This window comes from Emys orbicularis, chromosome 11 (genome assembly GCF_028017835.1).
Source record: "Emys orbicularis isolate rEmyOrb1 chromosome 11, rEmyOrb1.hap1, whole genome shotgun sequence".
NCBI classification, from domain to species: Eukaryota; Metazoa; Chordata; order Testudines; family Emydidae; genus Emys; species Emys orbicularis.
Window position 1 is genome coordinate 41,589,163 of NC_088693.1, and position 59,643 is coordinate 41,648,805.

A 59,643-nucleotide genomic window follows, 5' to 3' on the forward strand; every position below is an offset into this window, starting at 1 on the left:
TAATCCTAGAAATTAAATAGGTCTAAAATTGTGATCAGGATTCTACTATGACAGACCCTCCAGAAAGCCTTACAATAGTTTTGTAGATGCTTTTCTCTATGTAGGGGCTACAGCCGATGTACAATGCATACCGGTCCTGAAAGTAGGTCACTTCTCCCTCCAATGGCTCTATACTGGTTTGTTTTATCACACACTAGTAATGTTAACAGAGTGAAGTATTGGGTGCATCATCTTACCCTTGTTCCCTCTTTGGCGCGCGCACACACACACACACAACCACCCCATTCAAGGCCTTCTGAGTTGTCTTTCATCGAAAAAACTTGGCAGTGTAGATAAGGCCTTAGAGTCCTCACCCTTTTATATGAAATCAAGAATCCAGTATGTAGTTGTTATACAAAGAGCTATAGAATTCTAGCAACTCTGTATCACCCCTGTCCCCATCAAAGTGATAGTCATCTTTATGTAGTCAATTTCAAGAACTAAGTTATTTCAGATACTCCACCTGCCATTGAGACACCTTGATGATTTGTAGTTTTACAAATCCAGGGTTACTCTTTTGTAAACTGTATCCTTTCCATCACTATGTGAAAGAGCCCACAAACAAAAGTTGAAATTGCAACTGAGTGGAGTGCTGCCAAGTATACAAAGCAAACTGAAAAGATAAGTTTTACATGCAGATTTTTAGGCTGAGTGATCAGAGGCGTTACAAATAATGCCAGTAGGTAAAACATTTTCTATAGAAGTTTGATTAAGGTGACCGTGACTTTTCTGTGTCTGTGCTAGCAAACACTTAGAACCCCCCACAAGATTTCCTAAAGGTTCAGTAATACAAAGAATGTTCATAAACTGTCAAGGGGATATTTTTGAATAAAGTGATTTGCTGTGTTCCACCTCAGCTCCTACTGAATGTCTGTTTTCGACAGCGAGCCATTTGGCAGTTGTACCACTTTGGGCGGTGATCTTGTCACACCTTCCAGAAGGGCACTCAAATGGACAGCTTCATGTTAAAACTCAGGTACTGAAAGAAGCTGTTGGGTCAGAACTTAGCTCAAGCCTTAGTCACCAAGACTGTGGTGGGTAGGATTGTGAAGTAAGAACTGTACTTTTCCACATGATAGTGCTGGATTCATCACTGCATTACAACAAGTCATAAATTGGACTACCTTACTACTTGATCATAATGAGTAGGGATGTCCCGTTATGTGCGCAGCCTAGATTCCAACATGGCAGTGACGTTTCGGCTATTCCCCTGTAGTCTCTAGAATGCTTTCCCTTTCCTGGCCTAAAGTGATATGTAGTGTAGATGGTGTGCTAGATTCTGGAGGTGGGTGAACTGATGGATAGTACGATATTTTGCTGTCATGCACCCTGGGATTTAGTTCTTTCAGACAAGACTCTGGCCAAAATATAAGGGAAGGAGAGAAGGAACTATTAAACTGAAAGCTAAAGTGTCCTCTAGAGGGCAACCTCTGCACACATTTGGTTTAGAGACCCCCCTCTCACTTGATTTTCAAACGTTAGGGGAGGAAGATTGTTTACAAACAATTAACTGAAAAACATTATCTAATATTTTTCTATTGTGAAACCTAGTACAAATGCCCTATTTCTCCACTGCTTCCTTTGGAAAGGGCTAGAAACATACAAGAAAAAGTTAGGTATCGGGGGGGTAGCCCTGTTAGTCTGTATCCACAAAAACAACAAGGAGTCCGGTGGCACCTTAAAGACTAACAGATTTATTTGGGCATAAGCTTTTGTGGGTAAAAAACCTCACTTCTTCAGATGCAAAGAAAAAGTTAGAGCTCAGTGCTTCATTCTACAGAGTATTTGAATTATCGTTCTGCAATTTGGACAAACTTCTGCCAAATTATATATGGATACTGCCAAAGCTGATATTCACCCATAATTAACTAACCTTAAATACAAGAGTCCAACAGACGCCATGTTATTAAGCTGATAATGGGCATATTCAGTACTTTAACAGGCCAATTTCTTGAATGGAGAACTCACCAAATTTAGAAAGCCAATTAACGGGAGTTGAGTCACTTAAAATATTTCACAGCTAGATTGGCTGCCTCATTAACTCAGGTAGGAGAACAGAACAATAGTCTCCACTTAATTGATTTCTTTCAACAGTCAACAGCAAGCCCTCCAGCCAATTAAAGAGCAGCATTGGGGGAATTAAAAGAAGGCAAAAAATAGGATTCCCAAGTCTCTAGTGTTAGGAAGAGAAGTCCCTCACAAAGGGTATGTCCAGACTACCCGCCGTATCGGCGGGTAGCGATCGATTTATCGGGGATCGATATATCGCGTCTCGTTAAGACGCAATATATCGATCCCCGAACGCGCTCCCCGTCGACTCCGGAACTCCACCGGAGCGAGTGGTGGTAGCGGAGTCGACGGGGGAGCCGCGGCCGTCGATCCCACGCCGTGAGGACGGGAGGTAAGTCGGAATAAGATATGTCGACTTCAGCTACGTTATTCCCGTAGCTGAAGTTGCGTATCTTACATCGACACCCCCCCCCCGGTGTAGACCAGGCCAAAGAGATAAAAGTATTTCCTATAGTGTTTGGCCTCTTGAGGTAACCCATGGAATTACAATACATAAAAACTCAGAACCACAAGATAAAATAACTATAGATTTATTGAGAATAGCAACATTCAGAAGCCAGAGATATTAACTGCTTCTACTCTTAAAACACACACATCTATAATTCATCCTAAATAGCTTGACACAGCTGTTTTCAGCTGTTGCAGTGTAACAAAATTATGCCATCCATTTCACTCATGGATTATGCTAATCCACCGCCTGTTACAAATGTCAGTTTCTTTGTTGTGGAAAAAGAAAATCTCAGTTTGTATAGCATACAGTAGGACACTGTCTGCATCAATGCACACAGCAGACTAACATGCAATAAGACTATATATTTGACAGCAAAAAGGAATTGCTTTCTCAGTGTCATTCTTGCATGCATGTGGTGCAACATCCACATTGTAGCTACTGTAAAGTCACTTCTCCTTGTATTGTGGTTTATCCTGTTAAAACGACTTTAATTCTTACTACTGGCAGATAATGGCCACATAAAAAGGTAAAGTAAAATCTGTGTCTTTAAAAAAAAAAGGGGGCGGGGGCTGAGGGAAATTGCTCTATACGTATAGCTACTCCAGATGAGGAAACAAAGCAGATTTTGTTCCTGTTTTTTCAATTACACTAGTGATTAGAAATTTTATGGCAACAATTTAGCGCTCTTGTTGCAGTTTTAAAAGGGCAGTAAAAAGGGCTATTCCATACTCCAGGGTTCTGCTTTAGCCATTTCAAATTATTATAGATAACATGGACTCAAACTCTCCTTTCAGTACATTCAAGTTAGATATGAATACAACATACAGTACTCGAGTAACTATTTGAACATTTTAGGGAGGTTACTGGGGTTTACTAGAATTTGATTATCTTGTATCCATGAAATAAAGCTTTGATAAAGACAATGTAATTTTCAGATACTTAGATATTCTAAAACCAAATTCAGAAGTTAAACAAGGATTCTTTGGATCATGCATTTTAAACTCATTACACCTAGTTTAGAGGTTTTATGCTTTGTTCAAAGTTTTGGGTTTGATTTGGAGAGGTACTAAATATCTACCGCCCCACCAAGAGTTGCAATTGCTTCAGGGTTTGAAGATGAAGGTGTAGTTTGCTAATTACTCTGTCTTTGCAGAGTTACTAATGCCTAAGAGAAAATCTTTGGAAAACAAACTACTTAGAATTCATTATATTCTGTGATGTTTCTAGGGTTTTGTTTGGTTGGTTTGTTTTTTTAAAAACATCTCTTTAAGACTTGGTAAACTTGTATAAAACCAGGATCTTTGTTAATTGTTCATCTGCTCATTTCTCAGTTCTAATTCCTTGACATCATGATCATCTTCACAGCAATTAACATAATCACAAACATAGGATTGTCTCTTCAAGGGAGGAATAAGCAGCATAAACTGAGAGGTAAAAATTTGAACATAGAGTTCCTGGTTTTATGCAAGGGTCCTAAGTAACAGGGGTGGCAGGGGGGAATCCTGGTCCCATTAAGTCAAAGGAAAAACTCCCATTAACTTAAATGGGAGCTCAGAAATTCACCAGGAGAAGGAAATATTCTTAACATAGAATGTTTTAAAGTTTTTTATGTGCCATCAGCAGCTAAGTGCCGTTTTATTGGGGGTGGGGAATCGTTTTATATTGCTTACGTTCAAACTGGAAAAATAACTGAACTGTGAGTGTCTTACTTTGTTTTACAGTTACATTACTTAAAATAATTCAATAAAAGATTTTTTCATTAGTGAGCATTCAAAGCAGGCCATTTACTACAAATTTTCTTTAGGTGGAACAAGAACCACCACATTTCATCTGCATTACAAGTGAGAAACACCCAATTCAATAAGTTGCATAAGAAAGAAAATGCTTTAGATTTCAGTGGTAAGGGCAGGTGAGAAGGACAAACTCGCCTTTTGTTGCCTCCCCTCTGAATACATGCCCAGTTTAGTGGCTTTCGGTCACTGTGGATCTCTTATGAATAAAACGGTAGTACAAGTACTCATCCTGAAATTCAAATTCGTTGGTAATATGCTGGATGACTCCTCCTTTTGCCAGTCTGTCTCCGTACATCACAGCTTCACCACGGTCAGAAGCAAGGCCAACTTGGATAAGCCAGTTCACCAGCTCACAGCCAAAGAAGATGCCAGTCGAGGTCTTTGCACCACACCTGTATGTCAAAGGAATGATTCACCCATATGTTCTGTAAATCTGCTATCACCACTGCATGATGGGGGAAGGCAAGGAAAAAATACGGGGAAACAAGGAAAGACAGCATGATAGTTAAAAGTATGTTAGAAGAGAACCTCTTAATTCTGTATGTTAAGGGCATGCACGTTTCATTACCTTTTCCCAAACGCCTCAGTGAAAAGCAAAATGCATGCAAAGTTCTGTTATGCCTGTAAAATAAACTTTATAGAACCTACACAGCAATCCTACAACAACACACGTACACATACGAATTATTGGATACTTACTTCAAATTTATTAATTAGCATGACCACTTCTGTAACAAAATACCTGATTTAATTAAATGCAAAATGCCAGAAGCATTAGGTACTTGGGCTGCACTTTAATGCTCACCTTTTCTACTAGTTTAAATAGCCACTGAATAATTGTGTGCATTGTAGATAAGTCATTTAATTTGCTTATCTTACTGAATCTTTATTTACTAGAGGGAACAATTAAGAACAATATGACACTGATGCAAGACGGAAGTGTTTTGTTTTTCTTTTTTGACTTAAGTGATGAGGCAATACTACTACTATTTTCTAGTCAGAAGTAGGAAACTATCACTCAGAAATTTACTTGTAATGAATATTTCTGGTTATTAAAAATCTGCTCTATAGAACCTAACTGCAGAGTTTCTGAAGTTTGAGCAAACAAAGATGATTAACAGCTACACAAGACAGCAACAACCAAGGAGCTTCTTTATATTTTAATTAAAACAAGTGCAAATGTTAGCTTATATTAGTAGAGCAACTAAACAAAGAACCAAAATCATAATAGTAGGATATCAGATACAGTATTATTAAATTAAGGAGAAATTAGATGAATATTGAAATAAGGGATAGAGGGATTGCACCCATTTTCTCACAAATGGAAATAAGGTGGGAAAGAAATGCTGCACAGTATATAATATTCAAATACAAAATGAAATACAAATATTTGATATCAGAAATTGGTATTTTTTAAATACAGAGACCCAAAATATATGTGCAAGCTTATGTTTCACTCTTTAAGTCTGATTAATTCTCATATGAAACAAACTATAAAAGCAAAGAAATAGTAGGGAGGATAAAATGCCATGCACCACAGGCCCCGACTTTCCATTGTGCTGGGGGGTGCTCAACCCCTGGCTCTGCCCCAGGCCCCGCCCCCATTCTCCCCTTCCCTCAAGGCCACCCCCCCTTTCCACCCCTGCCCTGCGTTTTCCTGCACCGTTCCTCCCCCTCCCCTGAGTGTGCTACGTCCTCGCTCCTCTCCTCTCCCCCCAGAGCCTCCTGCAAGCCGCAAAACAGCTGATCGCGATGGACGGGTGGCATGGGCGCTGATTGGCGGGGCCTGCTGGCAGGCAGGAGGCACTGGGGGGAGGGGGAAATGCTGCTGGGTGCTTAGTACCCACCATTTTTTCCCCATGGGTGCTCCAGCCCCAGAGCACCCACAGAGTCGGTGCTTATGCCATGCACCATGTAGGTACAAAGCGCACCCCTGTCTACTTTGTAAAAATACTTCCTGATGTGCCATGTTTGCTTGTATGGTAGGAAGCCTGCTACGTGAACTGTGTGATGTCTGTACCCCTATGTTCACCCCTTTTACAAGATTATGATAAATTTTGTACAAAATATGCCTTGTGAGGTATCATTTGACAACTCAATTTGCTCACCATTATTGTCCTGGTAAAATGTGTATGGCAACATTGTGTGTAAAGATTCTACTGTATGATATTATTAAAACATGTTCCAAATCTGGGGAGCCATCAGAAACCAGTTTTCCAGAGACAAAACCTAGCCAATGCCTCAGCCAGGGTGTCTACAAAATCAAATGGACCATCATCTGGTTAAGTGGCCATTCTTTGGCAGGAAAAAGGATGAGAGTGAAAAGTCTACATCTTGACAAAAACAGCTTGGAGTTCCCATACAAACAGACTTTCTTTCTCAGCTGGAAATGATTCTCGAAGAAGAGAAAAAACTACAAGAAGGGAGAGCAGAAACCCCAAATGATCTCTCCCTTTCTCTCTATCCATGGCATCGACAACACTTGAAGAACAAAGGAAGCAGCACTGGACTGGGGGAGGGATCCCGACTGAAAGGAATTCAGCCAGTAAGACTGCTGAACCATGTGGTGAGACAGACCTTTGCTTTGAATTTACTTTAGCTTGTTAAGTTAAGCATTAGTTGTGTTGTACTTTTATTTTCTTCTAACCAATTCTGACTTTTACAAGCAATGAGGCATAGTCACTGAAAATCTATCTTTCTGTAGTTGTTAAATTTGTTTTATTGTTTTACCTAAACCAGTGTGTTTGGATTGAGGTATTTGGGAAACTCCATTTGGGATAACAGGATTTGTGCATATCATTTTCTATTAATAAAATAACAAACTTTCTATGAGCTTGTATTGTCCAGAAGAGCGCTGGGCAGGACAAGACGTATATTTCTGGGGAAACTCTGGGATTGGGAATTTGCTGGTGTTGCTCTGCAGTGTAATTCATAAGTGGCTGGCTATAGCACTCATACACTATAGCTGAGAGTAAGTTACATGCTGGAGGCTGTGTGAGAGCAGACCAGGAGTGGTTGCTCTTACATCAAAGCCGTGTAAAAAGGACTCCAGGTTGGAGAACTGAGGGGACAGAGCTGTTCATTAGTCCCAGGGCCGGTGCAAGGAAGGCCGGTGCAAGGAAGGCCGGTGCCCTAGGCGAAACTTCCACCTTGCGCCCCCCCCCCCCCAGCCCTGTGGCAGCTCCCTTCTGCCCTGAGGCGCCCCCACCCCGCGGCAGCTCCCCACCCCGGGGAGCCGTGCGGCAGCTCCCCATCCCAGCTCACCACTGCTCCGCCTCCTCCCCGAGCATGCCGCCCCCGCTCTAATTCTCCTCCCCTCTCAGGCTTGCGGCGCCAAACAGTTGTTTGGCGCCGCAAGCCTGGGAGGCGGGAGAAGTGGAACTGCAACGGCGTGCTCGGGGAGGAGGCGTAGCAGAGGTGAGCTGGGGTGGGGAGGCCTGCGGCAGCTCCTCCCCCCCGCCCTGAGGCACCCCCGTGGCAGCTCCCCACTCCCCCAGCCCAGGGAGCCGTGCGGCAGCTCCCCACCCCAGCTCACCTCTGCTCCGCCTCCTCCCCGAGCACGCCGCCCCCGCTCTAATTCTCCTCCCCTCCCAGGCTTGCGGCGCCAAACAGCTGATTGGCGCTGCAAGCCTGGGAGGCGGGAGAAGTGGAGCGGCGACCGTGCGCTTAGGGAGGGGGCGTAGGAACACTGTAAAAAAAAATCTTGGCGCCCTAGGCAACCGCCTAGTTTGCCTAAATGGTAGCACCAGCCCTGATTAGTCCAGATTATACCCTGGGTAAATGTCACAGATTGCCTTACTTCATCCTTCTTTAAAGAATTACTCACACATCATGGGGAAATCTGAAGCATTCTGATTAGAAAAGTCATTCCTGCCTTTTCTTTATATCATGGGTATTTGCAAAACAAATATGTTTAAGTTATTCTGCTTCTGCTGCTCCTTCTCCCCCACCTTCCACCTCAAACACAGTTTGGGGCATCAATTTGTTTCTGAAAGCTTGTGTGACATCACAAGATGATTATAACTTCATATGAAGAATAAGCAACAAGAATGTACTTGTAAGGGATAAGGACCTACAAATCCAGAATCACATGAGCAGTCTTTACAGGCGTAGCCATAGCAAATGCATGTAAGTATAGGATGCAGGATTAGGCCCCCAAAGCTTTTTCTCATGCAAATACTTTTAGTCACAACAAAATGAGGTTTGATGTTTCCACTGAAGACAAGTTAACTAAACAAGCTGCTAAATATTCATCTTTCACATTGATGTATACTGCAATTTGAAGACATTTGCCACGGCTGTAAACACTAATGGAAGTGCTATCTTATTATTCCCAGCCTGTGATCTCTGAACAGTTTACTGCAGTTTAAATGAACCTCTGTAAAGGAACAGAGCCCCACCTTCTGTCTTTCACAATGCTTCTGACACAGACATCTCTGTGATAATGAACAAACTGTTGACATGTCATCCTGATTTCCTCAGGTACAGAAGACTCTGCATGTTCTGCTGCTTCTCTACTACCCCAGAGGAATTCAAACCTGAAAAATAATTAACCAAGAATTCAACAAAGAAACTGGCAATTTAAAATGAAAGCTGGAAAAATATTATAGAACTCAGGGGAAAATTCTCCACCATTTCTGTCACCAATTCTGTTATAATATAGTGCATACACTAGCTATTCATGATAGAACTTCCTAGCCCATATACTGTTGGCCTTTGAACACTCAAATGCTTGATTCTAGCTAAGGCAGAGTGGAGGCAAGGAACTAGGTATACCTCCAGGATTCAGAACTGCCTGGACCCTGTGCAATTTAGGGTTGCCCATGGGTGGCAGTCCTCTCCCAAGCTCCAGCCACAACCTAAGTTCTTCCCACAGCTTGGGGCAGTGTGGGACTTGGGAGTCATATTCAGCTTCCCTGTGTTTGGGGAAGCAGCAGTGGCTTTGACAGTTTCACTTATACCAGCAGCGAGAGCTTATTTGTAAGCTAAGGTTTAAATGTAGTTTTCAGCTGAGCTTTTATGTCCCACCAGATTTTCAGTTTGGCACCCACTGACTCTGATTAGCCAGCAGCAGTGACATTAAGGCATGGCCAGAAGAGTGCAGCTCACTGCATGTGTCCACGCCAATCTAATACCAAAGAGGCATTCAGGAGTGGCACCCTGGAAGGAGCATGGGCAGAAGAGGAGGTAGGAGCAGCGATGGAAGTAGAGGTTTAAAAGACCAATAACATTATTAATAGTTATCCTTAGCATTAAATCTGCCTAGGTAAGTGTTGAAAGATTGGATTTACCTTCTTTTGAATGGCAGAATGATTAAATGTTTATCCAAACCAAAAATACCAAAGGATATGAAGCCCTGGAAAAAACACAACACAGAAAAATATCAGTATTATAAACCTAGAAATGACATTATTTCAGACCCAGGAAAGAAAAGACAATTAAAATAATCCACTGAATTCAGTGCCATCAGGATTGAATTTTGTGGCCTGGACACTATTTCAAAGAATAAATAGGATTAAGGATCCTTTAAATACTGGACTCTAAAGAGACAGACAGAGGCAGGTATGCAATAGGCTGTCAAAGAACATCTCCAGCAAGGGGTTTGGTAAATTTATTCATGTAGATCGACATCTCATCTGCTACTACAAACACAACAACATCCTTCCAGAGCTATCTGCATGATAAGACCAGTTAAAATAAAGAGGATAATAAGTTGATAGCAATTTACTTCTGGAACACTTGCCCATCATACAAAACTTGCAAACAGGAGGCATAGCATGAACAACCTGTGAAGCAGAAAATGCCATGGTAGGCAGCCAAAGAAAATTGGATGAGTGACCTGTTTAAATGAATCACTGCCCCTTTCTAGAAAACTTGATACACCTCACATTTTATCAACCCTCCACTGAAAGTCTCAGCATGTACTTTCCGATCACTGCTGATTACCAAGATATCTGTGTGTGTATATACACATACACTGACCCGACTCCTTTCTTATCAGCCTACTCCATATTCTCAATACATTCAGTGATGCCACATTCCAGCACATGTGGCATCAGAATCTCATCCAAGGTGATGAAGTGTGACATAAGGACATACTGATTTGGGACAGCAAATTATCAGAGATGGCTGGAAAGGAGAATTTGTCTGTCAATGAAAACTTCTTCAATTTGTGTGCTAGTAAAATAATGACACACACTCAAGTGTAATGTATTTTGATTACATATTTTAAGAAGCTTGCCAGAAGACATCAGAGGTTTTTTTATAGCTCTGATCCTGCAAATTGCTAGCTTCTTCTGTGAAGTGCCGACCACCCTCAACTCTCATTGTTGTGAAATGCTGATTGGCATCATCAATGAGAGCTGAGGACACTGCAAATCCTAGAAGGCACTAGCACCTCGTAGGATTCGGTTCCATTTTGGCTCCAAGAGCACTTCATGTTATTTCAGGAATGTTTGCACCATAATATCTGTTAAACCCAAGAGGAAAATATTCCCAATTCAATGCTTGGTGTTTTAGCCAAAGGACACCTACTACAAAGAATGAGTGAGGGGAAGATTTTCAAAGGTAGTATGGTCCCCAAGGGCTTGTCTACCTAAGAAAGTTGCATATATAACCTGATATAACCTGAACCGTCTTTTAAACCAATATGGTTACACTCATACAAAAGGCTTAGTTCACTAGATGGTGGCTTATTTCAGTTTAGTTTAAAATGATTAGGAACAGATTTAACCAAACTGAAATAAGCCACCATTATACTGAAGTAAGAGTGTGGCTACACAGCTTTTAGCCCCATTTAACTAGATTGGTGTCAATTCACACCTTAAGTTAAACTGGGGCAACCTTCCACTATAGACAAGGTCTAGCTCCCTTTGACTTTCAACAGGCATTGAGAACCCCGCTGCCATTTGTGCCAGTGTAAATCACCCTCTAATGTCCATAAAACACTGTGCAGTTGAAAAGACTCTCAGGTACACAGAAGCCAACACACTGAAAGTAAAGCACAACAGAAATTGGAGGTTTTAGCATGGCAGAGGGACTTCAGCCAACACAAAAGTGCTGTCTGCTACCAAAACATGCAAAGATGGCAGCTACCAGAGTCAGCAGCGAAGAGAAATAAGTGATTTCAAAGGAAACATTGCTAAGTACCTGACCAAAATTAAATACAGCACAAAAGAACTGCAATTCCACGTAGAGCCTTCCAGGTTCTTGGTTGAACAACCACCACAAACAGCTGGACAGATTCTGTTAAAAATATAAATTGAGTGTTAGCAAATTATCTCTTCTTCACAGAAGATAACAAAAAAACCTCATTTATTCTCTTTATGCAATAAGTCATCTAGAACAAAAACAGTCACTGAAAAGTAACCTGCTACATTCTTTGTGAGGTTCAGTAGCTGTAAATGGGACCCACATATTCTGATCAATTTTAAGGGTGAAATGTACCATCACTGCTGAGGGCCTGCACCTCTAATACCCTAAACAAAGGAGGACCTTGTTCTTTTATGTTAACCTCTATGCATACTTAGGTAATCAATAAAGTAGTAAACCTATCTGAGCCAATATTTCATAAGGCAGAAAGCAAACATTCCTACTGAGCTGAACACCAGCATTTTCTACATTGTTTCTTGCTTTTATGGAAGCTCAATAGCAGCTGAAATGGTGCTGGTATGCACTTCAGCTGAACATAATCTGGAAAAACAAATGGTAGCTCATGTGGGCATAAAAGTGAAATCATTTTTGAGTAGCAAGGAGCTCATAGTTCATTTAATAGTTTCTGCAACTAAAAATCTGATAATTGATTTATAGATAAAACTGGGGCCAAAATTTCAAGTACCTCTATTTTGTGGGCCACCACAAAAATTTATTTGTAACTATTTGAAATGTCTGATATACAATATTTGGAAAAAAAGGAAAACTTGCTTCCAATGACCTAGTTCAGCGGTTCTGAAACTGTGGGTCGGGACCTCATTTTAATGGGGTGCCAAAGCTGGCGTTAGACTTGCTGAGGCCCGGGGCTGAAGCCTGAGTCCCACTGCTGAGGGCCAAAGCCAAAGCACGAGCCCCACTGTCCAGAGAAGTGGGGCTCAGGTTATAGGCCCCCCTGAAGCCCAGGGCGGCAGGGCTTGGACCGGCTCAGGCTTCGGTCCCCCCACTCCTGGGGTTGTGCAGTAATTTTTGTTGTCAGAAGGGGGTCGCGGTGCAATGAACTTTGAGAACCACTGACCTAGTTAAAAAGCAGTTCTGCTCTGACTAATAATGGCACTGTGGGGTTCACTGATTCCTCTTTGTTTCTATATCAAACATACACTTTTTACAAGTAAAAATGTATGTTTTTTGTCAGCCCTACAAACTCTACTTGGGCTCTGAAAGTTGAGCTGGGTTGTTTCCTTCTTCTGCATCACCACCAGCAATAGAGTTTCTGCAGGTCAAATCTTGACTTAGTTACACTCCAGCAAGCAGTCTGGAGTCTTCAACGGTATCTCACAGGAGTCACTGATTGGCTCTAACTGGAAGGTAGTAAATAATTCTGTTGATGATGCAGCAAAGGAATAGAGTCCAGCTTACTGGGTGACTGTGTGGAGTCCACAGTGCTAATATAAATAGCATGAATAGATTTTTCTGTTTTATTTTATACAGGTTCTTATACCATGTTTATCACCATCGTATTTGTCATCACTAAAGCAACCTGAATTCTGAATCCGCACAGATCAGTTCAGCAAGAAGGAGCCATTTTTTAGGTAGCCCCTTTTCAAAGAACTACTGCACTTTTAAAAAGCTGACGATTGTGTAGTGAAGAAAGATATCCCTGAAAAAAGTCTGATGAATTGGCAGACCAATGAGATTTCAAATTTTGGCCCTCCCCATACTGTTGTCAGCCCTGACTTGTTCACGGCCATCTGCAGTGTTAACGGTACAGAGTTAGCACAATTACTTTTGTGATGTACTCTTCTAATGAGGGACAGAACTGAGACACACATTCATTTAATATAGTGCAGACTCAATTGACATTGACCCAGAAAAATGGGGAACTACAAGCTTTTTACTGGTCTGCCTATATAGGTTTCCTGAAAAAGTGTCACAAACCATTGATCTAAACAACGTCAGAAAGAGGAAATATTTACAGCAAACAGGCCCACAATGAGAAGTAAACACAGCAACACGTGTCTAGCCAGTTGTTTGTCTCCACTCTGCAGACGTTGTTCTTCCTGTGCCAATAGGCAGTTTTCAGAACTGCACTGACTCTCACACTGATTAGCTGCAAAACATTAACCAGAATTTATAATTAGGCTTTTTAACTTAAACAGTCTGACATTCTGACCCTACTGTCAAGAAGTGTACTAGACAGCTTGTACAATACTCAGTCGAAAGCCACAATCTTACAACAATCCTTTAGAAGCAATGAGGAGAAGGCAGTATTGGGGAGAGATGGGAGGAGGAAGTGAACAACAGGAATGTCCACACACACAGCTTTCTTCATGTTTGGGACCTACACATTATTCAGAGCTGAAATGACTGATTTAATCATTGCTGACACACACTGTAGTCTTGAAGAACTCAGGAGTTCCTGGCTCCAAGTCCATGCACAAACTACACTATTATTACTTCTGGAATTTGCATGTATAATATCATTTTTAATTTCTGTGCTGAGGCTGCATGCACAAAAAGGGAAATTTTAATGTTAGCTTTAACTATAAATTGTTCAGACAGCTGTCCCAAAGCGGACTGGTTGATTTCTGGTGGAGATAGTTACTCTCTCCCTAACCAGGAAAACTTTACAAAACAAAAACTTTTGCTGCCTAAATCACAGCTCTACACTAGTGCAAAGTTTAGTAGTGGTTAGCTCTGAGAAACTGTTCCTGGCAGTACTAAAAAAATTAACAGTTTTGCAGAACAAGTTTTTAATCTGACAATGAATTTCCAGTACAGTGAAAGTATTTAGAAAAACACTGTTGTTTCTAACTTGCTGTATATTCTAGCCTCGTTGAGCTACAGATTAATCAGTTAATTTCTTCCTGTTTCTGCCAGTATCAAAACTCTACACAGTTCTGTTAGCATACAATTCTAAAGCAATATACCATAACCCCACATCATTAAAGACAGCTATAAATACCCTTACCGAATGGATATTCCTTTTGTTTCAAACTGCAAGTTACAGGTGGTTATTAAAAAGTTCTCCGTACTTGCCACTAGATGGCAACAAAAGAACTGCATGTTCGGTAAAACAGTGGGAAGCATGATCAACTGAAATAATTAAGGTTACACAAGTGTTTCCATTGTAACCCCTATCAGGCTGAAATCATCTCTGCTTGATTTGAGCAAATAAGGTTCAGCCATTTGGGGGTAGGAATGAAAAAGGCCACACACATTTACCACCACCCCCCACTTCCCTGTGACATTTGTTCGAATGGCTCTACAGCCTAAGTGATTGGGGATAAACTGTGTGGAAATAGCCCTCACTGAGGAGACCCAATTAAGTGTTGCAGTGAGAAATGGTTTGGGTTCCAAAGAGTTCGGACCTGTTGAAAGGTACATGTTGTGCATGCAGTACGTATGGAATGGAGTTGCCTGTAAAGTGTGCAGCTAAGGAAGGCTGCAGTGTGCATGATCACTTTGATGGCTGTTGAGAAGTAAATGTGTGCATGGGCTGGACCAAGGGTTCTCGCAGGGTGCAGAAAGTTCATTGTGAACTATTCTTCAATTTCCGTGGCTCTTTGGGCCCCCTCAAACACTTACTTTCCCAAACTCCAAATACTTGGAAGGGAATGTTCCATATGAGGGCAAAATACAATCTACAGGGTTAGATCCAGAGCCCACTGAAATCAATAGGAAGACTTTTATGGACTTTGGATTAGGCCCTTCATGCAAACCCCAACAGTTTAGGACCAGGAATTTATGAACTGATAGAAGTGCCCTATATCTTGAAAGTCCCATCCCCTGTGTGAAGACTAGTGCTGAAAGATCTGAGGACAAATCCCCTAAAAGAGTTGCATTCTGTGCAGCTTTTTAAATTGTCTGTTACAAATTAATAGTTCTGGACAATAAAAAAATACTACAACTGTCTCTGATGGCAGAGCGTAAACTATAAGAAGTTACATGATAGCAAAAGCCTTCTATTTTAATTAGAAGTTCAGGATATCCACGTAGAACAGTTAAAGTGACGACATCTCCCAATTTAATTTTTGCTACTATTGCAATAGATAGAATATTATATGAGAATACATTATTATTGTACCTGTCTCGGTGGGAGGAGTACAGCTATCATTAGTGGTGGCATTTGACACTGGCTCTCCCTCTCCAGAGCAGCATAACTCACCATTTATTGTTTGACATGAACAGCAACCTATTAAAAATATTAAGTATTAAAGATAGTTAGTGTTTCCCTGATTTATAGTAATGTGATGGGAAACAAAATTATTCTATTATCTTCTAAAAGAAGAACATTGACTGAACGTCTGCAAATATCCAAATTACCGACTGCCTAAAGGAGAAGGTATCAGAGAGGTAGCCGTGTTAGTCTGAAACTGTAAAAAGCAACAGAGGGTCCTGTGGCACCTTTAAGACTAACAGAAGTATTGGGAGCATAAGCTTTCGTGGGTAAGAACCTCACTTCTTCAGATGCAAGCCTTCAGATGCAAGGCCTTGCATCTGAAGAAGTGAGGTTCTTACCCACGAAAGCTTATGCTCCCAATACTTCTGTTAGTCTTAAAGGTGCCACAGGACCCTCTGTTGCTTTTTAAAGGAGAAGGGTGTGACAATTCTCTTCCAGCTTCCATTCAGAGAGGATCTTTTTCAGACTCCTAGTATACTAAAGTTTTCAAACACATTACACTATGGGAGCAATGTAGGTGCTCTTGGCTACATAAACAAAGTAAGGGAGTACTGGCATAACTGAGCACACTAAATCAAAATTAGTAGGACAAGGAATAGTTTGACTGTCCTGAAAGAGATGGGTTAGTGGGCAGGGTGCAGATGAAATGGTCAGAGATGCCTGATCAATGAGATCTATCACATGGATATCACATACACACCACTATATTTTTAAATACATACACCCACAGTATTATGTATAGTGATAACTAAGAAACCTCCCTTAAATCATCATATTAAAGTAACTGAGAGAAAGTGCACTATTAAGGTTATATTTTCACGCATCACCATAGCAGCTTAGCATTTCTCAAGAACTGACAAAGACAAGCTTTTCCCCTCCCCCCGCTTCCCTTTCCAACAGGTAGAGGTTAAACTCATGCACAGAATTATGGTTTATCCCCAGCTCCCAGTTTTTTGCACAGCCAGGCACTGTACCTCTTTCTGCAGAGGATTCTGCGAAAGGTGGAGAGCCACTGCTTGACGTCTGACTCTCCTCATTCCCTTCCCTTTCAGAGTTCTCCCTCTGGCCATTATGTGAATATGGGTTCAATACCTCATAGTCAGTCTCCTGTCCATTTCTGTTCATACACAGAAGTGAGATACCTGATATCAGAATGCTGATGAATAGGGTCACTGCTGTGGTAACCATCTGTCAGAGGAAATCAAGAGAAAAGATAGGCCTCCTTAACATAAGAAAATGTAAAAGCTTGTTTTTTGATACATTGAATACTAGTGCTTTTTAGAATCCAACCCTCCAGGAGCACCTAAATCTGAACAAAACAAAATGTATTTCTATATTTATGCCACAAGACATAAAGGCAGCTAAAAGTCCACTCAGCATGCTTGGCTGAGCTGATCTTCCTAGCCTGGATAACCCGCAGATGGTTCTTTTTCTTTGGCTTTTGTTCTGTAGGAACCCTTCTCTCCAGGCAATGAGAGCTCTCACCTACTTCCCGTCCTTCCCCCCCCCCCCCCATTTCTCCTTCTTCTGTGATTCTTATTCCAAGGACAAGTGCACTCTCTTTTCCTCCTTTTGCAGGGCTCCATTTTCCACCCCCTCTCCTTCTGCAAGTCCAATTAGCCTTTCTGTCTGACAGATCTGCCATCAACACACAGTATCAATTTGGAAATTGTTTTAGTACTTGTGACAAGTACCAAATTGACAACCCTGCAGATTCATGTCCTCTCTATGCACCGGCAAAGTAAAACTACAGCAAGGGGAGCTTCCTCACATTGCCCCAGTTGTGTACGTCATGCCAGAGATGAATGGACAATTTATCAATAAGAGTGTAGTTCAGACTCCAGGCGCTTTCAGTCCTTGGTTTCTCTGCCAAGACTCCCAACGAGGATGCTAATTATTGCCACTTGATGTAATGCTCTAGTAGTGTGGACACCTGTCTATAGGACCTTGACTAAGACCACTGATTAGCCATTAGATGGTAACAACTTTAGCTAACTACCAAGCTAAGCTGGATTCAAACTGGTAACCTAGAGCAGTGTTTCCCAAATGGTGGGTAGCAACCCACCAGAGGGTTGCAGGAAAATTGTAGATGGGTTACAGGCCCAATGTGGAGGGGAGGCCTCAGGATCAGGGGTTTAGAAAGCAAGCCTGCCCTGTACCCACTGTGCAGTGGCAGCTCCTGTCCCCTGGGGTGGGGCCCAGCTCCCCCATTCCAAGCATTGTGACCTGCCATTGGGATAGCAGTGCCACTCACTCAAATGTGGCTTGGCCGCCCTTCCATCATGACAGAAGGATGGTTGGACCAAACCTGAGGGACGCTGCAACCCTGTGCAACAGGCAGCAATGCCTGAAGTGGGGAGCCAAGTCCAGTCTCATGGGCCAGGAGCCATTGCCACTGGGTGACTACAAGGTGGGCTTGGCTCATTCTCTAACTTTACCCCCCTTCTGCATCGGGCTAAGATTAGCGTCAGGGCAGAGGGTGCCGCTGCCCCTTGGCAGGTCAAGGCAGCAGGGGAGGAGAAAAGGATGCTGGCCTATGATTTTGCGCCCCCCTCCCCCCCACGAATTTGGACTCCGGGTGGGTTTAAAAAAAAAAAAAAATTATCAAAATGCAATTGGTGGATTACCTTAGTAAAAAGTTTGGAAACCACTGACCTAGAGGACGAGGGATTTACAGCCCATTATCACTCCCAGGCTATTCAGTCCCTGCTTTCTTTTTGTCAATGTTGCCGAAAAGGCTCACTGTTCAAATAGTCTTTCATGATTGTTACAGAAAAACATTTTACTACCACAGCCTTCAAGCTGAGTAGTGACTATTTGATCCCTAGTATTTGCATTGCTAGTACTGTAAACTGTACTTGGAAGAAAGCTCTTTAGTTATATGTAAAGCAAAGAGAGAAAACAAACAAACAAACAGTTTCTCGATAACGTACTGTGAAAGGCAGGTGTCAGAAGGGGTGAAGAGAAACACTCATACCTGATATTTTCCATAAAAAAATGCTGAGTCAATGCTATCAGTATTACGTTCACCAGTTATTAGTAAGATTCCCACTAGAAGTGCTGGGATGCTGCAACAGCAAAATACAAAGTGTGTCAGGAAAATAATTATTTTGCACGTTCTCATTTATTCTACAGGAAACTTCTGCCAACTTACCCCCATCCAGCTACGATGATAAAGCCAACAGGGATCTTTATTACGTCTCTTTTCTTTAACAGGAGTAAAGTCAGAGAGAGGAAACCTAAGAAGACAATAGAAATGTCTGCGTTATTACTTTTCATTAAAAAAAAAAAAGGAACAATTGAAGAGTCTAGATACGCTACAACTGGTATCCAATATCACACAGCTGGTAAGATTTTTTTCTTTCTTGCTCAACATATTAAGTCAAAAGCTGCAATGTTTTTTCTCTAGTTTTACTCTGACAAAATTATACAAAATCTATTACCTTCAAAAGTTACATTATAAATAGGTATTTAAAATTTTAAAGAAACTTGGGCTCACTGTGCAGTAAAGTTCCATTTACAAATGGTTTCTAATGGATTTATAAACATTTAGTAGAGGTCATAAGAATGTTAGACATGAGTAGTTTGTTTTTATAGTTGCTAATAAGGACATTAGTAGCAGGTGTTATAGATAGGTGTTATATCAACGTATTGACCAGTTGGATACTATAACAATTATTGATTAATTATTAATCTGGTATAGCTAAATATAAATATAAACTTTAATATAAACTATACATAATCAGAAACTGTACATTTTTACATATACATACTAGTGTCTTTGAGCTGGACTTCCAAATTCTATTTTCAGTCCTTCACAACTCAGGAAGTTAGCAAACTACATACTTCCATGTTTTATGTGAAAAACTGTGGATAAGATTTTTAAAAATGGTCAACCAAAGCTGAGGTCCCAAGTCCATAATTAGGTGTCTAAATAAGGGGCCTGATTTTCAACCAGCTACTCCCATTGGGAAATGCCTTGCCTTTATGGAGTTAACCGTATGTGGGTATGAGTGAATGAAGTGCAAGTGCAAAGAGGCTGCCCACTTAAAACTGGTCCTGAGACACATGTATGACTGAGTAGTACAGGAGAGGCGGGAGGCCTTTTCAAGCCTGGCTAAAGTTTCCTCACAAGAAACCTTGTCTGTGCCTGTTCATGTTTTCTCATCAAAGGCCAATGAAAAGCTAAAAAAAACATAATCTACATGATGTGGCAAATTCAGATAACTACATGGTTCTACATGGTCATCCTCACTATCATGGGGGGCCCTGCGTGTTGAGTGGGGCCGTCCCCATTGACCCAGTGCGGGGTTGGTACATCCCATCACAGTGTCATCGGGACTCCCTGTGGGATCAGGTAAGTACAACAAGGAGGGCTCGGGACCCCTGGCGGGACCAAGCAGACAACAGACTATGGCCCGTGGGCCTCCTGGCTGGGACAGGCAATAGCAGTTGGGGTTCTGACCCTCTGGGCAGGGTGGAACAAACAGTCAATCTGTAGCCCCTGGGCGGGGCAGAATAAACAAGCAGTAGCCACACCTACTGGCAGGTGGGGTGGGGGTTGGAGGGGAACCCAGGCAAATTCCCTGTTAAGAGTTTAAGCATCAGCTTCTATCACATTCCCTGGGTCCTTTCTATCGCAAGGTGCATCTCGGGCCTCTCCCCGGCTGGCAGCGGCTCAGCGTCCCAGTCAGTCTCTGCAGTTGGCTGGTCGTCCACAGCGTAGTCCAGGTCCACAGTCCCCACCGTTTGGAGAGTCACAGGCGTCTCTGCAGGAGCCTGCAGCACACATCCTTCCTCCTCCCCAGCCAGCCCAGACTGAGCTGGGTTGCCTCCTTTTATCTGTCCCTTCCACCTTGAGCATGTGCAGCAGAGGCGAGGTCTGTGGTCTCTTGGGCTCACCGTGATTGGGCAGGCCCTGTTGGCCCCATGCAGGGTTGGTACACCCCGTCACACTCACATTAGGCTATCCAAGTATCCTGCCTCATTCCTTCCACCTCTTTTGGTCTGTTTTGTCCACTTCCATGCCACCCCATATGCCTAGCAGAACTTTGGGGAAGTTATGCTATTATACAGCAATCTGCCACTGTCTCCATCCTTAAGAACCTACAGAAAACCCACACACTGTTTATGAAATGTTAAAAGGCTAAACCCCACTGTTCACTCTGTGTTTGCTTTTGCCTTTAAGGCATATTCCTGCAATTTGTTCAGTACAAGCAGGCTGCTGCATCTATGCAGAACTGCACTCAAGGCAACGGAGCTCTGCATAAGCACAGCAATGTATCTACAAACTACCAATTGCAGGATCAGGGCCTTAGTCTGTAAGCTCCTCAGTGCAGGCATGTATGTTTCTGTTTGGCAATGACCTACCACTGTACAGAACTGTGAACATTTATAATATTATATAAATGATTAACATACAATGTGAGGAAAGATGACTCTGCAGAGTACAATCAATTACTCTAGAACATTAATTGTACCCTACAATACTTATTTTTACCACATGAAAGCAGAAGTTTTTCACATTCCAACTTACCTGTCCACAAATAAGTACTATAAAGCGAGCTGTATAACAAGATGAACACCAGAATCTGCAGAGTGATGTTTCTCTCTCTAATAATGAAATTCCATATCACCATTCCAATGCAGGCAACAACCTGTGAAAGGAGAGTGAAGCTGCAATCATTTTTGTATTGAAATGAAAATATTAGGGGAAAAATAAATAGTGTGGCACAGATACAATAGTTACCAAAAATCCACTATCTGCAGCCAGACAACCTAATTTTGTTTGAATTTATGGATTCTCAGATATTTAAAAATGAGTTTTGACAGCATTAAAGCAGTGCAATAGTGGCCTCAAGTTAAGGCTACGTCACTGACATAAGCATCTGTTTTTCAGGGATTTTCTATTTTTGACAACAAAAATAACTAGAGTTAGAGACACCTGAAGGAAGAGGGTTCAGAAAACAAATGTTATAAAATGTATTACACACCCTTTTTGTCTCAAGTGTTTTAGGGGCACTGAAAAAAACCTGAGATTGATAGAGGTTTGGATATCTGGGAGAATTACCAGGTAAATAATTCACACTTGGGGACACAACCTGTCCAAGGATAATCTTAGTAGTGAAGAGGCCCAGATAAATTACTATAATAAAAATTTAAGAACAATAACCTTTACAGCTGAAGTTAACTTGCAGTTATAAAAATGAAGTGTCCGATTTAAATCATATTTAAAAAGGATGACCCCATAATAGTCAACGGAGCCTCGCTGGTTTTAATATTTTGTACTATATATTTCTATCAATATTATACTTAAGAAAAAGGTCTGCTGCATATGCACACAACAGGCACCATCATCCTCCCACTGAACTCAATGGGAGTTTTGCAGTTGACTTCCAGGAAAGAAGGTCCTATGTGTTCTTTTCTCCCAATGCTAGGCACATGTAACTCACTCCTACTTGTAACAATGGGAATTACATATGTGTATGGAGAGAACAGTCCCGCAACTACTGTATGAATTTATGCTGCATGTTTATGATCCTATCTATATGACAGGCAAGAGTAACATTTGCAAAGCATGGGAAAAAAGAAGCACACACACAGATTCCAGTGAGTAAAGGGTGGTTCAGTCTTTTCTTGTCTCACAGTACATGGAGAATTCTCATGCAATTTACTCCATTTATGCAAATCTTGCAGCGGAGACCTTATAAATCCAAATCTTTTCTGTCAAGTCTGAACCTTAAAGATCCCATGGCTCTTTTCTCAAATACAAGGTTTTGCTCGGTGTCCTTGGCCAACATTTCCCTCTCACTGTTGGGCCATCTGCTGTGTACCAGATGTCCTCAAGTGGCTGACAGCAACCAAATGAAGATGGCTTCATTTCAATGGTGCTTAATGTATATATAGATTGGGAAGCATTTTGGGGTGAAAAGATAGAATATATCTTTAGAGATATGATTAACATCACTTAGAATTACACATATAAAATTGAGAAAAGAATGTATCCCAAATCTGAGCTTTCCCTCTGAATTTCCTCTATTTCTCAGTTTGAGACACAGTTCTATCAGAAAGACTTTAATGTCATCATCAATCATCATTTTATTCCAACAGAATCACAAACAATTGTTCTGTACAGTAAATACTATACAGTCTATTACACAAAATCTCTGAGGCATAGTAACACTGAAGCTATTTAGAAAGTAACGTGTTAGATCTTTTTTCCCTTTATTTTATATATATATATATATATAAAAATAAATAAAGTAATCTCTGTGTGGAAAGCTTTTTCAGAAAAAATAAAAGCTTGTATCTGAAGTTTTTTATATTCTACATGGTACTGACCTGAGCAATGAGTAAGTTTGTTGTCAGCATATGAGGAAGATGTTTATATTTCTTACTCAAAAGAATAACAGTAAGAGACCAGATCTGAAACACACAAAAGAAATAAGAGTTCAATTTAGGACTTTTAAAAATTAAGATGAGCACTCAGGCTTACCATACCGGAATTAAATATCCAACAAGTCATTTCCTTTTGTTTTTAGGTAACAAAGCTGGAAGAGTCAGCTCTATGCCACCTGCTCCCAGTCCCTTTCCCATAGTAGGCATAGCCACAGTGCAGTTCTGTGTGCTTGGGATGGTGTGACTTCTAGGGGACTGTTGTTGCTGGGGCAAGTTAAAGCTGCTCTATCATGTGCTGAAGGCTGCTTGCCCCTCACAAACAAAGGGGTGGAAAAGATGCTGAAAAGCCACCTATGCCTCCTTAGGGGTGCTCAGGATAGGAGGATCTGGCGCACGCCCTCTCTCTAATGCCCTAACCACTGGCCCATCCTTTTTTACTACCACTTAGTGTTCATGTTAGCTTTATGGTGGACCATTTACCCTACACTGGGGAGCCTCTTTCTTCTCTCCTCCCCTCTCCTACAACAGGATAAGAGTGATGAAATGACAATTTTGTCTTTCAATTACCTGGCTTGTTGTTTGTCACTACCTTACTGCCACTTAATGTGGTTTTGGTATTTTCTTCGCCTTACTGTATTATCAATACTTACCAGGGAGACGAGACTGACAATACTTATATCAAAGCTAACGTTTTGGATTGCAGATGCCAGTGGGCTTGGATCCATAGATGGAATGGTCAATAGCCAAGCAGAAACATACATGATAGGAGCAGACACAAATGTGCTTATCACCATTCCTGAGGTAATCTGCAAAGAGAAATCAAGAGGAGACAGTGGAGAAGATATCAAATCTCTAGTTAAATTATGTTTTTACGAAATATACTATGGGCAAAATTCTACCCTGGTCTTAAATACCATATGGAATTCTACTGAAGTCAATGTATTGCATGGTTAGAAGATCAACTAGAATTTGGGCTATGAATTGAAGGAAATACATCCATTTTTTGCAGACAGTTAAGAATAAGATGAACATCTTGTAACGAGCGTAATCAAAAACAACGTCCATTTGGGAGCCCTCTCTGCAAATTCTCATAAATTAACAGTGCATTCTCACACGAGTAATCCCGATGACTCCAGTACAGGCCTGGGCACACGCAGTACAGTGCTGTGTGTCACAGCTTAGTCTTTCCCTCCAATGCACAGCTTTATGTTTTACATTAACAACATTTGGTTGTGCAGATGTGCATTTTCTGTCACTCAAATTCAAGGAGGGAAAAAAAGCCTGGATGTGTTTATAAGTTACTTATATTTTGGTTTTCCATGGCTTCCTTGCTTTCAGAATTCACACGGCGGAAGCAGTGGAGATTTTACACACACCAGCCCTCTGACTAAAAAAGGGACATTGCTAAGGTTGGTAGACACAAAATTCAGCCTACAATGCTTCGTTATTGTATCTTTCTTGTATATTTTTGCAACAATCTGTGTAGTTCTTTTAAAAAATTAAGACAAATGTTTTAATATTATTTTGCCTAGAAGGAATATTGAAAACAATCAAACAGTTACAGATGCACATGTATATAGGGCCAGATTCTGGAACTATGTGAAATGCCACTCCAAAATGCTGCTAAAAAAGCAGCATCAATGTGTGCCCATATTCAAGGCAGCAGCAGCAGCTCCATATATAGTCTATTCCCCAGAGTCTCTCTCTCTCTCTCTCTCTCTCAGCATCTTGAATAATCTATATGGGAAGCTGTGGATAGGAGCCATTTGCTGGGTCTGGTAATAAACATGATGCACCCTGGCTACTTGGACTTTCCACCCTGAAGCGTATGGGGAATACCTGTAAGAATTTGTCTCACTTCATAAAACATCTCTTCTGTTTAAGAGTTATTTGTAATAAATCCAATAGGTAAGTTGGAGCAGTGTCCTCTGGATAAGAAACAAGAACTACATGTTTTTATCATAAGGTTTAACCAAAGGGGAGAGTCACTCTAGGTGGGATTTTCAAAAGCTCATAGCAGTGACCTAATTCAGCTCCCACTGAAGCAAGTGATAACATTTCCATTGGCTTCAACAGGAGCATGTAGAATTTTCCTTATGCTTTAAGTTATTTCAGTCCACATATTTTTCTTAATCTAGACTCTAGGAATAGGATCTTAGGTTTAAAAAAAAAATAAAATCTGTCTTATGTGAACACTTGAAACAGAAAGCAGAAAAAAATTGCATGGTTTAATTGTTAATTTGAAATGTAATTCATATTTTGATCCCTGGGGAGCATAAGAGACCCAGATGTGTCTATATTATGAAAAGTTAACTTTCTCAAAAGTTTGTACTAAAAATATTAGTTCAGTAAAATTAAAATCAAAATTAGTGCTGAGTTTGCTAAATGTCAGGCACATACAATCTCTACTTCCATATTGAACTGGTTTGCAAAGATAGCCACGCCAGGTGCTGCTGGAAAGACTCCATAGAGAAATGCATAGTTTGATAAACTGGTGTGGTTGACTAAGCTGTCATTCTTGTCCAACAATTCCACCATCTCTCTACAGAAAAGTGGCATCATCAGTCTGAAAAGGAAAGAAAAAATGAGTACACATTACTCACTTAAGTGACATTTCCCTGCATTGCTTTCACCTCAAAAGGGGAAATTTCAGGCGTGTCTGAATAACAGTATTAAATATACAAAGAAAAGAGGAACCTCACTTTCAGCAACTGGATACAATGGTATGTATACACAAAATCATGTTCAAAGAAATATATAATAGAACTCCAACAGTAAGTTTAGATACCTACTGCAACATGAACTAATACAGACAGAAGTAGATTCCAATCTGAGGCCTGGTCTACACTATGAGTTTAATTCGAATTTAGCAGCGTTAAATCAAATTAACCCTGCATCCGTCCACACAACGAAGCCATTTATTTCGAAATAAAGGGCTCTTAAAATCGATTTCTGTACTCCTCCCCGACGAGCGGAGTAGCGCCGAAATCGATATTGTCATTTCGAATTAGGGTTAGTGTGGCCGCAATTCGATGGTATTGACCTCCGGGAGCTATCCCACAGTGCACCATTGTGACCGCTCTGGACAGCAATCTGAATTCGGATGCACTGGCCAGGTAGACAGGAAAAGCCCCGTGAACATTTGAATTTTATTTCCTGTTTGCCCAGCACAGGAGAGCACAGGTGACCACAGAGAGCTCATCAGCACAGGTAACCATGCAGGCCGATAATCGAAAAAGAGCACCAGCATGGACCATACGGGAGGTACTGGATCTGATCACTATATGGGGAGAGGATTCAGTGCTAGCAGAACTTCGTTCAAAAAGACGAAATGCCAAAACTTTTGAAAAAATCTCCAAGGGCATGATGGAGAGAGGCCACAATAGGGACTCAGAGCAGTGCCGCATGAAAGTCAAGGAGCTCAGACAAGCCTATCAGAAAACAAAGGAGGCAAACGGTCGCTCCGGGTCAGAGCTGCAGACATGCCGCTTCTACGCTGAGCTGCATGCAATTCTAGGGGGGGCCGCCATCACTACCCCACCTCTGACCGTGGATTCCGATGCGGGGGTAATCTCATCAGCCACACCTGAGGATTCTGCGGACGGGGAAGAGGAGGAGGAGGACGAGCTTGCGGAGAGCACACAGACTCCGTTCTCCCCAACAGCCAGGATCTTTTTCTCAGCCTGACTGAAGTACCCTCCCAAGCCTCCCAAGCCAGTTCCCAAGACCATGACCCCATGGAAGGGACCTCAGGTGAGTTTACCTTTTAAAATATAAGACATGGTTTAAAAGCAAGCGTTTTTTAATTATTAATTTGCCCTGAGGACTTGGGATGCATTTGCGGCCAGTACAGCTACTGGAAAAGTCTGTTAACGTGTCTGGGGATGGAGCGGAAATCCTCCAGGGACATCTCCACGAAGCAAAAGCCTTTGCAGAAGGTTTCTGGGCAGTGCAGCCTTATTCCGTCCTCCATGGTAGGACACTTGACCACGCCATGCTAGTAGCAAGTAATCTGGTATCATTGCATGACAAAGCCTGGCAGCGTATGGTCCCGGTGTTTGCTGGCATTCAAGCAACATCCGTTCTTTATGTCGCTGTGTAATCCTCAGGAGAGTGATATCGCTCATGGTAACCTGGTTGAAATACGGGAATTTAATTAAGGGGACAGAGGTGGCCCATCCTACTGGGCTGTTTGCCTGTGGCTGAAAAGAAATCCTTCCCTGCAGTTAGCCAAGCGCGGGGGTGGGGGCTGGGGGGGGAATTGGCACTGGGCTTTTCACATTTGGCTAGCAGGGATCTTCCCTGATACCAGCCACGTGGTGGGGGGAGGGGTACAGCGATCATCCCAGAGAATTGGATGGGGGGGGGTGTTAGTTTGTTTTCTGCTGCTGAAGGTTAACAGGAAAACCACAGCACTCAACGGGCTTTGCTTGGTATGTGGGAAAGGAGGGCGCAGAAGCCGAAAGACAATGGCTTACCATGGCCGCATGCAAGCCGAATTCTGTTGCCCGGACCTGCGTCTGTGAACTCTAACACCAAAGCCGCAGGCACTCAATATTAAGATGCAAAATGCGACCTTGTACTGAAATCACATGTGCTATGTAATGTGAATAGTGTTGTTCACCGTGAAAGAGTATAAGCATTGTTCTGTAAAATGTATCTTTTTAAAAACTTCTCTCCTTTTTTCCATCCCTCCAGCAGCTGCAAATTTTTCAAGCCTCCCTCCTCCGTCCCGAAGGCTATCTCAGATAAGGCAGCGGAGAAAGAGGACGCGAGACGAGATGTTCTCGGAAATAATGGAATGCACCTGCAATGAAAGAGCTCATTTGAATGAGTGGAAGGACACGGTATCTAAGTACAGGAAAGATGCCAGTGAACGTGAGGTCATGAGGGACGCTCAAGATGAGAGGTGGCAGGCTGCAACGCTGGGGCTGCTGCGTGATCAAACGGACATGCTCCGGCGTCTGGTGGAGCTTCAGGAACGGCAGCAGGATCACAGAGTGCCGCTGCAGCCGCTGTATAACCTCCCTCCCCCCTCACCATGTTCCATAGCCTCCTCACCCAGACGTGTAAGAACGCGGGGGGGGGAGGCTCCGTGCACCCTCCCAGTCCACCCCAGTGGACAGCCCAACCAAAAGGCTGTCATTATATTGAATTTTTTCAGTGGCCTTTTACTTCCCTCCTATCCTCCTCCCAAACCCCACCCGGGCTACCTTGTCGGTTCTCTCCCTATGTTTATAATCAATTAATAAAGAATACATGATTTTTAAACGATAGTGACTTTATTTCCTTTAAAAGCAAGCTGTGATTTAAGGGGGGAGGGTGGTTTGCTTACAGGGAATGAGTTAATCAAGGAGGCGGGTTTTCAACAAACAGAACTTTCACACCGTAGCTTGGCCAGTCATGAAACTGGTTTTCAAAGCTTCTCTGATGCGCAGCGCTTCCTGGTGTGATCTTCTAATCGCCCTGGTGTCTGGCTGCGCATAATCAGCAGCCAGGCGATTTGCCTCAGCCTCCCACCCCGCCATAAAGGTCTCCCCCTTACTCTCACAGAGATTGTGGAGCACACAGCAAGCAGCAATAACAATGGGGATATTGGTTTGGCTGAGGTCTGACCGAGTCAGTAACGAGCGCCAGCGACCTTTTAAACGTCCAAATGCACATTCTACCACCATTCTGCACTTGCTCAGCCTGTAGTTGAACAGCTCCTGACTCCTGTCCAGGCTGCCTGTGTATGGCTTCATGAGCCATGGCATTAAGGGGTAGGCTGGGTCCCCAAGGATAACTATAGGCATTTCAACATCCCCAACGGTTATTTTCTGGTCCGGGAAGTAAGTCCCGTGCTGCAGCTGTTTAAACAGAGTAGTGTTCCTGAAGACGCGAGCGTCATGAACCCTTCCCGGCCAGCCCACGTTGATGTTGGTGAAACGTCCCTTGTGATCCACAAGTGCTTGCAGCACCATTGAAAAGTACCCCTTGCGGTTTACGTACTGGGTACCCTGGTGCTCCGGTGCCAAGATAGGGATATGGGTTCCATCTATCGCCCCACCAAGGTTAGGGAATCCCATTGCAGCAAAGCCATCCACTATGACCTGCACATTTCCCAGAGTCACTACCTTTCGTAGCAGCAGCTCAGCGATTGCTTTGGCTACTTGCATCACAGCAGCCCCCACAGTAGATTTGCCCACTCCAAATTGATTCCCGACTGACCGGTAGCTGTCTGGCGTTGCAAGCTTCCACAGGGCTATCGCCACTCGCTTCTCAACTGTGAGGGCTGCTCTCATCTTGGTATTCTGGCGCTTCAGGGCAGGGGAAAGCAAGTCACAAAGTTCCATGAAAGAGCCCTTACGCATGCGAAAGTTTCGCAGCCACTGGGAATCGTCCCACACCTGCAACACTATGCGGTCCCACCAGTCTGTGCTTGTTTCCCGGGCCCAGAATCGGCGTTCCACGGCTATAACCTGCCCCATTAACAGCATGATCTCCAAAGCGCCGGGGCCCGCCGTTTGATAGAATTCCATGTCCATGTCCTCATCACTCTCACTGCCGCGCTGCCGTAGCCTACTCCTCGCCGCCTGGTTTTGCAGGTTCTGGTTCAGCATAAACTGCACGATAACGCGCGAGGTGTTTACAATGTTCACGACTGCTGTCTTGAACTGAGCGGGCTCCATGCTTGCCGTGGTATGGCGTCTTCACTGTTCACCCAGGAAAAAGGCACGAAATGGTTGTCTGCCGTTGCTTCCCTGGAGAGAGGGGGAGGATGTACCCAGAACCACCCGCGACAATGTTTTTGGCCCCATCAGGCATTGGGATCTCAACCCAGAATTCCAATGGGCGGAGGAGACTACGGGAACTATGGGATAGCTATGGGATAGCTACCCACAGTGCAACACTCCGGAAATCGCCGCTAGCCCTGGTACATGGACGCACACCGCTGAATTAATGTGCTTAGTGTGGCCGCATACATTCGACTTTATACAATCTGTTTCCAAAATTCGAATTAATCCCGTAGTGTAGACATACCCTCAGAGTCACCATATAAATCCTTTAAAATAATTTACTCTGGTTTTCAGGCCAGTCAATACGAGTTTTCTACGAGCACAATCGAGATCAGAATCTGGTCCAGAATCTTGTTTGAGATAACCAAGTCAGAAAAAAATTTCCACATGTCAGGCAGCCAGATCTGAAAGCATCTGAAAACAATCTAGCTCCTGGCATGATTTTGGAGATGCTGTGTCACAGAGGCAAGTGAGAGCTCTGCTATTTTTAGCATCCTTGTCATCTCCGAAACAGTCCATAGATCAGCAAAATTGCAGTAGGCTCTGAGAAAGCCTACACATACTTTGCTCTGCTAACTGAAGGAAAGATGCCATATAGTGACAAAACTGCTCCTGGGGGAAATCTGTATTAGAACTGGGGAAATCCCACAGGCTGCAGAATAAAGAAGTGGGCAATCACGCATGTTTGAACAGCTTGCTGTAAGAGTCCATTGGTGAGCATGAACTTTACAAACAAAACAAAGCTACAAATATTCAGGTTAAACAATTTTGGGTAGCCTGCCCCTTCTTAAAAAGAACAAAACAAACAGCAAGCATCTAGTGTAAGCGGGAAAGTCTTCTATGTGGTGAGCTGAGATTCTTTGAGCTTAGCGGAGTTCTGCTTGCAAAACTGAAACAGCATTCATGGACTACACACTAAACCTTCCTATTTAGTCACCAAACATCAGACACAATTTAAAACTGACTAGCTCTCAAAGAATTTTTTTATAAGTTGCACTGAGAACTAGAATCTCTTTAGGACAGTGGTCACCAACTGGGTGGACCGCGATCAACTGGTCGATCCTAGAGGATCTCCCAGTCGATCGTGATCTCCAGCAGTGTGGCTGCCACTAAGGCAGACTCCCTGCCTACCCCAGCCCCACACCGCTCCCGGAAGCGGCCACTGCAGCCCGCGGTCTCTCTCCGCGTGCTACTCCTGCCTGCAAGTACCGCCCCGACAACTCCCATTGGCCGGGAAAGCTATGGGGACGGTGCTTGCAGAGAGGGTCAGCACACGGAGCCATGTGCCCCCCTCCTCCCACCCCGCTCCAGGGGCCGCAGGGGCATGTTGGCCCCTTCCGGGAGTGGTGTGGGGCCGGGTAGGCAGGGAGCCTGCCTTAGCCTCGCTGCACCCGCCGCCGATTGGGAGCCACCGGAGGCAAGTGCTGCCCGGTGGGAGGCCGCACCCCAATCCCCATCCCTGAGCCCCCTCCCGGAGCCAGCACCCCATGCCCCCTTCTGCACCCTGAACCCCCTCCCAGAGCCAGCACCCTGTACCCCCTCCTGCACCCCAACACTCTGCCCCAGCCCGGAGCCCCCTCCTGCACACAAACTCCCTCATAGAGCTTGCACCACAACCCCCTGCCCCAGGCTCAGCCCAGAGCCCCCACACACACTGCAAACCCCTTGGCCCCAGCCTAGAGCCCGCACCCTCCCTCTATTCCCCAGCCCGGTGAAAGTGAGTGGGGGGGGGGGCCCTCAGGGAAGGGGCCGGGTAGATCCTGAGTTGCCCTTAGATTCAAAGAGTGATCTTGGGCGTAAAAAGGTTGGAGACCACTGCTTTAGGATATAAGCCTATTTTGTCATAATATGCTGAGCTTCTTTTTGCGCAAAGTCAAAGACCAAAGGTGGTTGCCTCAAGTTAGTCTCCTAACTCCTTGTTAAGATATGTAAATAAAAATTTACTTGATTTTCAGAGGTGCTGAGCATCCACAAATGCCACCTGAAGTCATTGGTAGCTGCAGGTGCTCACTCACCACCTTTGAAAGTCAGGCAAGTCCCTAAATATAGAATTCTGAGCCTATCTTTAGGCATCTAGGTTGGGAAATATTGGCCATGATTTCCAAGCAAGGGGGGGAGGAAAGGGAAGTTTCCCATAACAATGCTGCGTCAAGACACCATCTTTTTTGGATGGGGGGGGGGGGGGGGAAGAGAAGGAATGGGGCAAAAAATCCACACAGATGTATATAGGCCTAGTATTAAACAAAATATAGCATGGACATCAATTAATTTTCTTTCATATTCTTTTCATGTGTCCAATTCACAACTTCACTATCACTGAACTGGGTTATGCATGTTAATTATTTTTACTCTGCCAACATCTAAGCTCCTCTTCAGATGACGTTTATATTTCTTTGACCAGAGGCAGCTCTATGTATTTTGCTGCCCCAAGCACGGCAGTGAGGCAGCTTTCGGCAGCGCGCCTGCGGGAGGTCCGCTGGTCCCACGCCTTCGGCGTACCCGCCGCCGAACTGCCGCCGAAGCTGTGGGACTGGCGGACCTCCCGCAGGGACGCCGCCGAAGGCAGACTGACTGCCGCCCTCACGGCGACCGGCAGGCCGCCCCCGCGGCTTGCCGTCCCAGGCACGCGCTTGGTGCGCTGGTGCCTGGAGCCGCCCCTGTCTTTGACTATATCAGAGCAGTAATACTGTGACGTGAACTGTAGCTTCACAGCAAGCAAAGAGTGCACAGTGCAGCAATAAGAACATTTATCTTTATTTAGTCAGGGCAGAGAGATGGCAGAAGTTACTTCACTGGCAAACGGCCTGAACTTTAAAGCGAAACTCTCATCTACGGACACTCAAAATTGAGATTTAAATAAACAGTTTTATAGTCTAATGTGAACAGAAGTGGGTTTTAAAAATAATTGAATCCAAAATTATTTGGGGAATTTAAATATTGTAGCACAAGAAGTTAAAATGACTCAAAAGTAAATAGGAACCAATAAAGCTCACCCGTTTAGTTTCATTGTTTAAGCTAAGCAAAATACAAAAACTAACCAAGCAGTCTGGAATGAAAAAGTAAGTTTTAATAATATAAGATATTAGTTGTCAGAGATATGGATAAGTATTAGTAATATTGACCGTCTATTTAATGCTTTTCTAAATGTTGAGATATACAAAAAATATTGAAACATGTAAATACAAAAGTAAACACATCAAACTTACAGTTTAGCTGTGATGAGAAGAATCAGTGCAACAAATGCATTCTTGGTCAGTTTTTTTATTTGTCCCACCATGCTGAGTCCAAGGTAAAAAAGTGCTGAGCCAGAAAATGAACTAGCTAGTCCGTCAAGGAAATTTTCAAGATATACTGGAATCTTCTGGCCAAGAATAAAATTTGAGGCAATTCCTATGAAGACCATGAATACTATTGGGTTCTGCAACACTCGAAGGAGACCGAGTCCCACTATTTTCATTTTGTTGTGCAACATACTGCGATTATCTCGCCATTTCTGGATTTCACAGAAGATAAACCCAATTGGGTTTAGCATCATAAGAGATATTGGAGCCACTAAGTAAATGTATTGGAGATATTCTGGGTAAGTGGTTTGATATAAAGCTTCAACTAGAAAACAGGAAATGGAAAATGATTATTGACAATACTTTAACAAAAATATATGATTTAATATTAAAATGAATGATTGTCTCTCAAATATACAACAAGATGTTCATACTAACCATATTAGCCTAATTAACAGTTGAATACTTACAACTAGTGCAAGATGACAGTGAGGATATAAAGAAATGCATGGTTAATTGCCATTAAACCATAGATATGCATTGAAAATAATAAACATGATAAAAGACTAACTAATCCACGTTGCTTTACTGTACTATGAATACCCCAAGGGCCAGCTGACAGAATGATTCATTTTGAAACAGGGTTCTAATATTGCTGTACAACACCAAAACAATACCACCATATGCCCTCTACTGTAGATTGTTCAGCATTTCAGATAAAAGAAATTGTTTTTGCTGCACATTCCAGAATCATGGGAGAGTCATTGCATATTAATAGCACCGTTTGTGTAAGAGTCCAATTTGCAAATTGTTTTTCTTCTTACAAGTCTTTTAGATCTCTTTGAAATGTAACCAGTGGATATGACAGGTGTAATTCATCATGGTGTATTTATGCTCACTTTATGGCACTCCATATAATAAATTAAAAGATAAATTAGTGCAAAACAAATAAGCAGTGTTCATGTTCTGGGACTACTCAGGTCAGGAGCTGGGATTTAGGCATCTTAGGTTCTGTTTCCATTGACAACAATTTGGTGTGGCCTTGAATAAACCACTTAGGGCTCCCACTTCAAAGGTACTGAGCACACACAGCTCTCATTGAATTCTAAAGATCAGGCCATTAACCACTTTGTGACTCACTTTACACATCAGTATAAAGGGTGTATGATATGTATCCTCACAGGATTGCTGTCAAATAATTAGTTAAAGGTTCATATACACTGTAGCTTTAGCAATCCTTCACAACCCTTTTATTATGTCACGTCTTCAGAGCAGAGTCTGTAGCTTCTATATATTCTGCAGATGCCTAGCACACTTCTGGGCACTGTAAAATAACCAGTAAAATACTTTCAGAACCTTGGATGAAAGCAGTGAAAAAAGTGCAAGTTATTAGGATATGCTGCGCTACCGCTGTAGCCATAGTGTAGACACTTCCTACATCGATTGAAGGGTTGTTTCCATCTTTGTAGTTACTCCACCTCTCCAAGAGGTGGTAGCTACACTGATGGAAGAATTCTTCCAGCAACCTCACTGTGTCTACGACGGGGGTTAAGTCAACCTAATTTCAACACACAGGGTGTGAAATTTTTCACATCCCTGAGCAATGTAGATAGGTCAAACAAATTTTAAGTGCAGACCAGGCCTTAGTAAGCCAAAGCAGGGATAACTTAGAGATTGGTGCAAACTGACACTGAACTAGGGCCAGGTCTACACTACAAACTTTTGCTGGCATAGCTATGTCAGCCACAGTGTGATGAGGTACGATTTGTGAATGACATAGCTGTGCCAGTCAGTCTCTAGTAGAGTATAGCAGTATAACTATAGCAGCAGAGCACTCCTAATACATACCTGGCCTAGGGCTTGTTAAACTTTTAGACATCTGCTAATGGAAGGATTAGACCTGCTAGCCAGAAGTAGGGTTGGGAGCTCCACAAATGAGATCCAGGGACACAGCCCCAGTGAGAAGCCCAACCCTGCAAACAAGTGGGAGAGGGCTGTCTTTGGTGCTATCTTGTGCCCCAGCTTGTGTCATATTTGAAATGCCAGTGCCTACCTGCAGTAGCCAGAAGCTTGCTCTCTCTCTCCCCTCCCCACAGCCCCTCTGAACTTCGTAGCTGCTGTGAAAGGCAAGAGGGGAGAGGCTCCACTACTTTACATTTCCACCAACCTCCTGCCTGGTTCAAAGGCAGTGAGAAAAAACGCCAGCTACTCTCACCTGCCCTCCTCCTTCAGCCTCCCTTGTGACTAGCTCCCCGAGAGTGCCTCCACTGCTGTTCATAAATTTTACCAAGACAAGTAGCTGCATAAGTTGACAACTCTTGACAATTTCACTACTACCTACAGCAGCAATGAAAACAATTAGAGAGTTTTTTTTTAATTTATTCTACTTCTGTTTTGTAAACCTATAAGCCATGGGAGCACTCGGAACAAAGACATTATGTCCTTTTAATCCAGGGGTGGGCAAACTTTTTGGGCCGAGGGCCACATCTGGGTGGGGAAATTGTATGCAGGGCCGGGGCAGGGGGTTGGGATGTGGGAGGGAGTGCGGTGTGCGGGAAGGGGCTCAGGGCAAGGGACTGGGGTGCACAGGGGTGCAGGGTGCAGCAGGGGGGCTCAGGGCAGGGGGTTGGGGTGCAGGAGGGGTGTGAAGTGCAGGCAGGGGGCTTAGGGCAGAGAGTTGGGGGTGGGATGCAGGAGGGCTCCGGGGTGGCAGCGGGGCGCACCGGGGCCAGAGCAGGCTCCCTGCCTGCCTTCCCTGTCCCCGGCCCTGCACCGCTCCAGGAAGCGCTGCCGCCCCTGGGGGAGAGGGGGTGAAAGGCTCCATGTGTGCTGCCCTTGCTGCGCCTCCAGGTACCTCCCCCGAAGCCCCCATTGGCCGCGGTTCCCTGTTCCCGGCCAATGGGAGCTGCGGGGGGCGGTGCCTGGAGGCGAGAGCAACGCACAGAGCCCTCTGCCCCCCCAGCCCGGGGGCCGGCAGCTTCTGGAGAGCGGCACAGGGCCCGCAGTGCCGCAGGGGGGCAGTCCCGCTGGCCGGATCCAAAACCCTGAGGGGCCGGATCCAGCCCATGGGCCGTAGTTTGCCCACCCGTTTTAATCCATTCACATTTGGGAAGTTACCGGCACAACTCTAGCCCTTATACATTTTAAGTAAATTACAATTCCAGTTTGCAGACATTAAAGGAATTGGTCCCCTCACTTGCTTGATAAAGCTTCCCATTTCTCAGAAGCAAGTGGATTTTTTTTTTTTTTGAGGCCTGTACTACACTCCACGGTTGACAACAGCCATACCAACAACACTTTGTTTCCAAAGTTATAAAACCATGAGGATCCAGTGGTCAGTAATGAGCATTCACGGATACTGTGATATAACTTATTCTTATATCTTACACCCCTTTCCTAGTTCCTCCCAACAAGTCCAGGAAAGTTACACCTTCTTAAATAAACATTAATCCTTGTTTCTGTTGGCAGCCTTTTTACCTGTGTCCCACCTGAAAAGGCCAACAAAAGACACCCAGCAATTAGCTAGTACTATTTAATGTGCTAGCCAGAAAGGAGTGCTGAGAGAAGCTGAATTAGTACCAAATATGATAGATTAAAATCCATTTGCACATTTCATATTTGAGATAAAGCAGAATTAGTTTTGCAAGAAGTCTACGAATTACATGAACCCCATCTCTTTAGCCTCAAGGGCAGAGCAGACAACTAGCTGTTTGCTAGGCTATCCCTTTGGTTAGGGAGAGCAAACATTATAATATAGGTCAATTAGTATCTCTAAAAGGGACTTCTTCTAACAACAACAAGAACCAATCCAGAAGGCAGGGGATTGCAAATGTAAGCTGAAAGCTCCCATTTGTGAGGATCTACCTTCAAAGTAGTATTTGGAGAAATAAAGGTACAGAGGAGGAAAAAGTGGGAGCCCCAACCTGATTGCTCAATAGCATTGATTATAATAGTAAAAGACTTCAAAATATGCAAAGGGCATTTCATAAGGGATAGTGACAACCTCCTGCTCAGAGAGGCTGAGTCAGGGGAGGGAGATGTCTGATTTTATGAACAGACTAGCACCTTCAAGGTCAAAAGGATCAGACTATTGCTGAGGGGGGAGGGGGGGTGAGGCAATATAAAGAAAATAGGACTTTCTGGCTCTAAATGAACACACACCTATAAGACTCATTGTTTAGCTATTTACCTCACAGCACTTGGTTAAACACTTCATTTTCTGTTTACAGCTCAATAACTCAGCATACTTAGCATTACTCACAGTACTTATGTAATTAGTAGAGTTTAAAGGGCAAGTTATAAGTACTCTGTTATGCCTTATTTCTATATTTTAATCATTGAAGCCAGAAACCATCTGGATTTGCTAAGTCAACATATTATTAGACTGCAAAACCTTTACAGATTCTTAGTTTACCTGTCCCAGTTGAATACTGAAAATACCACAGGCCAGTCTAACAATCATAGAATATCAGGTTTGGAAGGGACCTCAGGAGGTCATCTAGTTCAACCCCCTGCTCAAAGCAGAACCAATCCCCAGACAGATTTTTACCCCAGTTCCCTAAATGGCCCTCTCAAGGATTGAACTCACAACCCTGGGTTTAGCAGGCCAATGCTCAAACCACTGAGCTATCCCTCCCCCACTATTTGCTTTCCTGCATCTGCAATAGAGGCTGCCGATAACACTGCATCAAAGAACATATTCTTACTTGATTTGCAAGCATTTTAATTGTACGTACTATTAGTTCTTCCATATTCATGGAACTTGTATTTTTTAGGGCTTGTTGAAGAGGGAAGAGAGAAATAGGTACAGTGAGAGAGAGAGAGAGAGAGATTCCACAATCTCCGTTGGAAGCCTATTCCTGAGTTAGCTACCCTTATAGTTAGAATTTTTTCCCTAATATCTAACGTAAATCTTCCCTGCTGCAGATTAAGCCAACTACTTCTTGTTCTACCTGCTGTGGACATAGTGATCAATTGTTCTCCATAATAGACAGCCCTTAACATATTTGAAGACTTACCAGGTTCCCTCTCAATCTTCTTTTCTCATGAACATGCCCAGTTTTTTTAGCCTTTCCTCACAGGTTAGATTTTCTTAACCTTTTCTCATTTTTGTTGCTTTGCTCTGGACTCTCCAGTTTGTTCAGCCCTAAAATGTAGTGTCTAGAATTGGACACAGTACTCCAGCTGAGGCCTCACAGTGCCAAGTAGAGTGGGACAATTGCCTTCCATGTCTTACACTCTTGTTAATATACCCCAGAGATATCAGCCTTTTTAGCAAATACATCACATTGTCATATTCAATTTGTGATCCACTAAAACCCACAGATGCTTTTCAGCCGTACTACCACCTAGCCAGTTTTTCCCCATTTTATAGTCGTGCATTTGATTTTTCCTTCCTAAGTGAATTACTTTGCACTTGACCTTTATTGAATTTCATTTTGTTTATTTCAGACCAATTCTCCAATTTGTCAAAGTCATTTTGAATTCTAATGCTGTCATCCAAAGTGCTTGCAACTCCTCCCAGCTAGGTGTCATCCACAAATTTCATAAGCACACTCCCTACTGCATTATCAAAGTTACTAATGACAATATTGAATAGTTCTAGACCCAGGACTGACCCTGTGAGACCCCACTAGATATGTCCTCCCAATTTGACAGCAAACCATTGATAGCTATTCTTTGAGTATGGTCTTTCAACCAGTTGTGGACCCACCTTACAGTAATTTCATCTAGACCACATTTCCCTAATTTGCACATGAGAATGTCATGTGGGACTATTCCAAAAGCCTTACTAAAAATCAAGATACACCTCTACCTCGATATAATGCTGTCCTCGGGAGCCAAAAAAAAAAATCGTATAGATTATGCGTTATAGGTGAAACTGCGTTATATCGAACTTGCTTTGATCTGCCAGAGTGTGCAGCCGCGCCCCCCCCCCCGGAGCGCTGCTTTACCGTTATAACGCTTTACCGCGTTATATCCGAATTCGTGTTATATCGGGTAGCGTTATAGCGGGGTAAAGGTGTATATACACAAACACACACTTCCAACACATTACTTGCTCTAGATGCCCAAGTCTGACATTCTGTCAGACAGATTCTCTAATTGTGTGCATACTTGCAAACTGCTCTGTTAAACTCTTGAACCTATTGATATGAAGAATATCTTTTCCTGTGCAAAAACGTAGACATTTGGTTTCACTGGCTTTTAAGTAAATAGTGGCAAGATGGATTTCATTTTTTAATTTCAAGCTTATTGTAGAGCACTTCAAGGTATCATAAAAAGGCTCTACGAAAATGTAAGTAGTTACCATTAACTTAAAAACACACACATTACACTTGTTTGATTTTTTTTAAACTTATTGTTAAAAGAAAGCAACATCTACTGTTATTATAAATGAAAGTTTAGGTGGCAAAAATCAGTATGTTTGCATGGGGTGCATTTGGAAGCACTTTGTATCTAGTCAGCTTCACTGTTTCTTCTGTACAGTCTGTCACTTTTTCCTGTTTGTGTGGGTCTTTCATACAAAAGCAAGGGAGAGAAAAACATTTAAAAATAGGAAAATATGCTTATAAAAATTAAAAAAATAATATGGAAATTCACAGGTAGCTTTTGATTAATTTTTAAAACTGACCAGAGCTCATGCTGAAGGGGTCCTTTTAAGTAGTTGCTATTGTAAAGTGCAGACATGCCAACTGCAGGTGGGAGAGGGATAGCTCAGTGGTTTGAGCACTGGCCTTCCAGGGTTGTGAGTTCAATCCTTGAGGGAGCCGGTTAAGGATTTGGGGCAAAAATCTGTCTGGGGATTGGTCCTGCTTTGAGCAAGGGGTTGGACTAGATGACCTCCTGAGGTCCCTTCCAACCCTGATATTCTATGAACTTTTTTTTAAAATTAAAAAAAAAAACTTCAGCTGTAAGTGCATGGTTTTTAAATTGTGCTCTTTACCTTTTAAGTGCTATTTTAATGGCCAGTTTTTCCTGTTAATTTTAACAACACATTACAGGTCACTATAAGTAAACACACACACACAATTATTTGTACAATCCAGTTTTCCAGGTATGTTTGGGCTGTGATACATAGTAAATAGTTTTGTAAGTGACTAAATGCACATTAGCAAACAAGCAACAAAAACTACAAAAAGCCTGCCTACCAAAAGTGGAGGAGAAGGAGTGGGCTATGTTTTTATATTGTTGAAATTTAAAAACAGGGATGCAATAACAAAAAAATAAACAGAATAAAAGTTGTATCCTTGAAAGAAATCATTTTGGGTTTTTTTTTAGATCCCTACTAGAAAAGAGAAGAGATTTCTTGTTACACTTGATGCTGAAGGCACAGAAAAAGTCCCAAGAAGCTCAGATTTGAAATATATGGTCACTCAGTACCATGAGCCATGCAAAATCTGATGTACGTACAAAGTGACATTTCCCCCACAGAACATATGACAATGCATGCTTGATGATCACATATTAGAACTGAGTCCAAAAGATGCAACTTTCCTCCATCACTTGCTAAGAAATCAAGATGCCAGCATGCAAACAAGTAGATAACCCTCTACCCCGATATAACACGAATTCAGATATAACGCGGTAAAGCAGTGCTCCGGGGGGGGGGGGGGGGGCTGCGCGCTCCGGCGGATCAAAGCAAGTTCGATATAACGCGGTAAGATTTTTTGGCTCCCGAGGACAGCATTATATTGGGGTAGAGGTGTAGTTAAATTCTGATTTGAGCAGATTTAAATCTTCTTGAACAAACTCCACAATAGATGGAAACATACACATTAGATCAAGGGTCGGCAACCTTTCAGAAGTGGTGTGCCGAGTCTTCATTTATTCACTCTAATTTAAGGTTTCGCGTGCCAGTTATACATTTGAACGTTTTTAGAAGGTCTCTTTCTATAAGTCTATAATATATAACTAAACTATTGTTGTATGTAAAGTAAATAAGGTTTTTAAAATGTTTAAGAAGCTTCATTTAAAATTAAATTAAAATGCAGAGCCCCCCAGACCAGTGGCCAGGACCCGGGCAGTGTGAGTGCCACTGAAAATCAGCTAGCGTGCCGCCTTCGGCACACGTGCCATAGGTTGCCTACCCCTGCATTAGATGGTTTCCTTATGTTAGGTCAAGAGCTAGAGCCAAGAAGGTACAAGGCAACTCATCTATTGCAGCTCCTGAAATGTTATATAAAGGTACAACTAAGTTGCAACATCAGGGTTTAAAAGTTTGGGGAGACTCAAGTAGCCTGGATTGGAAATCAGCATTTTTGCCAGGGGAGTGGTAAACCTTTAATTAGCCACTCATAAGAAGAATTTTATTCTGTATTGCAATTTCTGGAAACACTAAACAGTTTTGAAACAAAAAGAAAACTAATGTTATAAATGATGAGTCTTTAAAGCCACCTATAACTTTGTGACAACAGTGCAACAAACACCACAACTACAGGACAGCGACATCTTATTTCAGTCAAGTCTTCTAGAATTGTGCGCGAAGGTTGGTGGGATGTCAGATCTTTGTGGGAGTTTTGTACTGCAATGTATACTGCTTTACATCTCTTACATACACAGTAAATATTTCAAGTTTTAGGACACTTTTGCAAGTTTTCACACAGAGCTAACAATTTTGATTATTTAAAAAAAATATTTAAGGGGCGTTTATTGCTCACAACTGTCATCAGATTGATACCTCTGGAGAATTAAGTACTCTCTTTATGTACAGAAGGAATACAGCACAAGCAGCAGCAACACCACAAAATTCCTCAGACTGCCCTGCTAATTTGCCTCCACACAGATTTAGAGGGCTCACTTACGTCCATGACATGTTAGTCCAGTCTATTTATTTCTTGGTTTCTCTGCAGACACTGCCATCATGGATGCGGACATCAGTCCACTGAAAACCAAACTAAGATCACCAGCTCATTATATGTAGACCACCGAATAGCTAACAGATGATAGCAACTTCTTGTCCCCATATACCTGGGGTAGATGCAAAGTGACAAATTGCAGCTGAAAGACTCTGTATCCTATTCTCTATTCCCAGCAGGGTGGATAAAAATCAATGATTTTTTTATTTAAATTGGATTTTTTTGATAAAATACTTTTTGAGGAAAAAAACCTATCTAAAGATAGTTTTAATTACGATACATTATAGCTCAAAGATATCTGATCATGGAATAGGGATTATATAGGGTTACCATACGTCCGGTTTTTCCCGGACGTGTCCGGCTTTTTGGTAATCAAACCCCCGTCCGGGGGAACTGCCAAAAAGCCGAACATGTCCGGGAAAAATACTGGCCGGGCACTTCCCCTCCTGGGCTCCAGCTGCTCTGCTCCTCCCCTGACTCTTCGGCTCTGTTTAAGAGCCGAGCTGCTCGAGCACTCCGGCTTCGGGCAGCCCCCATGCCTCCGGACCCCGAGCCGCCGGCCGGGCACTTCCCCTCCTGGGCTCCAGCTGCTCTGCTCCGGCGGCGCAGGGTCCGGAGGCAAGGGGGCTGCCCGAAGCCGGTAGCGCTCGGGCAGCTTGGCTCTTAAACAGAGCCGAAGAGTCAGGGGAGGAGCACAGCAGCCGGAGCCCGGGAGGGGAAGTGCCCGGCTGGGGGCGCAGGGTCCGGAGGCATGGGGGCTGCCCGAAGCCCGAGCACTACCGGCTTCACGGTTTGCCGGGCAGCCTCCAGACCCTGCGCCCCCGGCTAGGCGCTTCCCCTCCCGGGCTCCAGCTGTGCTGGGGAAGCGCTGGCCGGGGGCGCAGGGTCTGGAGGCTGCCCGGCCAACCGTGAAGCCGGTAGCGCTCGGGCAGCCCTTTTTGCGTGGCTGGGAGGGAGGAGGGGGAGTTAGGGCGGGGACTTTGGGGAAGGGGCAGAGTTGGGGCGGGGAAGGGGGTGGGAAAGGGGCAGGACCAGGGCCCGTGGAGTGTCCTCTTTTTTTATTTTTTAAATATGGTAACCCTAGATTATAAATTCTATAGTATGAGACAACATATTCATGTAATGTTTAAGAAAAGATTTGTAAATGACTTCTAATAGTTCATGGATTAGGGACCCAATCTTATGGGGTTCCAGGGGCTTCTGTATAGATTATTTAGGTTAATCTTTCTATCTACCCAAAGGGACTCAGTGCTCACTCTAGAAGATACCATTAGAGATGCTTAGTTTTGCAGGTCTCAAACTGTGGATGTGTGTCTCCAGAGATAACATGCTTGTTAACAACAAAAATATTAATTAATTAACTAAATAAAATAAATAAAGGTGAGAAATAGCAGACCTCAACCCTATTGTCCCTCTGCAAATTTGTGTACACAAAGTCAATCCCTTACCTCTCTCTAAAGTGCAAAGTTTCAAAAAGTTCAATGAATAGAAGATTGCTGGGGGCAGAAAAGATCTGGACAAGGAGAAGAAGTCTGGAGATAAATGTGAGAAAGGAGGGACAGGCAGTTGAAACAAAAGTGAAACTGTTTGAGCAGCATATTCCAGAAGGCTTGAGGTCTTTCTGAGTGTAGCCTTCATTGATTTGAGATCTACCATACTATTCTCTCACTAGAAGGGAAAACCTATAATGGCAGCAGGCTGTAAAAGAGACCCAGCTTGGAATATTTTAATGAAGTTCCTCTACCTGTGGTTAAGACAGGCATGCGTGCAAAATGCAAACAGTGCAACAAAGAAATGCAAGGCCTGGTTGCCTGAATAAAACAACATCATGAGAAGTGTTCCTTCTCAGGAGGAAGCTGCGTTAAAGATGATGAAAGGAACATATCTGAACATGCAGTATCTTCAGGTTGGTAAATTTTTTTATTTCATACTTCTTTCTGCCTGTCTTCCTTCTCGACTATTCTTGAATTCTCATGTTTGAGCAAAAAATATAGTTGTTACTTTATGGTACTATCATTTTAGATGCAGGTGTGATAAAAAATAAATAGCTGAAATAGGCAGATTTTCCTTTTATAATTTCACCTTTAAAGTAGTGCTGAGTGTCAGTGAATGCAATGAGACATACTAAATGAGCAGTATGGTGATAATTAAATAACTGCATTGACTTATTTTGTTTAGGAGAATCCATCCTCAGCATACAGGATTCTGAAGACTATCCACCTTCAAGATCACCATCATTTTCTATAGTTTCACAGTTCTCTGCAAATGGTAGTGTTTCAGTCACATCATGTATGTCACATAGCCACAGTATATCACCTGTAGCAAAAAGAAAAAAAAAATCTCCATCATCCAGAAACAACCATACATAAGCTTGTGATAAGAACCAGCAGATTACAAAAAGAGGTAATTGATGAAAAAATTGCCTGTTTTTTTATGAAACAAACTCTCCTTTCCGTATGATTGAGATCCCACACTTCATTAACATGGTTCAGTCATTAAGACCAGGATACAGTCCACCCAACAGAGCAGATGTCGCAGGCAAATTGCTGGATAAAGTGTATGAAAGAGAAATTGAGCAGTGTGCAAAAGGTCTTGAGGGTGAAATTGTTAACCTGAGCCTTGATGGGTGGAGCAATGTCCACAATGATCCTGCTGTATGTCCTTGTGTGAACAGAAGAAGGGAATGTCTTCAGAAACAATTGGTAATCGGGAAATGCACACACACAGCAGAACTCTTACAAGAAGTAGCAGTAAAAGCTATAACAAACTGTGAAAAAAATTCAAATGTCTAGTACGCAGCTTGGTCACAGACAATGCTGCAAATGTTTCCAAGATGAGAAGAAATTTAGAAGAGAGAGTCCCAAGCTAATACCATACGGTTGCAGTGCTCATTTGATGCACCTCCTAGCCAAAAACTTCAGTGTTCCAGAAATAAAGGCTAATGTTGTTGAAATTGCAAAATATTTCCATAACAACCACTTTGCAGCAGCTGCTCTGAAAAAAGTGGGAGGAACCAAACTAACTCTCCCACAAGACGTGCGATGGAACTCAGTAATGGACTGTTTTGAGCACTATATCAAGAACTGGCCTAATCTGATGACAGTTTGTGAACAAAATCATGAAAAAATAGATGGCACTGTCACAGCCAAAGTTCTCAACATTGGGCTTAAGAGAAATGTTGAACACATGCTGAGTACCCTGAAGCCTATTTCTGTAGCCTTGAACAAAATGCAGGGAAATAGCTGTTTTATTGCTGACACTGTTGAAATCCAGAAGGAACTGAGAGAGATCTTAAAAAGAGAAATATGCAATGACTGAGTTAAATTACAAGCATTAAAAAAACAAATGGGACAAGCACCATCTCCAGCTCATGTTCTTGCAAATATTCTCAATACTCGTGTACCAGGGTCAAACCTTAACTGCTGAAGAGGAGGAGCTGGCTATGACATGGACATCCAGCAATCATCCCTCCATAATGCCAACTATATTAAAACTTCAGAGCTAAGGGTGAACCAGTCAAGAAATATATGTTTGCTGATGATGTTTCAAAGAAAGTCACACCAGTGAACTGGTGGAAGTCACTTAAGCACTTGGATTCAGAGACTGTTGAAGTGATAATCTCACTTTTAACAGCAGTAGTTTCTTCTGCTGGTGTAGAAAGAATAGTTTCTTCCTTTGGACTAATTCATTCCAAATTAAGAAATCGTTTGGGACCTGAAAAAGCAGGAAAGCTTGTTTTTCTTTTCCAGATTATGAACAAACAGGAAAATTAAGGTGAAGACGACTGAGTTAGCTGCAGAAGCCAATATTTTAAGTTTCTCATGTTGACCTGGCTGACACAGTCGATTTAATTTTTGTTTTTGTATAAAAAATATTTCATTTAACTATTTTAGTTAAAAACAAACAAAAACAAACCTGATTTTAAAAACCTTGATATGTTTAACTAAATTCAAAAATCCATATGCTTGTTTTGTTAAAATATCATATGCTTGCTGTTGAAAAAAAAAAATCCAGAATACATAATGTTGATGTTTTAGTTAAATAAAACAATTTAAATGCCTGTCTGGTGATGTTCTCCTTCGAATACAGCATGGCAAGAAAATTCTCCCAATATTAATGATTAACCTGTTGAACTGGAGATAGTTCACCTCTCAATGACTTCATAAATATCTGCTTCAATTACCTTTGGTAAATGAAATAACCAAGCAATCATTCATTTTCTGATATAGTTGTAAAACTAATCTGAAAAGTTTTCAAAATAAATCACTCTAAAAATGTACAGTGTGTACCTTCTAAAAATGAAACCTACATCTATCTCTGAGTTGTGAAGAATATGTATTAAGGTTATAACAACCAACAAGAATGCACTATGTAGAAATCCATGATTAAATCGAGTCTTCCTGACTAGTGATCTAAATCAATTTGATTTAAATCAAATCCACCCTGATTCCCAGAGCCATCCAGTCAACACATCTGAAGTCATAAGAATGCCTGTACAAGTAAACGTATGTTTGTTCGTTGACAACTGTTTTATACAACCTAAGATTTCAGTTCAGCAGAATGTAGAACAGCTCTAATTTAGAAGCACAAGACTGTAATCACCGCATATAGTAAATGCCTAGGACAAGGAAAAATAATGTTTAACACAGAAGTTAACAAAAACAAGAAAGCATAAGTAGTTTCTTACCTATAGGATATCCCAGTGCAAAGTCATTGCTTTGTGTAGCAAAAATAGGGAACAGTCCTGCTTTGCTAAATCGACTTTCAGGACTGGCTACCAATAATGTTAAAATACAGACTAAGAAAAATACAGAAGCTTTGGCAACCAGGATGCTGCAAAGGAAGGACCAGTTCACATTGGAAAAATTAAGTACCACCATGTTTTTGAATAGTAAAGCTGGAAGTGCAAAACAGGAGACAAAATTTCCCAGTCCTTTGGCCTGACTTGATGTGATGATGTTGGCTCTTCCGGCTATATATCCACAGAGGATGATGCCGAAGCATTGTAGCAGGGCTGGGAAAAGCCTGCTTATTGACATGGAAGGAGAACGGCTGGTAACATTGAATTGGTAGTCCAAATGGCTGGGCAGGGAATGCGACATATTGGCTGAAGAGGAGAGGTTCTTTGTGGTAAAGTCTGAGAAAGTATCCATCTTCTCTCACTGCTTGTTTTAAATGTGGAGTATGCGATGTTCTGATCTGTAAAAATAAAAGAGAACGGAACAGTGTTATTCAACTTCTGAGTGGGCGTGTGTCTCACTGATTATTTTAAAATGCACTTCCAAATCCCTCCCACAAGTACTTCTATCTGTCACCCTGCCAGATAATGGCAGCTACTGAGAGAGAGAGAGAGAGAAACAAAACTGATAAAATAGAAAACTGTAAAATCATTTGGGTGGATCCCAAATACATTCTTCCCTCCTTAGCTATTTCTCTCTTCTGCTGGTAGTGGCAAGTACACACAACTCACCAATAGCACAGCTGTACGATTAGTACAAATACTAAAATCCACTTGGGTTTCAACATTAATTCTCGTATATACGTCAAGTGAAACATTAAAGCTAAATGTAACTCGTGAGCTGAAACAATGAAAATCTGTTGGCATGGAAAGGGATGTGACTTGAGGATTTTCTGCTGTAGTCTGTGGAATCTAAAATTTATTTAAAATAAATAAAGGCACTTTCAGCTCTTCTGGTTTAAAGAAAAATAAATCACTAAACTATCACAAAGTAAAGCTAAGGCATTTGTCTTGTTGGGCCAGGTCTGAAAACTAGTTTCACCTAACACGGCCATATCAGCCAGCGTACACAACATTTTTTTTAAAACAAACTTTTAAATAAATTATGTTTCATGTACACCAACTGGCAGCACCATTTTAGCTGAAATGATATTTAAGAGCTTTCTTTAAGAAACTGTTTCCTAACATCATGAAAAGTGAATGTGAGCAGGGCCAGAAAGATGGAAGTTCCATATATACCAGGGGTCGGCAACCTTTCAAAAGTGGTGTGCCGAGTCTTCATTTATTCACTCTGATTTCAGGTTTTGCGTGCCAGTAATACATTTTAACATTTTTAGAAGGTCTCTTTCTATAAGTCTATAATATATAACTAAACTATTGTTGTATGTAAAGTAAATAAGGTTTTTAAAATGTTTAAGAAGCTTCATTTAAAGTTAAATTAAAATGCAGAGCCCCCCGGACCGGTGGCCAGGATCCCGGCAGTGTGGTGTCTTATGCAGCATCATCAGAGATGGGTGGAGGAGAATCTTTTATATAAATATGGTTGTATAACAATAAAAATTGACCGAGGAACTTGGGAGCAGGTGTGGGATCTGAAACTGCTTGTAACTCCTCATTCGAAATAGTTTAGATTTCAGATTTGACAGGAGGATATCATGCATGGGGAAAGCTCACTGTTTTTTTGTTTTGGGTTTTTTTTTAAGCAGACTCCCTCCCCCATCTACATTACAACTATAATTTAGTAATGAGACCCTGTGACAGGGTCTCATTATCAGTCTCTCTCTGTTCACTGCTGGAGGCATTGGAGCCCTGACTGCCACTGAAAATCAGCTCGCGTGCCGCCTTTGGCACGTGTGCTATAGGTTGCCTACCTCTGATATATACTAAAACTCTAATCAAGCCAGGAGAGCCTGTTACAACACCATTAGAAGCTGTAGAGTAAAAAGAAGCTCACTGTTACAATCCATGCAGTTAGGTCTTATATGTGTTACAACTTGTAATGAGGCTAGGGGAGAAAGGTGCCGTATTTGGGTCTGTCACAGGTGGGACTGTTCAGTAGCAACCCAGTTTGGGGCCAAGTGTGGTACTGCAAGTGCCCACTGGCTTAGTCCACAAGTTTTGGCTGCCTGCTTGCAGGAGGGTAGTCTGTGCCATAAGCTTGACTTCAGTATCTAAACAGTTAAATAAAAATAAACTCAGAATTTGGCTGTCGGCACCTTTAAATAAATGAACCTCAAAGACAAGCACTTAGTTGCAATGCTTGAAAGCAAGACCCTGAGGTTCTGGGCTAGCAGAGCTCCTCGTCTGTCCCAGTCTCATCCAGAAGCGCTGCCCTGAGAAAAAAGGGGCAAGTCTTTTTAACTGGCCTGCTGGCTCCTGATTGGTCAAAGTCTTCTCCTAGCCATTCTAGGCCTCTGGAGGACTGTGTCTTGTTAGTAGCCTGGTCTGGTCATTGAACAGGGGATGTCAGGGCTCCAATGCCTCCAGCAACGAACAGAGAAAGACTGACAATGAGACCCTGTCACAGGGTCTCATTACTAAATTATAGTTATAATGTAGATGGGGGAGGGAGTCTGCTTAAAAACAAAACAAAACAAAACAACAGTGAGCTTTCCCCATGCATGATATCCTCCTGTCAAATCTGAAATCTAAACTATTTCGAATGAGGAGTTACAAGCAGTTTCAGATCCCACACCTGCTCCCAAGTTCCTCGGTCAATTTTTATTGTTATACAACCATATTTATATAAAAGATTCTCCTCCACCCATCTCTGATGATGCTGCATAAGACACCAATCCAAATGGGCAAATGACTGACTCTGCTGAGGAAACAGTTTAACTGACTCAACACAGAGTGCTGTCAAATGCAGAGTGAACAATCTGATTCAGTCTAATCTTATTTGGTTACACCGTTGCTTCTGAATGGTGGGTAGTAATATTTTCAGACAAAATTGTGATTTTTAAGTTGATGTACTTCTTTCATGAGATGTCAAATGCCCCCTCTGTGAACCATCTGATTGCTGACTACATGACCAGAAAAACATGTGGGTGTATGTACCCATCACACACCTTGATGTTCTGTTCATTTGAAAGAACAAATGATATCATTTGATAAGAAGAATGCAAGTTCTGAATGTAAAAGAGGGAAAATATTCTTTCAGTTATTCAGATAGTTAAAATGTTTTCTACAATCTTTAAAAATTGTCTAATGGTAAATGTGGCTTTTAATGCTATCGAGTGCTGGGCCTCCTGTCCAAGAGCAGGGAAAGCACAGTTCAGTTTAATATATTAACACATATTTTGGAGTGAGCTGCTTTCTCTTGTACATTTATGGTATTAAAATGTAAGAGTAGCACCAAGCAGACTAGAAAATAAGGAACTAGCTTCCTCCCTTTTCCCACTGGCTCTATTCTCTGCCTGACCTCTGGGACATTTTGGAGTGGACGGGGCATCTTACCAACTTGCTAATTTAAAAATACAGAAAGAAAGCTCTCTGTATTTCACCACCACTGCCTAATGATACTCAATAAGATGCTACAATAGAGGAGAATTCCTATTCTAATCAAGAATAAATTCCAGTGGCCACAGAAGAAATCATGTCCATTGCTACCACACCAAGCAAAAAAAAAAAAAAAAAAAAAAAAAGGATCAGATCACCATTCTAAGCCAATTATCCTTTCTAACCAACCAGACTTTCTGCATCATTCACCTGGTTAAGAACTCAAGACAAAGTGTTATTTTTATGCTGAGAGGTGATGGTGGCTGCAGGGATCACAGATCTGGTAAGTACCTATGAAGGAACCATTACAAAAAGGGAACTTTGTTTAGTACTAATAAACAATGGAAACCACCACTCAAGGGATAGACCAGCATGGTAAGCCTGGGCCACGCTGGCCAAGGGGGTTTCCCTGAAGAGTAATAATCACAGAGGCTGGCCAGGAACTGGGGCAGGGTAGCTGTGTGTGAGAGACAGACAGAAGGGAAGCACCAGAGCAGAGACCAAAGTAGCCAAGAACATAGCCTGAGCAAACCCTGGGACCATGGCCCTGGGGAAAAAAAACCTAGAGAGGGAACATTTTGTGCTGAGTGGTGGCCGAAAGGGGCTTGGAACTACGAGCAAAGAAACTCTCTCTTGTTGTTTGATTCCTCCTGTGTTCAAAGAAACAGGACTTTGTACATTCTTGAGAAGTAAAGAGGTTTGCATAAAAGACGTGCCTGGCTCCATCATCAATTTCTCCTTACAACTGAAATCACCCGTAGGACTCTGAATTTTGTCTAAGGGCACGGGTAAAAGAGGGTAACATTCCTCCCCCTCCCCCCCCAGAATAACCACAGCAGAAACATTAGAATTGACAACACAGGCATTCTTTACCTTAGGTAGACAACACAGTGGTAAAGATACCAATTGCTGGTCTACACTAGCATTCCCCGTTACAAGCAGTGGTAATGCTGCACTGATGCTGGATTAAGAGTTGGAGAATTTAAGAAAAATGCTAATGTAGACAAGCGATTCTGCTTTTCTTCCTGTGCCCCATTTCAGACTGGGATGGACACGACCTTTCTAATTTCTTCCGTTGCTATGGAAGCACTGCCAACAGAAAGTCACGAATTTGTTACGTACTTTTTAAAACAAAAAACACAATTAACATTTTGTTTCTCCCCTGGTTATAAAGACAACCTTCATGCCTTAATTACTTTGTGGCAAGTGTGACATATGCACTAGTATCAACAGTGGTAGGAACTCTTCTCCAACTTCTTTTTAAAGACACCATAATAGAGGCTCAACTTAAATGTATACCCCAATTTAAAAAACATAGTAAGAGAAACAAAAGAGCCACCGTGGTTAAACAACAAAGTAAAAGAAGCAGTGAGAAACAAAAAGGCATCCTTTAAGAAGTGGAAGATAAATCCTAATGAGGAAAATAGAAAAGAGCATAAACTCTGGCAAATTAAGTGTAAAAATATAATTAGAAAGACCAAAAAATAATTTGAAGGACAGTTAGCCAAAGACTCCAAAAGTAATAGCAAAAAAACTTTTAAATACATCAGAAGCAGAAAGCCTGTTAAACAACCAGTGGGCCCACTGGACGATCAAGATGCTAAAGGAACACTCAAAGACGATAAGGCCATTGCGGAGAAACTAAATAAATTCTTTGCATCGGTCTTCACTGTTGAGAATGTGAGGGAGATTCCCAAACCTGAGCCATTCTTTTTGGGTGACAGATCTGAGGAACTGTTCCAAATCGAGGTGTCATTAGAGGTGGTTTTGGAACAAACTGATAAACTAAACAGTAATAAGTCTCCAGGACCTGATGGTATTCACCCAAGAGTTCTGAAGGAACTCAAATGTGAAATTGCAGGACTACTAACTGTCATCTGTAACCTATCATTTAAATCAGCTTCTGAACCGAATGACTGGAGGATAGCTAATGTGACGCCAATTTTTAAAAAGCGCTCCAGGTGACCCTGGCAACTACAGGCCAGTAAGCCTCACTTCAGTACCGGGCAAATTGGTTGAAACTATCATAAAGGACAAAATTGTCAAACACATAGATGAACATAATTTGTTGGAAATAGTCAAAATGGTTTTTGTAAAGGGAAATCATACCTCACCAATCTACTAGAATTCTTTGAGGGGGTCAACAAGCATGCAGACAAAGGAGATCCAGTGGATATAGTGTATTTGGATTTTCAGAAAGCCTTTGACAAGGTCCCTCACCAAAGGCTCTTAAGCAAAATAAGTAATGGGATAAGAGGGAAGGTTCACTCATGCATTGGTAACTGTTTAAAAGATAGGAAACAAAGAGTAGGAATAAATGGTCAGTTTTCAGAATGGAGAGAGGTAAATAGTGGTGTCCCCCAGGGATCTGTACTGGGACCAGTCCTATTTAACATATTCATAAACGATCTGGAAAAGGGGTAAACAGTGAGGTGGTAAAATTTGCAGATGATACAAAACTACTCAAGATAGTTAAGTCCCAGGCAGACTGTGAAGAGCTACAAAAGGATCTCACAAAACTGGATGATTGGGCAACAAAATGGCAGATGAAATTTAATGTTGATAAACGCAAAGTAATGTACATTGGAAAACATAATCCTAACTATACATATACAATGATGGGGTCTAAATTAGCTGTTACCACTCAAGAAAGAGATCTTGGAGTCATTGTGTATAGTTCTCTGAAATCATCCACTCAATGTGCAGCGGCAGTCAAAAAAGCGAACAGAATGTTGGGAATCATCAAGAAAGGGATATATAATAAGACAGAAAATATCATATTGCCTCTATATAAATCCATGGTACACCCACACCTTGAATACTGAGTGCAGACGTGGTCGCCCCATCTCAAAAAAGATATATTGGAATTGGAAAAGGTTCCGAAAAGGGCAACAAAAATCATTAGGGGTATAGAACTGCTTCCGTATGAGGAGAGGTTAATGAGACTGGGACTTTTCAGCTCGGAAAAGAGGCGACTAAGGGGGGATATGATAGCGGTCTATAAAATCATGAGTGGTATAGAGAAAGTAAATAAGGAAGTGTTATTTACTCCTTCTCATAATACAAGAACAAGGGGCCACCAAATGAAATTAACAGGTTTAAAACAAACACAAGACAGTATTTTTTCACGCAACGCACTGTCAACCTCTGGAACTCCTTGCCAGAGGGTGTTGTGAAGGCCAATACTATAACAGGGTTCAAAAGGGAGCTAGACAGATTCATGGAAGATAGGTTCATAAATGTCTATTAACCAGGATGGGCAGGAATGGTGTCCCTAGCCTCTGTTTGCCAGAAGCTGGGATTGGGTGACAGGGCATGGATCACTTGATGATAACCTGTCTGTTCATTCCCTTTGGGGCACCTGCCATTGGCCACTGTCAGAGGACAGGATACTGGGCTTGATGGACCTTTGGTCTGACCCAGTATGGTCGTTCTTATGTTCTTAATAGCACATTAAAAACTTCAAAGCTTTGTTTTGATCATTTAATAGGCTGATTTTTAAAGAAAGTTTTATAATTCAATTGGGTTAGGAAAACATTACACGTTAATCCAGAGTACCAATGTATACTAGTGTTCTTAGAGTGAGCTTCTTCCCTGCCCACAGTTGTTATATTTTATACTGTACATGCATTTAGAATGCAAGTTCTTTGGGACACAGACTCAATATTTGACATCCTTACCCACCTTGCAGCATTGTGTACATTTACCACACTTGATCAACTGGGATGAAAATGGCCTATTTTTAAGGCAACCAGTCCATCCTTATCCCATACAGTACATTTTCCAATGTTGTGTCCACTCTACACTGTAAATCTCCCAAGCAACATGAATTCAGCACTTCTCTTGAGAGAATGCAACACACTTCACTATCAGTTAGTTTTTCCAGATGATCTAACTAAATTTCACCCCATTACTCCAAGTTATGCCCTTGTAATGGGGTCTACAAACCCCATACTGAGCACAGACAGAGGGGGGAGAAGAACCTTTTCATCTTGATCACACTCCCACACAGCTGCCAGAGCTGCCAATCATGGAGACAGATGCCCACAGCTGCAACTAATAGAGGAAACAAGGCCTGAGAGTAGCGTAGACAGATGGAAGAGGGGGCAAAAAGGCATGGGACAGCAAAGGGCAGACACCAGGCTGCTTTCAGGAAAGTAATCAAGAGAGTGAAGCAGACTGTAAGCCCTCAAACTGAAGGACTGATAGCCTTAATTAGAGGTGAAGGTCCAGGAACTCATCTGATTGAAGACAAGCTAAGGAGAATCAACCAGGAGAAACTGGGGCCCCTTGAAAGACCACACCAAGAGACTGACACAGGCTTCCATGTACTAACTTTCTGAATTCCTCTTTCTCCCTGGTGTATTCACCTTTCAAGTATTTGGATGGAGGATATGTCTCCTCCTCAGTTTAACTGATGTTTAGCTCAGCCATACACATTTAGCTCTTAAACTTTCTTCCAGCCCACAGGTTAATTTTTCTTGCTCACTCAAAGCTTCCAATATCCTTCTGATGATAAGGCACCCAGAACTGAACACAATATCTCAGGTATGGTTGCACCAGACCCACACAGAAATTATTACCTCCCTGATCCATAGCACAGCTACTTGCAGCCCACAGTTACATTGGCTTTTTCACTGCCATATCACACTGCAAACTCAGGTCTAATTTACTGCTCATTCTCACCCCTAAGGCTCCTTCAGCATTGCTGCTTCCCAGGTTTTCCCTTCCAATGAACATCTCTATTTGACTATTTCCCACTAATTTATTAGTGGAGAGCACTTTTCCAAGCTAGTTTTTTAGGTCCCTTTTGCGCAGCTTAGACTGCAGCTTAGAATCAGCGCAATGATAAACTCTCAGCCCTTCCCTCTGCACTCAAACAGCCCCAAGCAGGATACAATTGCATAACCACACCTGAGAAAGGTGTATATTTTGGCCTCTGCAGGTAGTAGCCCCTAAATGAACATGAGGCAGAGTTATAGAGGCCAGGCTCTCAGCAGCACTCAAAACTTGGCCTGCTTTCTGGCCTACTCTGGGGCCTTCCTAGCAATAACCTCAGTGTCTGGCTCCTTCACCCAAAGGCTTTGCTCTGATCCACAGCAGCAGCCTGTGTCCCGTGCCCTCCTATATAAGACCACATCTACACTAGAAAGCTTTCAACAGTAAACTAATAGTTTAGGGGTATGATTTCCCCCTCCCCCCCCAAAAAAAAATACTTCTACGCCAGCAAAAGCCCTAATGTAGATGTAGTTATACCAGCATAAAAGTGCTCTCGCTGGTGTAGCTTATTTTGCTCAGGGAATTGGTATAAACTATATTGTCGCCAGTATAAGCTGTGTCTACAGCTGGGGTGGGGGATGGAGGTAGAGGGGTGCCAGTATACTGATACCAGCAAAACCTTTCTAGTGAGTAGACCTGACCTAATATACTTATATGGCCTTCTAGTGACACAGATCTGACCGCCTCACAATCTTGAATATATTTATCCTCACAACACCCTTGTGAGGTAGGGAAATACTATTATCCCCATTTTACAGATCAGGAACTGAGGCCAGGTCTACACTTGTAAAGACTTGCTGGTATAGCTATATAGCGACAAGGGAGTACTGTGCTGGTAAAGCACTCCTACCATGGACCCAGCTTATACCAGCAAAACTGTGTTTTTGCTCATGTAGCTTAGTCTAGCACCTCCCTCCCCACTATACCCACTCAAGTGAAATAAGCTATCCGTGCAAAAGCAGTTTTACCAGTATAAGTGCAGCTACCCTTTGAGCTTGTCCTAGCACAGCTGTAAGTCACAAATCAAGCCCAACTGGCATAGCTACACCATCTAAAGTTTGTAGTGTAGACCTGGCCTCCCACTATTTTCCCTTATTCCAGAGAAGGGTGAGGGAGAAGTTAGTCACAGATGCATCTATTTTTGGGGGACTGCTGACTAATTCATGACTCTTTGAGACAGTGCTGCCTAGGCTGCCATTTGTGCTAAGGACAGCTGCATTGTAGCCACTGGTCACAAGGAGGGATTGCTCAACAACAAGAGAAAGTCTGGTCTAGTAGTGGACTAAAAAGCAGCAGAGTATAAGGACCTATTGCATTCTATAACCCCAGCTCTAACACTAACTTAGTACCCTATCTGTAAAACTGAGACAATAATACTTACTTAGCTACCGGATGGGTATATTGAGAAATATTTGTAAAGCACTAAAACTTACCAAAACACAAACCAAACTCTCCAGTTGCTAGGAGTTAGAGCAGGGGTCGGCAACCTTTCAGAAGCGGTGTGCCGAGTCTTCATTTATTCACTCTAATTTAAGGTTTCGCGTGCCAGTAATACATTTGAACGTTTTTAGAAGGTCTCTTTCTATAAGTCTATAATATATAACTAAACTATTGTTGTATGTAAAGTAAATAAGGTTTTTAAAATGTTTAAGAAGCTTCATTTAAAATTAAATTAAAATGCAGAGCCCCCCAGACCAGTGGCCAGAACCCGGGCAGTGTGAGTGCCACTGAAAATCAGTTAGCATGCCGCCTTCGGCACACGTGCCATAGGTTGCCTACCCCTGAGTTAGAGCAACTCCCAGATCCCTGCTTTGATCACAGTACTGTTTCTTGAACACTCTTCTAAATACTGGTAACTATGCCTAAACCCTAGCACAAGCAGCTGGGTTCCACCTCTTGTGCATGAAGATCCGCTTCACTCTTCCCTCCACTTTTAATAGAAATGCCCAAAAATTCTTCTTACTGACCCTCCCCAAAATTCTCAGAGGGACTCTCTACCAGAAACATGCTGATTTTGTTGGAGAGATTTTGTAAATTGTTAATGGATCCTGAGATCACTCTCACAAAGCAGATAACCTCATTTACAACATGATGCAACATAATGATGTCCTGATGGTGATGACCACATTTTAGTTCTGTTGGACAAACTCATTTAAGTGGAAACTTTGAAAGAAGGGGCAACATCTACCATGAAAGCGTTCTGCATCTCAGGTGCTCACATTAGAGGAAGAACATACTGAATGGGTTCGTCCACTTTTAAAATTGGCTAGAGTAATAAAATCACCAAAAAGAGGAAGTTAATTGCATCACCTTAGTGCTTTAAATTAAAAGATACTGTAGTGGTGAGAAATGATTGGTACAGATCCCACTCCCGTACATTGCCATTCTGTCTTCTAGCCTGGGGAGAATAAATGAAGAGCAATAGTGTAACCTTGGGCAAATCACCGAAAAGGGACACCATTAGTCTGAAATCTAGTCAATTCCAAAAGTAGTTTCAGGTACCAAACCTTCTTCTTTGTCCCCCTCATTGTTTAGGGTTTTAAAATATTTCCTATTTTTAATTTTTTCCCCACACTGTTGCTGTGTGAAAGTGCCTAGATGCCACAGAAACAACAACTAAGAAAACTGACTACACAAAATAAGCAATGAAATGAAGGCCCAGGTCTACATACAAAATAGCACTGATAGAACTAAAAGGTGTGGCTTCCAACTAAGTAAGTTAAATGGGTGTAAATTCTGTGTTTAGAAAAGCCCTAACAATATGCAGAAGTCAATTGCACAAAGTAAACAAGAAAAGAAAAATATTTCCCCTACTCTCTTTTAGTTATAGTAATTTTATGTTTTATTTGTAGATGTGATCTTTGATGCCACAACAATCAATAAAACATTTTACACACAGAAGTGTGATTTTTAGATTCAGCATCCCTTTAAAACAAACAAAAAACCTTCAGTGCCTCAGTTTTCCCATTTGTAAAATCAGCTGAGACATAATCACTCACTTTTATTAAATTCTTTTAAACATACAGTGAAAAGCAAAGCCTTATTATTAGTACTTCATATTTATTTTCTCTGAGTGCCTACTATGCTCCTTCTGTGTTTGAGTAACCACATTCATGACTGGGAAATGTCTGTATCTGAATGAAGTACAAAACTAATTGCACTGTGCTGCATGACAACAGAAGACTTGAGGAAAAAGCTGGAAGATGAAAAGGAAAAGGAAGGCTAGATGGATTTCCTAATTGTTTAGTTTGGTGGTGTGTTTAAACTAAAACTACTTGAATATATTATAACTGATATACACAGCAGATACTTCACTTTGTCTAGTTTGACACGTGTGAAAATAACTGATGCAAACAAATAAACAAGTCAATGCTAAGACCGATGAAACACCGATTCGGCACCTACACAATCAGCCAGTAGCAAACTGTACCAGAGGTGTTTAGAAACACACTGAAAACACTCTGTAACCAACACTAGTTTTGGAAGGAGATTATGTTTACCAGTAAATAGGATGTGTTGTATAATCTCTCTCTCTCTCTCTCTCTCACACACACACACACAGCTGCAAAGCGCCTACTGCAGCCACAATTGTTAGGTGTTGCAGAAGTTAGGCAGCTAAAAATAAGTACCAATTCTCCTTCCCGTGGGCAGGCGGAGCGCCTCTGAGGAGGAGACAGCCCGGGCATCTGCACAGAAGAGCCCGCTGTAAACCAGCAATGAGAGACGAAACACCCACACCGCGTCCAGCGCAGCCTTACGTAAGGCACACCACCCTGGCGCAGGGACCGGCTGACATCCCCCCGGCACACGCCTCACCGCCCCAATTACATACTGATTTCAGGAGATCTCCCCGCGACGGTCACATGCCGGCTCCGGAGCCCCCGGCTACCGGCCGCTCCCCCGGGCCTTCTCTGCTCTCCGAGGTGCCCTTCGCTGCCTCTGCCTAGCGCAGGACTTGGCCGCCGCAGGCTGGGGCCGGTCTCCAGCTCAGCCCCATGGAGCGCGAGGCGAGGCGCAGCGCTGCCGCCCCGGGTCCCTCGGCAGCTCCCGCGCGCGCCAGGGCCCGGCCTCACAGAGGAGGCGCCCGAGTCTAAGTGCCCGCCCTGCGTAGGGTGCAGCCAGGCGCTAGCCCCAGCCGCGGGAGGGGGAGCAGGGCGCGCATCGCCGCCCGTCCGCGCCGCTGCTGAGCCGGGAGGGAGCCGGCCTTCAAGATGGCGGCGCTCAGTGGGCTAGTGCCCACGGGACCCAAGCCCCATGCTGGATGCAGCCGCTGGACCCCGCCCTCTCTTTCTCAGGGAGCGGCTCATGGGGGTGGAGAGCACAGCTCCTTGGGGGGGCACAGAGCTGCCTCCAGCTCCTCTCTCAGATGGGGGTGTGTGTCACAGACTCAATCCCCCCCCCCAGTTCCTTGGGGGTGTGGGTCTATCTCCCCAGTATGCCTGCTGGAGGGAGGGATTACAGACTTATCCCTCTCTCTCCTTATGAAGGGTCTGCAGAGCCGTCCCCTCCTGTCCTTACTAATGGAGGGCTATGGATGTGTCCCCAAGTTTCCTCAATCTGGGGGTTTATAGGTTTATCATGCACCCCAACTTCTCTTGGGGAGGGAAAGGGAGGCCTCAGACCTTAT

At 42.6% G+C, this 59,643-nt stretch overlaps 1 protein-coding gene across 1 annotated transcript; it reads right to left on the reverse strand.

The window, feature by feature from the left end:
• Positions 1 to 2,630: 2,630 nt before the first annotated feature.
• GPR155 (G protein-coupled receptor 155) lies at positions 2,631 to 58,700 on the reverse strand. The gene is made up of 16 exons (XM_065413115.1): positions 58,646 to 58,700; positions 46,689 to 47,200; positions 33,069 to 33,468; positions 25,484 to 25,649; positions 23,734 to 23,889; positions 23,027 to 23,110; positions 21,222 to 21,342; positions 18,840 to 18,924; positions 18,663 to 18,753; positions 16,660 to 16,873; positions 15,590 to 15,697; positions 13,479 to 13,612; positions 11,503 to 11,598; positions 9,645 to 9,709; positions 8,754 to 8,891; positions 2,631 to 4,745 (listed from the first exon to the last, which is right to left on the reverse strand). Exons 2-16 carry the CDS (start codon positions 47,152 to 47,154, stop codon positions 4,523 to 4,525), a joined length of 2,547 nt encoding a protein of 848 aa, XP_065269187.1. The 5' UTR covers positions 47,155 to 47,200; positions 58,646 to 58,700; the 3' UTR covers positions 2,631 to 4,522.
• Positions 58,701 to 59,643: the final 943 nt, after the last annotated feature.

What these genes read in the sequence shown, in the direction of transcription:
- GPR155 (XM_065413115.1), bottom strand. Translation starts at nt 47,154, where the DNA reads ATGGATACTTTCTCAGACTTTACCACAAAGAACCTCTCCTCTTCAGCC. An exon ending in ATCATCGTAGCTGGATGGGG is followed by an intron (nt 18,754 to 18,839) that starts GTAAGTTGGCAG and finishes TTGCTGTTGCAG; the next exon opens with CATCCCAGCACTTCTAGTGG. An exon ending in AGAATCCTCTGCAGAAAGAG is followed by an intron (nt 15,698 to 16,659) that starts GTACAGTGCCTG and finishes TATTTTTAATAG; the next exon opens with GTTGCTGTTCATGTCAAACA.